At 41.2% G+C, this 72,089-nt stretch overlaps 4 protein-coding genes across 4 annotated transcripts; 1 reads left to right on the forward strand and 3 right to left on the reverse strand.

Annotated features, from left to right (window-relative positions):
- Window positions 1-14,926: 14,926 nt before the first annotated feature.
- Window positions 14,927-22,300, forward strand: LOC104227907 (uncharacterized). Its single transcript, XM_009780282.1, has 4 exons — window positions 14,927-15,155; window positions 21,050-21,393; window positions 21,761-21,931; window positions 21,980-22,300. The coding sequence occupies exons 1-4, from the start codon at window positions 14,927-14,929 to the stop codon at window positions 22,298-22,300; spliced, it is 1,065 nt and encodes a 354-aa protein (XP_009778584.1).
- Window positions 22,301-53,122: 30,822 nt separating this feature from the next.
- Window positions 53,123-53,548, reverse strand: LOC138883043 (uncharacterized). Its single transcript, XM_070163702.1, has 2 exons — window positions 53,441-53,548; window positions 53,123-53,332 (listed from the first exon to the last, which is right to left on the reverse strand). The coding sequence occupies exons 1-2, from the start codon at window positions 53,546-53,548 to the stop codon at window positions 53,123-53,125; spliced, it is 318 nt and encodes a 105-aa protein (XP_070019803.1).
- Window positions 53,549-54,106: 558 nt separating this feature from the next.
- On the reverse strand, window positions 54,107-54,571 carry LOC138883044 (uncharacterized). The gene has a single exon (XM_070163703.1). The coding sequence runs from the start codon at window positions 54,569-54,571 to the stop codon at window positions 54,107-54,109; it is 465 nt and encodes a 154-aa protein (XP_070019804.1).
- Window positions 54,572-57,009: 2,438 nt separating this feature from the next.
- Window positions 57,010-57,576, reverse strand: LOC138883045 (uncharacterized). Its single transcript, XM_070163704.1, has one exon. It carries the CDS (start codon window positions 57,574-57,576, stop codon window positions 57,010-57,012), a length of 567 nt encoding a protein of 188 aa, XP_070019805.1.
- Between the last annotated feature and the right edge of the window lie 14,513 nt (window positions 57,577-72,089).

Below are 72,089 nucleotides of genomic sequence, written 5' to 3' on the forward strand. Positions count from 1 at the left end.
AATCATAATTTTAGCATAACCTAGTTTTACAACTGTAGTTGATAAATTGTAGCTCTTAAACAAAAGAAAACCAAAAATGTTAGAAGATCAATTATGAGCTAAAACACTATCCTAGACCATACAAATACTCGACTCCAATTTGAAGTTCCCTGTGGAAAATCGACCCCGATATCGCTATTGGGTAAAAGTATTAGCGCCCACTCATCCTTAGGTTGAGTCTGCTGCGATCAAGCACCACTCGGGTATGATCACCAATGCACTTTCATAACATAGATATGTGAAAAATCGGAAGGACAGACTCCAATTTCGAGGGCAATTCTAACTCATAAGCTACTCGGCCCACTCTCCGAGTGATCCTATAAGGCCCAATATACCGTGGGCTAAGTTTGCCTTTGTTACCAAACCTCATCACACCCTTCATAGGCGACACTTTTAAGAATACCAGTCATCAACCCCGAACTCTAATTCTCATTGTCGCACGTCAGAATATGACTTCTGACAACTCTGAGCTGTCAATAGTCGATCCCGGATAATCTTTACTTTTTCTAGAGCTTGCTGAACTAGGGCTGGCCCATGTAATTCAGATTCTCCAACATCAAACCACCCTATAGGCGACCTACACTTCCGTCCAAAAAGAGCTTCGTATGGAGCCATCTGAATACTGGAATGATAGCTATTATTATATGCGAACTCAATAAGCGGAAGATGATAATCCCAACTACCGTTGAAGTCTATTACATAAGCTCGTAACATATCCTCTAGTGTTTGAATAGTACGCTCAACATGTCCGCCTATCTGGGGATGAAATGTTGTACTAAGAATTACTTGAGTCCCCAATCCTTTTTGTTAGGACCTCCAGAAGTTAGTTGTAAATTGAGCTCCTCTATCCTAGATAATAGATACAGGGACACCGTGCAGTCGTACTATCTCCTTAATATAAAGCCTTGTATAATCCTCTAAGGAATATGTAGTTCTGACGGGCAGAAAATGGGCTGACTTTGTAAGACTATCAACAATCACCCATATTGAATCGAACTTACACTGGGTACAAGGTAAGCCTACGATGAAGTCCATACTGATTATTTCCCATTTCCAAGTCGGAATCTCCATAGCCTGCAATAATTCACCGGGTTTTTGATGCTCAATCTTAACCTGCTGACAGTTAGGACACTGAGCAACAAATTCTGCTATATCCTTTCTCATTCCGTCCCACCAATACACTTCCCTGATATCATGATACCTCTTTGTTGCTCCTAGACTGATAGAATAACGAGAATAGTGAGTTTCTCCCATAACTGCCGACGCAGCCCTACAACATTAGGCACACATAATCGCCTTTGATATCTGAGGACCCCATCTTCTGTAATTTCAAACGGTGTCTTCTGCTTCTGAAGAGTGGTATCCCTATAATGAACTAGCATAGGATCTACGTACTAGCATTCCTTTACTTCAGTTACTAAAGAGGATGTTGCTGTATCCTGAAGAGTAATTCCAACGTCACCTGAGTCCAGTAACCAAACTCCAACTAGCTAGTTGATGAACCTCATGGGCTATTCCCCTTTTTTCTGGCTGTAAATACGACAGGCTACCCATAGATCAATGGCTGAGGGCGTCGGCTACTACGTTCTCCTTCCCAGGATGGTATAAAATATCAACATCATAGTCTTTAAGTAGCTCCAACCATCTCCTTTGATGAAGATTCAATTCCTTTTGCTTGAAGATGTACTGGAGGCTCCTATGGTCCGTACAGATATCAACATGAATGCCATACAAGTAGTGCCTCCACATCTTTAGTGCATGAATCACCGCAGCTAACTCTAAATCGTGGGTCGGGTAGTTTTTCTCGTGATTTCTTAGTTGTCTAGAAGCATAAGCCATAATGTTACCATGCTGCATCAGCACACAACCCAATCCAATGCCTGAAGCGTCACAATAGATAAATAACCATCGGTCCCTTCTGGGAGCGTTAGAACCGGTGCTGAAGTTAACCTATCATTTAATGCCTGGAAACTCCGTTCACAAGCATCAGTCCATTGAAACCTTTCTCCCTTGTGAGTCAACTTTGTTAAAGGTGCTGAAAGGGAAGAAAATCCTTCCACAAATCTCCTGTATAACCTGCCAAACCAAGAAACCTACAAACCTCTATCGATTTTGTGGGCGTTGGCCAAGTCTTTACAGCCTTAATCTTTTGTGTATCCACCCGGATGCCTTCACACGAAATGATATGCCCAAGGAAAGTTACAGAGTTCAACCAGAATTCATATTTAGAAAATTTTGCATACAACTTCCCTTCTTGTAGAACTCTGAGCACAGTACGTAGATGACCAGCATGCTCATCCTTTGAACTAGGATACACCAATATATCGTCAATAAATACAATTAAGAACAGATCTAAGAAAGGCTTGAACACACGGTTCATCAAATCCATGAATACTGCTGGGACATTGGTCAGACCAAACGACATAACCCAAGCTCAAAGTGCCCATATCTTGTCCTGAATGTTGTCTTTGGAATATCTTCATCCTTAACCCTTACCTGATGGTACCCGGACCTCAAGTCTATCTTTGAAAAACACATGGCACCTTGAAACAAATCAAATAAATCATCAATTCTTAGGAGCGGGTACTCATTCTTGATCGTCACCTTATTCAGTTGCTTATAATCAATACACATTCGTAAGGAACCATCTTTCTTATTAACAGACAAAACAAGTGCTCCCCACGGTGACGTGCTAGGTCTGATAAAGCCTTTTTCAAGTAAGTCCTTTAGTTGTTACTTTAACTCTTTCAACTCTGCGGGGGCCACTCTATAGGGAGGAATATATATTGGGTGAGTATCTGGTAGTAGGTCAATAGAAAACTCAATTTCTCGCTCTGGGGGGAGACCTAGAAGCTCATCAGGGAAAACATAGGGAAACTCATTCACCACAAGGATGGACTGAATGGTTGGTGACTCTACTTCCACATCCTGAACCCGAACTAAGTGATAAATACAGCCCTTTCAGATCATCTTCCTTGCCTTGAGATAGGAAATAAATCTACCTCTCAGCGATGCCGTGTTACCTTTCCACTCCAAAACAGGCTCCCCTGGAAATTGAAATCGGACTATCTTTGATCTACAATCAACATTGGCATGACAAGAATCCAACCAATCCATACCCATTATAATATCAAATTCTACCATATCTAACTCGATTAAGTCTGCTACGGTAGGTCAACCATGAACTACTATTATACAACCCCTATATACTTGCTTAGCTATCACCGAGTCCCCAATAGGTGTATATACCTCAAAAGGTTTAACCAATTCAGGTTTTATTCCAAACTTACCAGCAACTAGCAGAGTAACGTATGATAAGGTGGAACTTGGGTCAATCAGTGCATATACATCATATGAGGAGACTGATAATATAACTGTAACAACATCAGGCGATGACTCCTGGTCCTGTCGTCCTGCCAACGCATAAATGCGGTTCTAAGGGCTGCTCGAGCTAGATGCTCTGCCTCTACCTCTACCACGACTCATTGGAGATTGGGGACCTTGCCCAGGGGGGCGTACTGATGATGACGAACCAGCTACAGATCCCGTTGGCTGAGCTATGCTTGCATTACCTCTCATCAGACAATCCCTCAGAATGTGGACCAGATAACCACAAGTATAACAAACACATAACCCCATTCGGCACTGTCCGGTATGTTGCTTACCACATTGATTACATCGTGGCAAATGTGGCCTTATCTGATTTGACTCACCCCTATACTGAGAACCTGAGGCCCTGAAATTCTAGCTAGACCCTGAATATGTAGAACAATCAAATTTCTTACCGTCAAACTGAGGGGGCACGCTAGCTGAGGGCTGGGATGGATACCTCGAGTACTGCTGCCTCTGACCACCTCAAAACTCACTAGAAGGACCCGAAGACCTCGCTCTCTTATTCTGGGCCCTATCATGCTCACGATCGGCCCTCTGTTTCTATTTATGCTCCTCTACACCCTGAGCATATGCTTGAATATGAGAAATATCCATGTCTAGCTGAAGCGAGACCGACATACAATCGTTAAGCAAGTAAGGCTCTAATCCTATCACGAACCGCTGAACCTGATCCTCCATCTTAGATACAAAGTGCGAGCATACCTACCCAACAAATCAAACTATAGACTGTACTCCCGAACACTCATGTTACACTACCGAAGGGTCAAGAACCTATCAACTCTGGCCCGTCTAAGCTCTGGTGGTAGATAATGACGAAGAAAAGCTTCTACAACTCCTGCCATACTGATGGAGGGGCATCCTCACCTATAGATAATTCCCAAGACTCATACCAATTAACTGCAACATCTCAGAGTATATAGGAAGCTAGCTCAACTGACTGAGTTGCAATGGCCTTCATTACCCGTAACGTCCTCTGCACTATATCAATAAATACCTAAAGGTCCTCATTTGGATCTGCTCCAGTGAATAACGGAGGGTCTAAATTAATAAAGTCACAAACTCTCGCATTCACAGACCTATCTTCATGACCAATACCTACTTCCTAATGCCAAGCCTGTGCGGCTACTAATCAGGTCAATAACTAAATAACATCTCTCATCTTCTGACCCGGTGCATCCGACTGAGGTGCTAAATGTACAAGGGTGGGCGCTGGATCTGTTGCCTCTCGGAGCTCTTTTGGAATGGGCAGGGTATATGAAGTCTGAGATGGAACCTCACCATGAGACTCTCCCCGAGCCCTGGTAACTTGTGGCACTCGACTAGTAGTATCACCGGCCACAGACTTTCCCTTCTGGGAAGCCTTACTCTTTGGAGGCATTACTGAAAATATAGCATATTGTTAGGAACATGAATTCTTGTATCGCACAATCTGAGATAAAAAGAGAGGATAACATCCTATATGTCCTGTAGCCTCATGTCTATAAGTGTGGTGCACGACACACCCATAAATAAGACTCTACTAGACATGGTCTGTAGACAACCCTAGGACAGAACTGCTCTGATACCACTTTTGTCACGACCCAAATTGATGGGCTGCGACGGGTGCCTGAGTCCTGCCTGTCAAACACCCCTAAGCATATGTCTAACATATGAACCGGAATAACATCTGCTGGATTACAAAAATAACATACATGAAAGAAACATGCCATCAATGTATATATACATATACATGCATGATACAGTAGGCGAGCCGACAAGGCTGCTATAGACTACTGTATATCCAAAACTGAAAGCCTACAAGGCCACATACAACCTAACTAGACATACTGTCCACAGACCTCTAACAGAAACATAACTGTACAAAGACGAAATTGAGCCACGTCATACCCATATACATATATATACAAACGTATCATATAAAAATCAAAAGAAACTCCGAATCAAATGGAGCACGCCAACTCTCACTGATCAGGGATCCTAAGAAGGGGGACCGTCAACTTGCCTACCTGCACTTGCAGGCATAAAATGCAGGCCCCGTGAAATAGGGTGTCAGTACAAAAAATGTACTGAGTATGTAAGGCATGAAAATTAGTACATAAAAGACATAGATGAAACATGGAATACATAAACACATATTTAAATCTGAATAACTTTATAAATTCTGAAACCTTTATAATGTCATGCACGTACATATAAATGTCATGCCATGCATAGGTATGGGTGTACATAATATCATCAAGCCACTGAGGGCATCCCATCATATCGTTTCGGCCACTATGGGCAACATCATCAACATATACCAGCTGATTAGGTGGTGGTACGTATATAATGCCGTAACCTTTTCCTATATCCCATATACATATATTTACATATATATGAATATATAACGCCATTTAGTCATGGGTCAATGCACATGTATAGTGAGTGAAATGCATGAAAAATACGTAATAATCTCAATATTTCTTCCAGATAAACTTTTTCAACTGTGTATTATTCTGAGACCTATGAATAGAAGATAATAATAATTTTCCTGGAGAATCAAGAATATAGACTCCCCTACTATTTCTATGAATAGAGTAATTTATGGAAACTGTGTGTTTGCTCATTTCTTCAGTATAATTTGGACCATACCAAAAGAAAGAAGGGAGGGTCTTAACATACATGTTCCTTGAATTATTCGAATTAAATGAAGCTTCTGCTTCTGAATCCTTGAACGAAATTTTACACTTGGATCCTCTGAAATTGAAACGAAATTGGCTTGGACTAAAATTTTGGACGAATTTTTGATTCAGTTCTTACATTCTTGGCTTCAACCCACAAGCAGATTGTTGTTTTAGATCTTTTTTTACAAAGAAGTCATACCAAGCCTTCCTGGATAATGGTTAATATTTACAAGATACAAGTCTTATTAAAACTTTTAGCTTAAGTCATGATTATGCTATATTCATAGGTGGCCATTTGGCAAAAGTGACCAAGAGTAACCTTTTGCTATTGTGGCTTCTTGCCACGTTGGGTGGAGGGGGATGGGTTAATTTATTAATTTTTTATCCACTTATTAGTTAACTAGATAATGTTCTGTTACCGGTAATTAATCAATTACCCGCATAATTTAAAAATTACCACAAATTACTTAAAATTCTATTTATTTTTTAAAATACTTCATATATACTTTATATATTATACTGCCGTGGTCATATGGTACCTTGCATGGTACTAATTTATAATTATTGGGTATTATTTCTCGACTTGTATTTTATTCCAAATTGGCCACTTTTAACAAAACTCGTTTTCTTTAATCCGTGTACCCCTTTATCCTTCGTAACACTTATTTATCGATTGTTATAAATAGTGTAAGTACATTAACGACAAGATGATCTCATCCTTGAGTCTACGTCGGTTAACTGAAAATGAAATTTAACGTACAAAAATTGCGAGATGTAATAAGAAGTGTGAGAGATCCTATCCTTGCCCAAACTTCTTCACTGAGTACTTCAAGGATCAAGGGGTGGAGTCCAAGCATTATGATACACATGTGAAGGCCAAAAATCCTTTCTCTTGGTACCAACTTTAGGGAGATGAGAACCCGAAGTTTAAGGGTAAAGCTACTACCTCCACTGGCTAGTTTGAGGAGCCAGCGGTAGTGGTTACTGATTCAGCTACCGAGCGTTCCACTGCAGCAGGTTCCTTATACAAGGACATCATTTATGCCACCATCATCATCCTCCGGTCCACCAGCTTCTGCTAGATTAGCAGTTTCATTTCCAATGCCAGCTTCATCTACCTATCCTCAGACTACACTACGAGTTTCCCAGACATTGGCGAGTCTCAACAACTGGATGCAGGAAGCTACTACAAAGCTAACTGCTTTTTCTAGTGCTGTTGCAGCACAGTCCTCAGCCCCAGCGGCCCCAGCATAACTACATGTACCTTCGTCAATGGAGGAGGCATTGAAGAAGATTGTGGAAAACCAAAAGAGTATTACAGATACTCTGGAGGCACATGGGAAGATCATTGCAGACTTGACCAAGCAGGTCAGGAAGATGAAGAAGTCTCAAGCATCAAAGAGGTCCGTGGAGAAGTTGACAAAGGAGGTCAAGAAGATTGCATCTGCATGAGACCTTCCATTGGACCTACTCATGGAGTCTACTATTCCAGCAACACAGACAGTACCATAGGCAGCAATGGCCAGTCTGAGGAGCCGGTTGCCACTGCCCACACAGCTGAGGAGATGATCCAGATGCTCAGCAACCTAGTTGACCTTTTAACCTGGTGGTGATGAGATACAGCTTGAGGCTGAGGTTGCTGAGGATCCCATGCAACTGAGACCACATAGAAAATTCTCTTAACTCTCTACCATTTTCCTGTTCTTATTTTTGTTAAGCATTGAGGACAATGCTTATTTTTCATTTGGGGGGTGGTCTATTCTGGTTATTTGACATTTGGGCATTATTTGAAATTTGAGCTGTAATAACTCTGATACAATTTTCTTTTCATCTTTATTTTCATTTGGTATGTATATATTTTCTCCATTTGATGTATATATATATTTTTCCCTTATGTATATATTCATTTGACTTCGGTTTGTATATATTCCCTTATCTCGCTTTCTGTAGTTTATTTCATAGCTTCTTTAGTTGTTTTTCTTTAGTAGTATAACTTCTTATTTACTTTAATAGCTTCTTATTACGTTTTGAGTGAACAATAAACCTTTGGTTTTCTTAATGCCACAGTTCTTTCCAAAGGCGGATTATGTGTGAATCGGGTGGCTCTTCCCAACGATGGATGGCGTGACAACTTTCTTAAAGGATTGAGTCCGTTTTCTTTTATGTTTTGGTATATATTGTAGTAATGAATAAAAGGGGTCTCAAGCATGCTTCATTTGGTACCAACACATTTACCTATGATCGAATGGTTAAAAACAAGTTGTTGACAGAAAATAGCTCTAGTTGTGACTCTTGTGTTGACTTAAGCATTCATCGAGTGGTTCAAATCGAGCCATTTGTGATTCTCAATATTAGATAAGGTTGTTGTGGGCCCTCAATTCTGTTCTCTTTACCAATCCAGAAGCATGAGAGGTGAGATGTTTAGTTGCAAGTCCAAGTATCCGTGCTAATAGTCTAGAACTTGCCTCGAATGTTTGTCTAGGCAAAATTTTATAGTGTAGATTGGCTTGAGAAATGATCATAGGCTTTTCTTGATCCGATTTGAAATTTGAAGTCTTTCATGGCCTACCAATGTGATATCCCTAGTCAACCCCTTTGAGCCAAGCCCTTTTTCTTTCAATAACCACGTTACAAGCCTTTATTCATTTTACAATGACCCTCTCTTGGCACCCATTATTTCCTTAGCTTTCTTGAGAAACAATTGGCAAAAACATAAGTTTGGGGGAGAGAAGAGGAGTTTGAAAGTGATGAAAGGTACAAAGAAGAGAAAGAAATGAAGAAAATGGAAGGCAAATAAAAGAAAGAAAGAACAAAAAGAAAACAAAAATGCCAAAAAGAAAGTGAATTAAGTGAAGAGTTGAAGGGAATCCAAAAAAAAAATAAGGAAGAAAGAATGGAGTAAATAGAATAAGGAGAAAAATAAATATCATGCTCAAGAAAGAGAGACGTTACGTCTCTCTAGTTCCCTCAAGGAAGAAGAAAATGACTCAAAGAGTCGAGAAATTATGAGCCAAAAAGAGAAAATGGAGTGCTTAAGGAAATATGAAACCATTCTATTCAAACAAGTCCTACCTTGATCCAAAAGCCTTCATTACATCCCGCAAAAGCCCTACATGATTTCATTTTAAGTGAGCTTACATTAGTGGTGATTTACATGCGGGCAAGCTTATGGTACTTAAAGCCTCTCTTGAGATGTTCTTTTGAGAGAGATGAACAAACTTTTCACAATCCTTGTTTCGAGTATTGCATTCTTGTTTATCCAAAAATTAGAGTAACAATTAAATTTGTATTGTGGTTACAAATATATGTGATTTAATCCAATACTAACTGATAAACAAGGAATCAAAGGTATAAATTAAAAAGTAGAGCAAGTCAAACCAATGTGCAAACAAGTCTCGATCTCGAGTTAAAGCAGCCTTGAGGTAGATTAGCAAGAGCATTAAAATAATAAAGCAACTCTGATCAGCAGTAAGCAAGAAAGTGAAATATGTATATTCTTTTGTCAATGATTGATGCGTTACAAATGACTGGGCTTCCCTTTATATAATAAGGAGTCCTAAATAAGGTACATTTCCATTTCTAGTAGGGAATCTTATTGGACAGATGTCTAACCGCCTAGTACAAATCTGTTCCAAAATTTACGCTGTGATCTTAGGGCTACTGCGGGAATCTCGGTCTTTCTGTTATAAAACCATAACGGTATTATCTCAAGGTTGGTCATACTTGGCCTCGGTGTTCATCGAGCACTTCGATCTTCGAGTATTGTACTCCGCCATCAGACTCGAGCTTGGTCCATTTTGAGTTTATTCTTGAAGCAGCCCCCCGAGCCTACGAAATCGAGCACACCTGATTTTGACCGTATACAGATATTCCTCACATTTCTTAGAATAAAATTATAAGAAACGACTGGAGCCTCGATTTTTTGAAGTCCTTGATGATAACGTCATCCACGTGAAGTAGGCGCTCGAAGTGACCGAAATGTCATGTCGGTTCGTTTCCCCAAAACATTAAATGCTTCGCAGTGGTGGTCAGCCACTAACGCCGTTGAACTGTCGCCGCTTGCCTATAAATACAAGGCTCTAATTCGAATCAAAAGCTTTACTTCCATTTTCAAACCACCATCAAAATCTCTTTATCTCTCCCCCTCTTCATCTGTCTCTCTCATTACTTGTTACTCCCGCCTTCTTAGTGCCTAAAAATACCAAGCTCCACCTATTTCTACTTCTTTCAACCTTAATTAATTTCGAAAACTTCCAAAACAGTTCCTCAAAAGGAGAAAGCTTCATCCTCTTCTTCCTGGCCGGCCGGTGATAAAGCGCCGACTCTTTACGAGATTATTCCTGGTCCTTGTGTCTTAAAGAAAGATTTAAAAGTCAAAAATCCCCCCTCGATTCCTGCTGATTCGAGCATGTATCGAGGTATATTTGCTCAATAACGGAGAAGTACCTCAAGGCCGTGAAGAAGGATTGGTTAGGGGGACGAGGTCATGGTACAGATCCCTGACCCCGAGAAGAGCATCACTATTCATGTGGAGGGGTTCCTAAGTGTTTACACTTACCCCTTTACGTTGGGTCCCCTTCATCCTATCGTGATCGACTTCTACAAAAGGTATCAGGTCACCCTCGGCCAAATCTACCCTTCTTTCTGGCATATAGTAATCATGCTTCGCTAATTCTCCAACATGGCCGAGGGCTAGAGTTCACCCTCAACCACCTTATCCGGTTGTATCGGCGTGAGCTTTTCTGAGGGTTGATCAAGCTCCAACGCAGATCGACCAAGGTCTTTGTTTACCATGAAAATGGTAATAACAATTAAATTTGTTGATGGGACTCTAAAAATACGTGATCTATGTTTATGCTAGTTATTAAGCAGTTGATGCTAGATATGTGAAGAAAAAAGAGGAAATGTGAGCTAAAATGGAATTATAATCGAATCGGGGGGGGGGGGTTCCTATTAGGGCATCGATCTGACCGATAAGGGGCATCGAGGTTGATGCCTGGGCTCGGGCTCGAGCTATCAGAGATAATCGGGAAGGGGATAACAATTAGGATATGATTAAGGGAGGCTCTTTATTGCCAATGACTAGCGATAAATGAAGAACAAGTGTGAAGGCAATAAGTATGAGCAATAGTGCCGGGAGAATACGTTAGAGAGAAAAGAGAGAGAGAGAGAGAGTTATTATTTATCTTGAGCAGAATAGTTGGAGCAGCAATAGCAGCCTCCTACAAAATGGTAAGGATCCCCTTTATATAGAAGGGGAATCCCAACATAGTACAAAATGCATTAATTGTAAAGGTATGGAGATGGGACGGCTAGACGTGACACCTTGATACAGGTTCTGGGTAGGCCGGCTTTTTCAAACTTAGCCGCGTGCCTTGGGAATTCACCATTTTTACTCTATCCTCGAGCGATATTCCCTTTAGGTCGGGCCTCGACGAGCTTCGAAGGGGGGGGGGGACTCGGTTACAGCTTCGCGTCCTCGAGGCCTCAAGGTGACCTCCCGAAATGCCTTATTAACGAGAAATTGTTTCCCCCGATTTCACCGTATACAGATAGTCTCCGCGTTTCTTAGAGAGAAGCGACAAGAAATGATTTTGACATTCCATTCTTCGGGCTTCCCGTAATGACGTCGTGCTGACGACACAAGCCTCCATGATTACCGAAATGTTTCGTCTTTTTGCTTTTCCCGGACCATTCAACACATTGCGTTTTCTCATTCTTTAGAGCCATAATGTTGCCGTTGATTTAGCTCCTATGGACGCATTGAATGCGCCTGTCGTTACGTTTTTTGAGGGCGATAATAGCACCGTCGGTTACGTTGCCCCTTCTTCTATAAATGGGGGCCTCCTGGGAGCAGTCTTTTATTCAAGTATCTTTCGATACCTATCCTTTCCTCCTTTCTTGTTATCTTTACTCTTTGTTGTTCACCATTTTTGAGGCCCATGGCCTTAAGATTTTATGGCGATATCACGCATGCTACAGCCTACCTCTCGGACCTTCTCTGGTCTAGCGAGATTACGCTGTTTTTATATTGTTGTTGTTTTGTCTTTGTTGGCTCGGGTTGATGAAGCAGAGGGCCAATTTCCTCTGACCCGAGGAAATATTTGGATTACACATTACTGCTCGAGAGGGGGCTCGGATTATACACCGTTGCTCACCCTCCTGCCCCGGCTTGGCGTATTATACCCCTTTGGATTCCTTGGGGTATGGAGGCGCTGTCTACTAACTTTTGCCTCCCATGCCGGGGCAATGTCTCAAGAAATTGATTTACAGTAATAGCCTGGCGAAATCCATACTAGCCAGATTTTTCACCCAGCCACTTCTTCATTCCTTCCTGCCTTTTTCGCGTCACTTTGCTCTTCTCCATCGCTTTCCCCTTCGTCGTCTCTCCTTTAGAAGATGCCATTCTGGGGAATCGAGATCAGACTCCCGAGGGGATTGTGCTTGGAAGATATTGTCTTTGAGGACGCGTGCTTGAGGAGATGATATTGAAATTGTCGTTGTTGAGGATGCACCCTTGACAACAGGCTAGGTTCTTAGGCTTTTATTGTGTGTACACCCTTCTGCTTCTTTTTTCCCGTGTAAGGACCCCTCATGGGCTTTTGTAATCATATGTAAGGATCCCTCGTGGGATTTTGTAATAGAATATTTCATGAATACAAAGATTTTTCCCCGATTTGTCTTCGATGCTTGCTACATTCTTTTATGTTTGTGGAGACTTCGAATGCATGACTCTGTTTGTTGTCGCTAATACCGAAACCAGATGCAAGTATTCCTTCTGGCCTTTGGTTGATAAAAATGGATTCGCGAGGGATCCTTTACGATCCCTTAGATCGAACCTAAATAGGGTCGATAGACTCGGGTCGCCGGGACCTTGACTTCGAGTACAATGAGAATAATGTTTCGGGCCTTGGAATCATGACTTACTAGTTAAGTTCTGCGGTAACCTTTGAAAAGAAAATTGCTCAGGGGCCCGTGGACGGGGGCTGTCTTTGATCTCTTGAGGGCAGTCCTCGAACGGAGATTCGTCAAAATTAAGACCACCTAGAAACGCACTCTGGCTTAGTGTGAATAGTCTTATGGCATTGTAGATAGATTTTGAAAGAGGGTTTGTCCGATCTTGGACGGTACCCAAGGCCAATCCCATATGGGTATCGTTCAAATGCTTATTTCCTTGGAGTCTGATTTCCTTTCGACAAGAAACCCCCGAGGTCGAGTATCACCTAGGGTCTCGTCATGATGCTATTGGCTTCCTGGAGCCTAAACTTCCCTTTGATGGAGATCCTCGAGGTCAGGTACCGCCTCAATGTTGGCGAAGGCGTCATCGGCTTCCTGGAGCCTAGCCCTATTCTGATGGAGGTCCTCGAGGTCAGATACCACCTCGGGACTAGAGAGGGTGTTATCGGCTAGTGTTCATAACAAGCTTTGAGGTAGGCGAATCGTCGCCGTTTTTCCACATATAAATAGGGTCATTTCTGCCTTTTCGGGGATTACCCCATTTTAAGTAATTGTCCTTCTCTTTCTACGCTAGCCTTTCGGCATTCCAACACTAACACATCTGCACATATTCTTGCTTTTTAGTTATATAATTTTGTGACCGCCATGACGGCTATGTTGGAGTCTGTCCGACAGGGAGCGGAGAGCTCTGCCTTCGGTCTTTAGGACCATCGAGGTCTACTAACTTTGCTGTGTCGATCGATTACATCTTTCATTGTTGATGATGGGGAAAATGAAGACAGGGTATGGATGAGTTGCTTCATCCGGGTGCGGACTGCTGACATTATCCCCAAAGAGCTTATGCCATTCACTGGGGAATGGAGCTATGCTCGTAAGTGGTACATTTTGTGCTTTATTAGTTCTATCTATGGTGAAAGATGGTTTCGTAATCGTGCCTTCCTCTCTTCCTCTGCAGCGGTTTCATGGGCGTCGGGCGACATTCTTAATCTGTCGGACTGGGTCCAAGAATTGGCGACCCACTCGACCTGTGAGGAATGCATTTGGCGAGCTTTGTCTCGGGGTAGATAGGAAGCAAAATACGATGGTGAGTGTTGTGCTATTCCTTACTTGCTATCACCTTCCTTTTTCATTGATAGTATTTCGGGAGATACTAGAAACCCGGGGTCGCATACACCGAGTGACCGTGCTTTGACCGGAGTAGTCTCTTTCAAGGCTGAAGGGACTGGATTGGCAGGTGTGCGTTCGACCTTCGAGGAAGCCCAGCAGCTTCACTTTGCGGTGAGTTTCGGCACAAGTTTTTCGAGCTTTGTGCCTTCTTTTCCTTACTGAGTTTTTTTTGCAGGCACCCGACAAGCTCGAGTCTGGGCTGCTTCGCTGTGAAGCCAGGATATGGAAAGCTCTAGATGAGGAGAGATCCCTGAGGCTCCTTTGTGATGATAAAGAGGTCGAGTTGGTGCATTTTGTAGTGTGAGGTGAGCCAGAACTTAAACTATGAAAACCACCTGAAGGAGTAGGTAGTTTTCTATTCTGGATGAGTGTGCATTCCGCCTTCTGGCTCTTGGGGCTGATACTTAGTTTATTTCAGTTGTAGAAAAAAGATGGAGGCCCTGAAATGCCTTCGAGATAAAGTTGGCTGGGCCAGGTATGAGTGTGATGAGTTGAAAGCTCGGGCGGAGGCTCAAGCTTTAGGGGGGAAGGATGCTCTGGCCAAAGTTCTTGATTTTGAAGCTCAACTTCACCTAGCTCGCGACAATGCTTTGGTTTAGACAAAAATGATTGTAGAACTCGAGTCTGGGCTTTCAAAAGTCAGGGCTGAGGTCATTGATGCTTGGATCGAAGCAGCACTGAGCTAGACTAAGGCTGATCAGGGGACGATGATTTATTTGATGGATGCTACCGATGCCCAAGTAGAGTTGAAGAGGGTCCTCGATAGTGAAGAGAGGATCAAAGAATATGCTCTTTGCAGATCCCGAAGAAGGGTTCTCGAGGAGATTGGTGCAAGTGGTTTTGTTCTCCCGGAAGATTTGGCACGAGCGAGGGCGGACGAGCGTGGTGCTCGGTCACTTCTGTCCGACGCCGAGGAGAGTGAAATTGAGGCTAATAGTTTGTAGCCCTTAGGGGAGGGGCGTAGACTTTGCAATTTTGTATGCGATATCTTCAGAGCGTGTTTGTAGATAGAGAGTGCACTTTTTCACGTATGTAAATAAAAGAAAACTTGAGGCTTTATTTCTTCATCGCTTTTGACCAGGTGGACTGGTTTCGGAGTTGGCGAGAATCCTTGGATTCGTGATACGGCTATGGGGCTAATTAGGCAGGCTCGGGGGCTCTTATGCGCTCGATCGGTGCGACCTTTAGTGTAAGCTGGCGTTAGAGCTCTTATGCTTTTGCTCAACTATTTTGGGTTTAGTCTCTGAGTCGGGGTTCGACTCGAGCTCATTTGACCCTCAAGCTTTTGTATTTGCATGGGTAGGCGACAATGACTCTTACGCCTCGGGTCGAAGCGACTTTTTGTATGCACGGACCTGAGACTCATTAAGCTGGTAACAATGGCTCTTACGTTTTGCCCTTAGGCAACCTTTTAGTGTGTGTGGCCCTGAGGCTCGTTAGGTTGGCGACAATGGCTCTTACGCTTTGCCCTTAGGCATATGTAGGCTTTATCTTCCTCTCGTTAAGGACTTTTGAAATTATTTTGCCTGACCCGTCGTCGGTTCAGGAAGAACCTAGATTTCAAGTCGTTTGCGGCGATGTTCGAGCACCTCAAAAGGTTTGGCTCGCAGGCTGAGTATCTCGAAGCCTTGTGATTTGGAGCTGACATGGTCAAAGCTCTTTTGCCTATCGAGATTAGCTTGTTTAATCAGTTCTTTTCGAAGTAGATTCGAAGTAATGGCCTATGATTTTGTAGCGATGGTTGAGCATCCTCGAGTCGTGTTAGTTTGGCTGGTACAGTTGTATGACCGTAGTCATTTGTGCTTGGACAAAGCCATTTTTGGTCCCGATTGTAGTAGTTTAGGCGTCTATATCAAGGGTATGCCCTTTCGGGAGTCTTACAAATGTGATATATAGCCCACACTTCGGGATTGATTTTATGCCTGTAATAAGGTCTTACAAGATTTTCATGCCTTTTGAGGTCTTATAGTTTTGTTGATACAAGGTACAAGTATGATTCATGCCTTGCTTGAGGTCTTAAAACTTTTTCATGTTGTTGAGGTCTTACAGGTTTTTCATGTCATTGAGGTCATACAGTTTTTTCATGCTGTTGAGGTCTTACATGTTTTTCATGCCATTGAAGTCTTACAGATTTTTCATGCCGTCGAGGTCTTATAGGTTTTTCATGCCGTCGAGGTCTTATAGTTTTTGCATGCCGTTGAGGTCTTACACTTTTTTCTTGCCATTGAGGTCTTACAGTTTTTTCATGTTGTCGAGGTGTTACAATTTTTTCATGCCGTCGAGGTCTTACAGTTTTTTCATGCCGTCGAGGTCTTATAGTTTTTTCATGCCGTTGAGGTCTTACAAGACCGAGTCTGCCCGCTCGGAGTGTTATGGCCTCGTGTTTTGATGAGTTAATGGAGGTGGCATTTTGACGGCAGTCCCCGAGTCGTCGAGAGTTTCTTCACTCGGGAGCCATTTTTTGTAAACTTTGCATTGCCTCATTGAGGGCTTACAATTTTGGAAATCCTGACCCTGACGTCGTGTACTTTTCTTTTGAGATTTCAATGCCAGTCCCCGAGTACTCGAGGTACTTTTGGCATTGGAGATGTTTAGCAATTTCCGCGTTGCCTTATCTGAGGGCTTACGATTTTGGAGTCCCGACCACGAGGTCATTTAAGTGTTGAATTGTTGACGCCAGTCCCCGAGTGTTCGGGACGTTTCCGGTGGAGGATCTGTTTTTGCGAAGGTGTTGAGTCTTTTTTGGAGCACGAGATGCCTTAACAAAAGATATTCTTCGATTATTTGATACAAGTGTACATAGATTCGCCGTCGGGGCCCCAGCTATATGGACATGGTTCGTTCGACCGTTTGGCCCAATACATTACTTTCTTATATGGACCCCATTTGGCGTTTCTTGGTTTTTCCGAGTGGGGGGGGGGGACGCCCACATTGTTTGGGGTTGATTGCAAAAAAAGCCTCGAACAATTGTTGAGTTTCCCTTAGGTAGCATGCAGATGTTGCCTCGTTAAAAACCTTACCGGTAAAACTGTTTTTCGGGATAAAAACTTGATCAAAGGAAAAGAGCGCAATGGATGCTTTAAAACCTTAAAGGTCTTCGAGTTGGGTTAGTGTTCAGACTGCTTTGATCGGGCACCTACATAAAGGTTAGTCTGAAATACGAAATGAAAAGGGTGATGGTCATACCTTAATGTGAGACATGCCGACGATGTTTTGAGGATCGATATGTTGCAAACACTCGAGATGAGAATGCAGTATGGTCCTTTAATTCATTTAATCGGGATTGATCGAGGGCGTGGCTCAATTACCTTTTTTCTCTTTTGCGGGCAGAGGTGCGAGCGCTGGTGCCACGTCGTGCACCACAAACATTTCCCTTGCCAGATGCTGTTCACCGTGTTTTAATTCCATCCTTTGTTAGGAATTTCATCATTTGGTGAAGCATGGATGGTACCGCTCTCACGAAGTGTATCCACGACCATCCGAATAAGGCGTTATACCTCATGTCTCCTTCGATGACATGGAATTTGGCGTTTTGGGTCGTGCCGGCCATGGGGACCGGGAGGATGATTTCTCCTTTCGTTGTTTCACTTTCCATGTTGGAGGACTCGAGTGGCAGGCACAATTTGGTCGAGCAGTCTGAGCTGCTCAATTACCCTCGACTTGATAATGTTGGCCAAGCTACCTCGATCTACGAGTACACGTTTTATTTGAAAGGAAATTACAAGGAAAGAGATTACCAGTGCATCATTGTAAGGTTGAGACAAAGTATTGGTGTCCTCTTTACTGAATGTGAGGGCGTCCTCGGGAATATATCCAAGGTTTTGGTTTTCTTTGGTGATGGATATTTTTGTCCTTATCATTACGGGTTCCTGCGGGACATCAACGCCTCCCATGATCATGTGGATGACGTGTTGTAGCTCATTTGCCTCGTTCTTCTTGGTCGCCTCTCTTTCCCAGAACTGATTCTTGGCTCAATCGCTAAGGAATTCTTGGAGATTCCCTTTGTTAAGTAGTCGGGCTACCTTTTCTCGGAGTTGGTGGCAATCCTCAGTCCTGTGGCCGTGCGTGTTGTGAAACTCGCACACTAAGTTGTGATTTCTTTGTGAAAGATCTGATTGTATAGGCTTGAGCCACTTGGCGTCTCTGATTTTACTGATGGCGAACACGATGTCCGATGCATCGACGTTGAAGTTGTATTCCGACAAGTTAGGTACACCCGTTGGCCCTGCGTTCCTATCGAATCTGGCTCTGTTGGTGAGTCCTCAAGGATCCTGTCCTCGATCTATTCTCCGATCGTTGCGAGGTGGGTTGCGCCTCGAGGCGTTCCTCCTATATTCGATGTACGACTGGTATCTTTCTTTATTTGATTTTGGTTCCTTTGTCGGGAGCCTGCTTAGGTATACTGAGCCCGAGGGGGCTCCCATTATCCTCGGACCTGATTTTTGGCTGGTATCGGTTGTGGACATCTGACTCGGTCACAGCTGGATACTCAATCAAATTCTGTTTCAGCTATTTTGAAGCCACTGAGCTTCGTTCATTTAAACCTTGAGTGAAAGCCTGCACTGCCCATCTGTCGGAGACTGGCGGTAGCTCTATCCATTCCATTTGAAAGCGAGACACGAATTCCCGCAGTATCTCGTTCTCCCTTTGCTTAATTTTGAAAACATCGGACTTCCTCATCGCTACTTTTGTGGCACCGACATGTGCCTTTACAAAGGAGTCTGCTAACATGGAGAATGAATCTATGGAGCTTAGAGCCCAAGTTGTGATACCACATCATGGCCCCCTTCGAGAGTGTTTACCCGAACTTTTTCAACAATATGAACTCGATCTCGTCGTTCTTTATATCATTTCCCTTTACCACGCAAGTGTAGGCAGTAACGTGTTCATTGGGGTCTGAGGTCCCGTTGTACTTTGGGAGTTCAGACATTCTGAACTTCTTTGGAATGGGTTTTGGGGCCGCTTCTTCGGGGAACGACCTTTGTATGAACTTCTTCGAATCCACTCCTTTCAGGACTGGGGGTGCGCTCGGGATCTGGTTGACCCTAGAGTTGTAGGTCTTAACCTTCTTATCATTGGCTGCTATCATTTTCTCATCCGATTCGACCCTTTTGGTGAGGTCTTTGAGCATTTTTACGATGGCAAGGTCGGCTATCGATCTGTTATTGCTCAATCTCTCAGGTACCTATTCCGCTGGGGGAGGTGTCCTCGGGGATACAATGCTGGGAGTCTTCGGGTGTCTTTGCAGCTGAGCGATAGCCAACTGTTGTGCCTGCAAAATTTTAAAAATAACATGAAGGCTAACTTCCCGTTCTTCCCGAGTTGAGGTTTTTTGGGCTTCCTGTTGGTCACCATTTGTATGCTCCTTTCGGTGTGTGAGGTTTCGTCACCTGCTATGCGTCTTGCAAACCCGCGTCCGCTGGAATCGGTCTAGGTGCGTTATCAGGGTTCTGTGGTGGTGCGACAATAATTGGAACATCCACACCATTTTCTCCGTGGTTTTCAAGGTTGTCGTTCTCAAATCTGTTCATTGAGCCCGACATTTTGATCTGAAATCGAAGATCTTGGACAAGAAAAAGTGTGAAATATAACTTGCGTTGTGTAACGAAACCAGCAAGAAAATAATCACTATTATTTTTAGCCCCACGGTGGGCACCAAACTGTTTACCGTGAAAATGGTAATAATAATTAAATTTGTTGATGGGACTCAAAAAATACGTGATCTATTTTTATGCTAGTTGTTAAGCAGTTGATGCTAGATATTTAAAGATAAAAGAGGAAATGTGAGCTAAAATGGAATTATAATCAAATCGGGGGGTTTGCTATTCGGGCCTCAGACTGACCGATGAGGGGCCTCGAGGTCGATGCCTGGGCTCGGGCTCGAGCTATCGGGGATAATCGGGAAGGGGATAACAGTTAGGATATGATTAAGGGAGGCTCTTTATGGCCAATAACAAATGATAAATGAAGAACAAGTATGAAGGCAATAAGTATGAGCAAAAGTGCCGGGAGAATACGTTAGAGAGAAAAGAGAGAGAGAGAGAGAAAGAGTTATTATTTATTTTGAGTAGAATAGTTGGAGCAGCAACAATACCCTCCTACAAAATGGTAAGGATCCCCTTTATATAGGAGGGGAATCCCAACATAGTACAAAATGCATTAATTGTAAAGGTATGGAAATGGGACGGCTAGACGTGACACCTTGATACAGGTTTCGGCCAGGTCGGCTTTGTCAAACTTAGCCGAGTGCCTTGGGAATTCCCTATTTTTACTCTAGCCTCAAGCGATATTCCCTTTAGGTCGGTCCTCGACGAGCTTCGGGGGGGGGGACTTGGTCACAGCTTCGCGTCTTCGAGGCCTCGAGGTGACCTCCTGAAATGCCTTATTAACGAGAAATTGGTTCCCCCGATTTCACTGTATATAGCGTTCTTTGCCAACAATGATGTGGATAAGAACTGGGCTGGATGAGCCAGTTCATATGAGTGAGGACCTGTGACGTCAGCCCCGAGGGGAAAATACCATACCCAGAGAAGTGGAACTCTAATCATGAGAGAAGTTTTTCCCTAATAGCTTCTTGTATTTCGTCTTCGCATTGCGTGATGCCTTCACCTTTTTTGCAGCGGTTACTTGGATTCCCATGCGGTTGCCGACCTTGAGGACTGTGTCCGTAAACTAGTTGCAACCTCTTTGTATGACGAACGCCGATAGCGTGAGTTGGCGAGGGGCAGATGGGAATCCAAACACCACGGTAAGTTCCATTTGCAAGTTTTCGATACCTCCCCCTTTATTGGATACGTTACTTTACTCATACCTATTTTTCATTCATGTAGGCATTGCAGATATCTCTGAAATGAGGCCAGCCCCGACAGGGGAGGAGACCGAGTCCCCAATTCTGAAATCGGGGAAAAATAATAAGACGAAAAGAGTTTCGAAGCCCGAAGACCCCCAAGATGGAAAGGGTCCTACCCAAAGGCACAGGAGGAATCTCATCCATGTGGACATTGACTCAGTCCACCAGCTGCATGATGAAGAAGAAGACGAGGGAAAAGAGTCGGCGTTGGTGACCCGAGCCAGAAAACCAACCAATGCTGCCAAGCCCTCTGAACCGGAAACTCTGCCTCGTGGTGAGGAGGCTCTAAAGAAAGACACGGGCAAAGCCTATGAATCACTTGAGGTCGAGATTGTTCCTTGACCATCAACAAAGACACCTAAGGGACAGGTTCCTAAATCCCCAAAGCTGAATAGAGCGCCCCGAGTGATTTGCTCAGGCACATGATAATAGGTCACTCTTCCTACCGGCTTATTGTGAGGAGGCAATAAGGAAAGCCCGAGCTCTGCGAACACCTAACTTAGGCGGAGTCCCCGGTGAAGAAGATCCTTTTAGGATTGCTTTACTGGGTTTGATGATGTCGTCTAACTAAACGACGCATCTACTCTCTTCGAACAGGCTTAATGTTTTTTTTCTCAAGCAAGTATTAATTCCTATTGTTGCAATTTCTTCTTCTCCCCTTACCCTAACTGATATCTCTTTTTCTGCGTAGGTCTTTACTAAGTGTAGGGCCGACCAAAGCCAATGTGAGGCTGAGCTCAAGAAGGCCTCGAATGAAGGGAAGGCCTTGAAGCTACTTTGCAGTCAAAAAGAGGAGGGACTCAAGGACCAACGGGCAGACTTGGCTAAGGCTCGTAAAAATGAGGCCGAGCTAGACAAGCAGGTAACTGCCATTTTGAAAGAGTATGGTCTACTTGACCCAACTATGTAGGCTAACACTTCATTGTCTCAGCTACAACAAAAATTGGAGATGGTTGGGCTACTTCGAGGGGAGGTCAATTATGTCAAGGTCGATTGTAACCGGTGGAAGGAAAATATGGAGCGCCTTGTTGCGGAGAAAGAGGCTATTCTAGCCAAATTGACATCGGCTGAGACCCAGCTCCAGGGTGCTAAAGAGAAAAATTCAGCCCAGGCCAAAAGGATCGACGAGCTCGAGGCCAAACTTGCCGAAGCCGGGGCCGAGGTTGCTGAAGCTAGGGCTGAGGTCGAGAAGACGAAGGCCACAGCTGATAAAATCGTTGCTGTGTACTAAAGGGATGTTGAGGTTGCTCAAATGGAGCTAAGGGAAATCTCCAACCGGGAAAAATGGAGTAATGATTTGGCCAAGTGCCAATCCAGGAGGGAGACCCTCGAAGAAATCCATGCTCGAGGTTTCGACCTCACTGAAGAGATAGCTCAAGCAAAGGCACTCGAAGCTGATGCGAAATTCCTCATCTCCTCTAACGATGCCGATGATGATGAAGGTAGCTAAGGCGGGTCCAACAATGAAGAGGGGCCTGAAGAGGAATCTCCTTTCGAGGGAGAAACCAACCCCGGGCATAGATAGGAATTTTGTTTCTTTTTTGTATTTTTCTTTTTGTAAGTCCTTTTTTCGGTTTCTTGTACATATCCTTTTTCAAGTATATAAAAAAAAACTTCCTTGAATGTCTTCTCAATGTTTCTTGCCTTACAAAATTCTTGCAATAATTTAATTCAAATGTTGTGTGTTCGAGATTCTATCTCGGATATCTTTCTTGAAGTTGTCGTGGTCGAGTTCGAATAAGGTCCGAACTTTTGGGGCATAAACCCTTAAGGGCTTGTGCTGGTTATGGTGAATCCCCGAGCCATAATCAAGTTATTGTTTAATTGGGATCTGGATAATCGAACCCTTGGGTTCGGATCGGGTGAGAACAAGATCTCTAACCCTGAGTGTATTGGCCCTTAGGCTCTTTTAGATCGGGCCGTTATGGCCTCTAAGAGAAGGCTATTATTTTCCCCTTTTCGGCTTAAAAGACTTAGTAAAAATTTCTTTATGCCTTGGCATGCATTTTTTTTATCCATTGGATTTTTCGAGGGTTTAGTGTCGATCAGAACCCTTTTTGTTTTTTGTGCCTTAGCACAAGTTTCTATTTGAATAATTTGATACCTCTTAAGGTGTTACGAGGGCTGATTTTTTTGAAGCCCTTTGATTATTTTGCTGGAGATAGCCTTTATTAACTAGTTTTCAGAGAATTCGAAGGCCTGTTTTTATTGCGGGATTCAAACGTCTCCAAGCTACGTTATTTTGGCCGTAGCCTTTAGTATGGCCATAGCCTTCGGGTATGTCTCTTGGACTTGTTTCACAATAACATTTTGAACTTGTTCGAAATGTTAGTCTCCGAGTATGATAGCCTTGGACTTTACGTCGAGGGGTGCCTCTTTGAGGTCTTATGAATTCGAGTTTAGACAACTCGAATGTGTTGACTATCTATGACAGTCCTCGAGTATTCGAGACGTATTTGCATTTTGGCCCTTGAGCCGTTTCTCAGAGAAAGAATGCTTCTTTGAAAAATCCATACATGCATACATGTTTTGCCATCGGGGCTCGACTATTCTACATGGACACGGTTCATCTAACAGTTTAGCCCATTACAAAGTTTTCCTATCGAGGCCCTCTTTGGCATGGAGTATTTTTCTTGAAAATATAACCTTCGAGGGTGATGCCTCCCCTCAGTATTCGAGGTTGATTGAAAAGAAGCCTTGGATACTATTGAATTCTCCTTAGGTAGCACATAGTTGTTGCCTCGTTAAAAACCTCGCCAGGAAAACCCATTTGTGATAAAACCCGATCAAAGGAAAAAAGAGTGCAACATATGTTTTAAAACCTAAGGTCTTTGCGTAGAAGGGTTCTCTCGACGTACTCGATCGAACACCCGCAATAAGTTAGTATCAAATACAAATGGAAAAAGGGAGAAGGTCATACCTTAGCAATAATATCGTTTGAGTAGCGATACATTCCAATTGTTTGGCAATTGTTCGACTTCCATCGTGCCAAGTTTGTAAGATCCTTTTCCGATGACTCAATATGGTCCTTCCCAATTCGGGCCTAGTTTCCTTTCATTCGGGTCTTGAGTATTGAAGTTCACTTTCCTTAGAACTATGTCCCCAATTCCGAAATGTTGAAGGTTGGTTCTTCTATTATAGTATCTCTCTATTCTTTGCTTCTGTGCAGCCATCGGAACAAGTGCAGCTTCCCGTTCTTCATCTAGTAGCACGAGGCTAGTATTCATAGCCTCGTGATTTGATTCCTCTGATGCATGTCAAAATCTAGCGCTGGGTTTCCTGACCTCGACTGTAATTAAGGCCTTACAGCCATATACTAAAGAGAACGGGGTTGCCCCTGTGCTGGACTTCGATGTCGTTCGATATTCCCAAAGAACCTCGGGTAGAACTTCTCTCCATTTCCCTTTTGTGTCGTTCAACCTTTTCTTTAAGTTTGAATGATAGTCTTGTTTGTCGATTCGGCCTGTCCGTTTCCGCTCAGGTGATACGGCGTTGATAAGATCCTTTTTATTTTGTGTGATCTGAGGAACTCCATTATCTTATTGCCGATGAATTGCTTCCCTTTGTCGCATACTATTTCGGTAGGTATCCCGAATCGACACACGATGTCGTCCTAGATGAAGTCTATAACCTATTTTTCTCTGTCCTTCTCGAAGGCCTGTGCTTCTACCCATTTAGAAAAGTAGTCAATCATAAACAAAATGAATTTAGCTATACCTAGGGTCGTTGGTAGAGGGCCGACGATGTTACATTCCTCATTTCATGAAAGTCCATGGGGACAGGACTGAATGAAGTTACTCTCCGGGCTAATGAATAATAAACCTTTGACATTTATCACATTTTCTAAAAAACTCCTTAGTGTATTTTCCATGCTATCCCAGTAATACCCTTCTCTAATGATTTTGTGAATCAAGGACTCGGCCACGGAGTGGTTTCCACAAGTGCCTTTGTGGATCTATCATAAAACATAATTGGTGTCTCTAGGCCCTAAACATACCACCAATGGTCCATTGAACGTCCTTTTATATAATGTTCCATCTTCATCCAATGTGAACCTAGCAGTCTTGGCTCGTAGAGCCCTTGACTCTTTATTGTCCGATGGGAGCTCTCCATTTTTTAAATATTCGATATACTTATTCCTACAATCCCAAGTCAAACTTGTAGAATTTATCTCGGCATGACCCTCCTCGACCACAGATCTCGATAACTGGACAACAGTTCCCGGGAAAATATCATCTTGTTCGAATGATGACCCCAAGTTTGCAAGTTCATTGGCCTCATTATTTTGTTCTCGAGGTACATGGTCTAGAGTCCACTCCATGAAGCGGTGCAAGGTTACCTGTAGCTTGTCCAAATACCTCTGCATCATATCCTCTCAAACTTCGAAACTTTTGTTTACTTAGTTCACCACCAATAAAGAATCGCACTTGGCTTCAACTACTTATGCCCCCAAGCTTTTAGCTAGCTCGAGACCTACAATCATGGCCTCATACTCGGCCTCATTATTAGTCAACCTAGAGGTTTTGATAGATTGTCTAATAGTGTTACCTGTGGGTGGCTTCAAAATAATGCCAAGCCCCGACCCTTTCATATTCGAGGCACCATCCGTGAAGAGGGTCCATACCCACGATGATGTACCCAATTTTAGTAGAAGTTCTTTCTCCACTTTGGGTACGAGGGTTGGCGTAAAATTGGCCACGAAGTCAACTAAGATTTGAGACTTGATGGCTGTTCGAGGTTGATATTCGATATCATACCCGCCAAGTTCGACAGCCCATTTGGCTAACCGACCCGATAACTCGGGCTTGTGCAAAACATTTCGGAGAGGATAAATGGTTAACACACATATGGGGTGACACTGGAAATATGGCTTTAACTTTCTAGATGCACTTATTAATGCAAGTGACAATATCTCTAAGTGTGTGTACCTAGTTTCAGCATCTCCTAAGGTTCGACTTACATAATAAACAGGGAAAGCATACCTTGATCTTCTCGAACTAGCACACCACTTACCGCTATTTCGGACACTGCCAAGTATAAGTATAGCTTCTCATCTGCTTTCGGAGTGTGGAGCATATGTGGGCTCAATAAGTGCCGCTTCAATTCCTCCAACATTTGTTTACATTCTAGGGTCCATGCAAAATCATTTTTCTTTTTGAATAAGGAAAAGAACCCGTGGCTTCGATCGAACAACCTTGAAATGAATCGGCCCAAGGCAGCTATCCATTCGGTTAGCCTTTGTATAACTTTCACACTGTCTTCGATGGCTTTAATCTTATCGGGGTTGATTTCATTCCCCGATTTGATACCATGAAGCCGAGGAATCTGCCTGAGCCGATCCCGAAGGCATATTTTTTGGGGTTAAGTTTCATGTTGTACTTCCTCAAGATTTCAAATGTTTCCTGCAAATGAGTCAAATGTGCGCAGGGACTTAACCAACATATCGTCAATGTAAACTTCCATTGATTTACCTATTTATTCCTCAAACATTTTGTTAACTAGGCGTTGGTATGTAGCTCCTGCATTTTTTAGCCGAAGGGCATTACATTATAACAATAAGTTCCATACTTAGTGATAAACGAGGTCTTCTCCTGATCTTCTGGGTTCATATGAATTTGATTGTATCCAGAATAGGCGTCGAGAAAAGTAAGGATCTCGTGGCCAACCGTGGCATCGATCATGCAATCGATGTTAGGAAGTGTAAAAGAGTCTTTATGGCATGCCTTGTTCATATCCTTGTAATCTACGCACATTCTAAGTTTTTTCACTTTTTTAGGGACTACAACTACATTGGCAAACCATTCGGGGTATTTTACCTCCTGAATGGACCATATTTTAAGAAGTTTAGTTACCTCATCCTTTATGAACGCATGTTTCACCTTGGACTAGGGCCTTCTCTTTTGCTTCACTGGTTTGAATTGGGGTTGAGGCTCAGTCGGTGTGTTGTTATTTCTGGTGGGATCCCTATCACGTCTAAATGGGACCAAGCAAAGCAACCCATGTTATCGATAAGAAATTGAATGATTTTTTTCCTAAGTTCGGGGGTTAACCCCGTTCCCAGGAATACCTTTCATTCGGGTAGATACTCGATCAGTATCACCTATTCCCGTTCCTCAACCGTTGACTTGATTGCATCTAATTCTTTGGGAACAACGACGGTCCGGGGAGTAAGGAAATTCTCTTCTCCTTCTTTGATTACCTGTTTCTATGATTCGATCGAGGCCAGAGACAGTAATTGCTATTTGGCCACCTGCTTATCTTTGGTGCGCGATTTATTTTGAGGTCGAAGGTGCTGATATCGGTGTCACCTTGTTGACTGCAAACATTTCCTTTGCTGCGTGTTGTTCCCTATAAATTGTTTTCACAGCATCTATTGTCGGGAATTTTATCATTTGATGAAGGGTCGATGGTACTGCCCTCATGTTGTGGATCCATGGCCTTTCAAGCAGTGCATTATATCTCATGTCACCTTCTATGACATGGAATTTTGTATTTTGGATGGTCCCGACCATGTTTATTGGTAGGATTATCTCCCTCTTCGTTATTTCGCTTGCCATGTTGAATCCGTTTAGGACCCGAGATGTAGGCACAATTTGGTCCTGCAGGCCGAGCTGCACTACGACCCTCGATCTGATTATTTTGCTAAGCTACTTGGATCTACTAAAACACGTTTAACTTGAATTTTATTTAACAAACTAGAAATTACCAGGCCGTCATTGTGCGGCTGAGAAATGCCCTCTGCTTCTTCGTCGCCGAATGATAGGATGCCTTCGGGCGCATAACTCCGAGTCCGCTTTTCTCTGGTGATCAATACCTTGGTACGTTTGAATATAGGCCCTTATCGAACATCGACCCCGCCAACAATTATATTAATTACATGTTCCGGTTCTTCCTGCTCATTCTTTCTGTTGGCGTCTCTTTCTCTAAAGTGATTCTTAGCTCGATCACTGAGAAACTCTCAAAGGTGGCCCTCGTTGAACAATCGAGTTGCCTCTTCCCTCAGCTATCTGTAGTCTTCGGTCCTATGGACATGTGTGTCGTGATATTTACCCATCAAGCTTGGGTTTCTCTGAGAAGGATTGGTTTGTATAGGTCTAAGCCACCTGGTGTCTTTGATCCTCCCGATAGCCGATATAATCCCCGATGCATCAACACTAAAATTATACTCCGATAACCGAGGCAATTCTCCGGGATTGGTATGTTTATCAAAACCATTCTTACTCGTAAGTCCCTAAGAATCTTCCCCTCGATCATTTCTTCGATCATTCTGAGGAGGATTGCACCCCGAACCATTATTTCATCGATCTGCGACATATGGCTGATACCATTCTCTGTTCAACCTCGGTTCCCTATCGGTATCCCTTAAGGATTTAACTGCCAATTTGTTTGGATGAACTAAACTAGAGGGGGCTCCCAGCTGGTCGTCCTCGACCATGATCTTTGATTGATAATGATTATGCGCATCTGCCCAAGTTACAGCTGGATACTCAATCAGATTTTGCTTCAATTGTCGTGACATTGTCGAACTCCGCTCGTTCAACTCCTGTGTGAAAGCTTGAACTAGCTAATTATCCGTAACCGGTGGTAACTCCGTTCGCTCCATTTAAAATTGGGACACGAACTCCCTTAGCATTTCGCTATCCCTTTGTCATATCTTGAAAACGTCCGATTTTTTCGTTGCAACTTTTATGGCCGCGGCGTGCAACTTCATAAAGAATCAGCTAACATGGAAATGAATTGATGGAGTTTGGTGGAAAGTTGTGATACCAAATCATTGCTCTCTTTGATAGAGTTTCCCCAATTTTTTTCAACAAAACAGACTCGATTTCATCGTCTTCTATGTCATTTCCCTTTATCCCGCACGTGTATGTAGTGATATGTTTATTAGGATCAATGGTCCCATTGTATTTAGGTATATCTGGCATACAGAACTTCTTTGGAACAGGCTTCGGGGCCTCACTCTGAGGAAAAGGCTTTTGCACGAACTTTTTTGAATCCAAACTCTGTAAGAACGGGGGTGCCTCCGGTATCTGATTAACTCGGGAGTTGTACGTTTCCATCTTTTTGTCATTATATTCGATCTTTTTTTCTCCCAACTCGATTCTTTTAGTGAGCTCCTCGAGCATTTTCATAATTGTAGGATCAGTCCTCGATCCGTTATCGCTCATCCTTTCCAGCACTGGCTCAGTATGGTGAGTGATTTCCGGCTCGACCACACTCGGAGTTCTATGTTGGCTCTGAAGCTGAGCAATAGCGGCCTGTTGTGCCTATAACATCTCGAATATTACTTGGAGACTAACTCCCCCATCTCCTACACCCTATGTTCCTTGGCCACCAGATCGGCCTTCCCTGCATACACTTCCCCCGGGATCTGCGCCTAAGTCCGCGTTCAAAGCAATGTGCGAACTAACATCGACTAGATCGACAACCGGCACTTCCTCAGGGTTAATCAGTGGCACACTAGCTCCTGGAGAAACTACATTATCGTTTTCCCCATGAAATCCAAGACCATCATTGCCATGTACGGGTGCGTTTTGTGAGTTTGACATGTTTTAACCTGAGAACAAAAATTCTTGACAAGAACAAGTGTGAAAATAATGTGTGTTATCAGAATTAGTACTAAAATAATTGTTGATACCCAATTTTTCCCTGTATATTTTATATATGCAAAATACTTTCAAAATATCATATGTATACATATATAGGTATATCCAAACGTTTTAGTAATTTTTCTAATTTTAGAAGATTTTTAAATCGATTTATTACCCTATTTTAGCAATACAAAAACTAATAATTATTCCCAAAATCATCATTTTGGTAAATAACTTATTTTATTCTCACATTTATACTAAAATATAGCTAATGTAACTTTTTGCACATTTTTGTAAATTTATTTAGTATTTTAAAAGTTAAATTGCATTTAATTGCAATTTTAGCCTATTTTAAGATTTAACTGCGCGTATAATTATAAAATTGGTTCTAGTATTTTTAATATAATATCTATATATTATTAATTAATTTAGTACATTTAATTTATTTTCAGAAATCATGTTACTATTTTTATAAAATAAAAAAGGAAAAACTGGCTATTTAAAATACAGCCCCATTTTGTTTCAATTATAGCCCAAATTGATCCCCCAAATAACCCAATTTCAAATCCCAAATTACCCAGCCCAATTTTAATTTAACCTGATCCCTGACCCACTTATCCGATCCACCTGCCCTCTCTTTAATCCAGGCCGTTGATCATTTTGATCAACGGCCACGATCATTCCTTACCTTTATAATCCCCAATGACTACCCTAATCCCCTCATTCTCTTCTATTAGTCGCCTCTAAAATCCCTCTCCTCTCAAACTCTCTCGAACCCTCTCAAAACCCTAGCCTCTCTCATTGTCTTCTACCTCAAGCTCACCGGAATCAATGGCCTCTCAAGCCATGGATGGCCTAAACTCATCTCCCTCTGCTCTCAAACACTTGGTATTCGAAGGTCCTAGGTCTGACCTTGAAGGTGTCCGTCCAGAACTCTACAGATCCAAGGTTCTATGGCCCTTGCCGGTTTTGCTCTGGCGTACAATGATGTTTTGAGCATGGTTCTAACCTCTCCAACTCAGATCGAATATTTTCAAAGCCTTTCTCGTTTTAGGGTTCCTCTGAACCCTAAGCTATTCGAGGTTTTCTCTAATTTATTCTTAGATCTGTTCTATATCTGTGCTTTACTTGACTTTTTAAACGTTTTCCCCAATTTTTTCTTTCAAAAATTACTTCTTTCCGATTTAGGGTTTCTGAAAAAGCTTAAAATGTTTCTCCAACTCTTCTTTTCCTTTATTTGTGTGCATTTGTCACGCATGTGCTTCTACCGCTTTCTTATGTTATACATGTTCTTCTGTGCTTTGTTTTTCTACTGTGTTTTGTACCATGCTCGCAAGTTTATCTTGCTATATTTTCCTATATGATCTTTTGCTATGCTTTTCCGGTATTTTTGTGTTTTTCTACTGTATTTATTTCCTACTGAGTTCTTAAATTTTGTTTGCCTTCTACTGAACTCTGTTTAAGTCCCTTCTAAAAGGTTTTCTTATATACGTTTCTTTTACTGTCGTGACTATTATCTCATTGTGCTCCTACAATCTGTCTGCTTTGAATGTTATTTGTATTTGCTTGTCTTCTCATGAGATTCTGAGAATAAATCTCTGAGCCTGTTGCATCCTCATCTCTATATTTGACTCGAGTCGGAAACCCTAGAATTTGGGGGTTTCCTCCGAGTTTGATCATATGACCAAACTAGGGTTCTGTTCGAGGACCCTTGACTCTTTTAGACTTATTTCTGGGTCTATGAACTACGTGTGAACTTCTTTTGTTTGCACACAATTCTGATTCTCCTACACTGGACTCTTCTATTGAATAGCATGACAAATTTCTTCATGTTTAACGTGTCTGTGTGCTTTTATATATGAGGAATCTTTCTTCAAAATGGTTTTCCAACTTGTGATTGATTTAGAATTCCTTTTAATAAGTTTAATTGATTGGTACTGATTTTCCTTAAGTCGAAATCCTTCCTATCTTTCTGACCTGGTTCATTCATACGTAATCCTCAATTTCTGATTTACTAGCTGTTAACTGATTTCCTTTCCTTATTTTCAAAAACCGTGTACTATAAAGACTTTGTCCTTAAATAAACCTCTATGTATTTACCCCTCTTGTACTGCTCTGGAAAAGTGTTTGATTGACCCTTTTCCTTACTTATTTTGCCCTTTTGAAATCAGAATACCTTAATTAAAGGGAGACCTTGTGTTATTGATTTCCAAACTATTTTCTTACCTATTTCTACTTGCTTTCTGCACTATAAAAGGGCACGACCCTTCTGCGCTTTAGCACACCTTCAATTCAATACTTCTACACATTAGACTTCACAATTCTCTTCTAAACTCATAACATTCTGATTGCTCGTTTTCACTTTGGCTTTACAATACTACTGCTTTCTCTTTGTTTGTTTTCTCTAAAACTGGTATGTCCTAATTTTAGTTTCAGCATCACCCCAATGTGTTTGCTTAAAGTTTTTATATCCATAGCTACCTTACTGCTTATGTAGAGTTCAATATTTAACTTAACATGCCTATGTTCTACTGCCTGTTTCTACTGTGAATCTTTGCTCCCTACCCCATTACCCTTATGTGTTTGTAAGTGGTGACTTAGGGCATGGCAACATGAGTTGTTGCCCATGGCTTGAGTTCTAAACCAGTGAGGTCCTAACCTCTAACAGGCTGGGGGGTGTGCCAGCATATCCCATTGCTGAGTATGCCCATCAGCCTGCTTCTCTTGTGTTCTTGCAAATTCCCTACTCCTCTATACCCCTATATGCACTGATTTTTAAGTTGTTCCCTTTTCCCTCTTTTCCCCTTTCAGAATTTCACTTCTGCACTTGAACTCTCTCCTAGCTTCTAGGTTCTGCCCCCCTCTTGTGAGCCCTACCTTGGGACCTTGAGTTCCCTCTGAACTTGGACACTTGATGGCTGGCCCTTCCACACTGCACTATGTTCTTAATCTGGTAACATTTGGGTGTGAGCACTGCCCAGAGTTCATATGAGGCTCTTACGAAACTCTGACACATCCAAAGATGAGAGAAAGGCTTTGGATTATGATCTTTAGAGTTGGTTCATCTCATACTTCAGACATGGAGTCTGAATTAGGCTCCCCTTGGTTGTACTTTTAAGTTTACTTTTCTTATTTCATTCTGGGCTGTAATAACTTGTAATAACTATTGGGGATGGCAAGTGAAAAGGGAGGGAATCATGCATGCAAAAGGGTAGATATCATGTTCATAGGAAATTATCATATTTCTGTACTTCTGCATTTCATATAGATACTATGTCTATAGGTTTCTACACTTCTCCATTATATAGAGACCATGTCTATAGGTTTCTGCACTTCTGTATTACATAGAGACCATGTCCATAAGTCATTTAAGAAATTCTGCAGATAATATGCCTATAGGACTTCCTGCAATTTGCATGTGCATCTGTCATTAGGCAAACCTATTTATAGGAGTTAAATAACTAACTGCATATAGATGACTTACCCATAGGATTTCTGCATGTCAATAACAATGTTTTTAAAGTCAACAACGCCTAGAAAGCATACCTATAGGAATTAACAACCTAGTACGAAACGTTTTCGTTCACCTATAAGTCTAAACTCAGCAATATCATTGTCTAACATCTGCAGAATCTTTTGTCAAAACTCGTCTTCCCTGAATAACTGACGACCTCTTATAAAATCAGTACACTTCATCTTTTCTGAAACTAGTAGATATCATGCCTATAGGTTTCGTGTAACGCTTAGGCAAGCCTTAGGATAAAAGTTATTACTGCACCAGTTTTTTTTGTTAATTACAACCAGCATGCATGTCTAATTCGGATTTCTTATCTGAAAATATGTGATAAATCAGCCTGCTTTCCCTTTTAAGTTTTAATCAGACCCTAATCAGTACATGCAAGACATGCTAAACTAGATGCTTTTCTTTGATTTGAGGAGGTTTATTTGAGCCATACCTGTTTATGTGTTTTCCCAATACTTGCTATACATGTTTTGGTTGTCGCCTTAGAATTTTGTCCTTTTAAAACTGCAAAACCTCATACCCCTTTCCCCTTTTAGGATTAGTAGTCCCAAGTACCTCCGGGACTGATAAGAATGGGTCGAGCAATAGCATGCAATAAGTAACGAAACCATTCCGCGGTGGGAAAGGGTAGATATGGATATGTTGACCACATGATAACATCTCGTGTAGACCCTCTTTGAGGAGTGATTACCAGATGTTGTGTGGGGTGATCCATATTATTTGTAAACCTAGGACCCCCCCCCTTCCTTCACTTGTTTATTTTCATTACTTTTAGAATTTTTGAACTGTTTTCCTCAAAAATTCAGCTTTTTTTGTTCCTTTAAACTTTAATTTATTTGCAACTATTATGTGAAAAAAAACCCTTTATTTGAGACTTCTACTTGCCTACTTGTATCTTAAAGTCACAATTGTAGCATGGCCGGGAACCATACTAGTGGATCCTGAGGGGTGCCTAACACCTTCCCTTCGGGATAATTTCAAGCCCTTACCCAATCTCTGGTTTTCCTAAATCAAACTCTTCTTAGTGTCCTAATGCACTTTAATCATTAGGTGGCGACTCTTCAATTTAAACCCAATTCCCAAAAGGGAGCGAGTTGTCCTCTCAAGTGTCATAAACCTGATTTTGCGAGAATAAGGGGGCGCGATAGCATGGCGACTCCGTTGGGGATATTTAGGCTTTTACCATTTTAGACTATTATTGTGATTTATGCTTCTTTATGCGCAATTATTTGTTTATTTCTTTTAAGCATTCAATTTTCTTTTCAATTGTGAAACTGACTCGTCTCTTGTTTCTTTCCCTTGTCTCCTTTACTGCTTTCCTCTACTGCACTCCTTTATGACTATTTTAAATTATTGTAATTATTACTTTATGAACATGCAAATATGTGACAACTTGTTTTAATCATTGCATAAACATGTTTTCAACATCATATTCCACTTGTGCCAAACAAATACGATAGCAACGCTTATAATGAGTGGTTGCGCTCTTCCGATATTTTCACCCTTTAAATCCAGCAAAGGCGTATTTGGAGTAAAACCAGTCGATCAACGGTGTAGTCGACGGTTCCGTGCCTTTCCCTCTTGAGTTGTTCGCTCAAGGGTACCAGTCTAAAACCTCCATAGAAACCTTACTCTGTTTAATTGTGCATGCATCATGGTCAAACTTAGCCGAGTCAGTTGTGTTTTCCGCATAATGATTCTTTAAGACAGCCTCGTCCAAAGTCCATTGGATTTTTCAAAAACCCAAACGGACACTACCATGTTATGTGCATTTATTTGGAGAATTAAATGCTTTTATGCTAATTGTTGGTATTAAATAGTCGAGTTTGGTGGGGGTAAGGGCCTAACCTTGTTTGTTTTGCAGAAAATGAGGCACGAGGTCCCCAATTTTGGTATGATTAGCACGCCCCCACGCTTGCTAGACCGGTGGAGGAGTCTTCCATCAAATGACCAAATCAACGGGTGGAAAGAGAGGGCCGCCAAAGCTAGCGAAAAGTTGGATATCTGGAGTACAGTCTGCTGGAATTGGAAGGGAAAGTGAGGAAGAGAGTCACCAACTGCCAGAATGATGAAGGAAACGAAAGAGAACACATGGAAAAGGCATTTCTACTAGTGAACCTACGCGAATTGGAGGATCTGATCAACAAGAGCATTCAACCTGAGGAAGGTCCTTCTGGGACCAAATAGATAGGAATTTACTTTTCGTTTTATGAATGTAATAAGGCCCATGGCCACTAGTGACATTTTATTTCCTATTATTTAGCGTCGTTTTGGGATTCGTCTACTTTTTATCAATAAATTGAGGCATTTAGTTTCTAAGTTCTCCAAATCAATTTGTCGCTAGGCCTACCTCGGGCACAAAGAGGTTCCACAAATTAGGACACGATTTACATTCTTGCACTATGTGTTTAAATATCGCAACATTTTGTTTTCTTATAATCCTCACTGACTTGTTACCTTTTTTTTTGATTATTTATTCCCCTCCTCCAAGGTTAGTTCGTGCACTCTGGCATCGTCATCATATTCCACAAGATCAAAGGGCCCTCCACCCACTCCTCCTCCAAATCCTATCAAAAACAAGAACAAAGAAAAGATGGAGGATCTGAACAACTCAACTGAATGGTAGAAGTCACTCATGGTACTCAGGTCTCCAAAGAAAGTGCGTCCCAACTCGAGCAAAAACTGTTGAAATTTCAGGAGGAACTTGATCAGGTCCAGAACTTGGCAAGCTTATCATTTTCCCTTACCACCCCAGATATCAATTTTCCTAACGCTCAGAACCCCACACCTCCACAAAACATCCCAAAACCACAAAACCATCCTGCTCCTCACGACCACTGCAACACTTGTCATACTTCCAACAATACTCCACTGCTCATCCCAGAACTGGTGAACTCCACAAATGACCATTTCCACACTCATAACACCCCCATCTATGTGGAAACCATGCCGCACTCCACCCAACCCATTTCAAGCACACTCGAGTCTGATGATAAAGACTCACTCATCAGGAGACTGGCTGAAGAGCTTAAGAAGTTGACTAGCCAAATTCAGGGCATCGAAGGAAGCAAAGGAATTGAGGGGATAAACTATGAAGATCTCTGCTTACACCCCGATGTTGAACTGCCCGAGGGGTACAAACCTCCGAAGTTCAAGATGTCCGATGGTACAGGAGATCCGAGATTTCATTTGAGAACATACTGCGACAAGCTGGTCAGAGTAGGAAAGGATGGAAGGATCCGCATGAAACTTTTCATGAGGAGTCTGAAGGGAGATGCTCTGTCTTGGTACATTAGCCAAGATCCGAATAAGTGGTCGAACTGGGTAAGCATGGCATCTGATTTCATGGACAGGTTCAAGTTCAACACAGAAAATGCGCCAGATGTGTTCTACATCCAGAACCTAAAGAAGAAACCCGCGGAGACATTCCGCGAGTATGCTACTCGCTGGAGATCAGAATCTGCTAAGGTCAGACCGGCTTTAAAAGAAGAACAAATGAACAAGTTTTTCGTCCGAGCTCAAGACCCACAGTACTATGAAAAGTTGATGCTGAATGAAAGCCAGAAATTTTCCGACATCATCAAGCTAGGTGAGAGGATCGAGGAAGGCATCAAAAGTGTTATGGTCACAAACTTTGAAGCCTTGTTGGCTACCAACAAGGCTCTGCAGTCTAGTGGAACATCCAAGAAAAGGGAAGTGAGTGCCGTAATGGTTGCACAGAGAACCAAATCCCCTATCAAATACCAAACCTGCCCGATGCCTCCACTCACATATCAACCTATTCCAAATTACCAAGCACCCTCGCCCTCTTACCAAACTCCACCACCTACTTACCAATCACCTCCACCTCCCACATATCAGCCTACTTCACCCAGATATTCCCAACCCACACATGTCTACCAAGCCTATAATGCTCAACCCTTTTACTATCAATCGCCTCACACTCGCCAAAATGTTCCTAGACCCCGATCGAATTTCGATCGCAGACCTCCCAAACAATATACTACCATTGCTGAACCAATCGACCAACTTTATGAAAGGCCCAAAGCCGCTGGTTATGTCATCACTATCCCTGCTATAACTCCTAAAAACCCTTCCCAATAGGTCAATCCAAATAAATCCTGTGCATACCATTCCGGCATGAAAGGGCATACCATTGATGAATGTCGTTCTCTGAAAGCTAAGATCCAGGCACTATTTGATAACAAGATTATTGTGGCAAAGGAGCCTGCTCCAAATGTCTGCCCGACCACGAGGGTGGAGGTGTTAACATGATTGAGATAGAAGATGATTGGGACCCCAAGAAATCGATCGGTTTGATCGTGGAAGGTAACGATCCAAAGAAACCGACAGTCACCCTTAATCTGATTGTAGTCCAGATCCATCCTTCTGGGGACACCGAGGTGAATATGTCCATACCACTTGAGTTTGAGGCACCCTCCCCCACAAAGACGCCAACACCTATTGAGGTCGAGTTCGGGTCTCCAGCAAACCCACCCGCGCCGTTTGAAGTTACGATTTTACCATCCAAAATACATGCTCTGTTTGGGGTAAAGGCGCCCATTCCAGTATCAATATCGGATATAACACCATTCCATACAAAGACCATCCCTTAGGACTACACAGCCGAGGCAAGAAGGAAAGGGAAAGCCATGTTTGGGGAAACTGTTGTCGCACAGGATATGACAAGAACCGGTAGGTTATATACCCCGGAACATTTGACTGAATCAAGAAAGCAGGCCTCTGGACGTCCAACCATCACTAAAACTGGGCCCAATGATCTCTGGAGAAAGATACAAGCCATGGAGTATTCAGTCATTGACCAGCTGAACAAACCACCAGCACAGATTTCTATCCTATCTTTGTTGTAGAATTCCGACGCACACAAGAATGCCTTGTTAAAGGTACTGAGTGAGGCATATGTACCAAGAAACATCACCGGAGGAAAAATGGAAAACATGGTAGGGCAGGTATTGGAAAGTCACAAGATCACTTTTCATGAAGATGAGCTGCCACCAGGAGGGTTGAGTCACAACAAAGCGTTGCACATCACCATGCAATGCGAAGATTATTTTATCACTAGGGTCCTGATTGATGGAGGGTCCAGCCTCAATATTTGTCCGTTAGTAACACTCAGAACATTGGGAAAGGGTCTACATGAGATCAAGGATGGGGCCATCAACGTCAAAGCTTTCGACGGTTCCCAAAGATCCACTATTGGGGAAATTAGCTTGTGTTTGCAGGTGGGGACTACTTGGTTTGATGTTGAATTTCAAGTAACAGGCGTGCTGACATCTTACAACTTGCTTTTGGGACGGCCTAGGATTCATGTCGTTGGGGCTGTAGCATCGACCCTACATCAGGTAGTGAAGTTTGAGTGGAATCACCAAGAGGTGATCATTCACGGCGACGGTAGTAATCCAATATACAGTTGCCAAACCATCCCAGCGATCGGAGGTAGAAGAAATATAGGCGGAAAGACCTATCACCACATCGAGCGAGTCAACGTCGTTGATAAGGACAAATGGTAGGACAACAAAATCGAAAGCATATTGAACTGGAGCAGATATGAACCTGGCAAGGGACTTGGCAAGAACAACCAAGGAATCGCCAAACCTATCAAGCTGAAGAAGCATGGCACCACTTTCAGTCTGGGATACGACTACACTTGGGAAGAGTTCAACAACTGGTAGCCACCATGGCACTGCCCTTACTACCCATTGGAGTAGCCGATACCCCATTTGGAACAGACTTTCTAGCCAACCGATGTTATATATGGGTCGGAATAAGAGGAAGCACTGACAGCAATGAGGAATTTATTCGTCGAAGATGATGACATGGATTGTTGTGTCATTTTCAAGGAGGAGGGGGAGGAAGACCCTTCCATATAGGCTGTAAGCCGAGGAGCATGCCTCAACAATTGGACCATCAGAACCACCAGAGCCCGGAAATCCTCGGGGTAGCAAGGTTGAACAAAGCATCATGCACTATCTTTCATTTTTACTAGTTGATTTTCCTTTCGCATTTTTTAATTTTCTCAATAAGATCTTCAATATTCAAAACAGTTATGGAATTTAGCAAAACATTTTAATTTTCCCTATAAATCTTACCCTTATTATTTTTCTCTCATTACTTTACTCATACAACATTACTATTACTTATCTTGATGAACCAATGACTGTGACATGCAACGAGACAACGCAACAAACGGACATAGATTTAGAGGAAGATGACATACCAGAAGAGATTGTTAAAAAGGTTGAAAATTTTGAGAATAGGCCTAAGTCCAACCTGGATGACACCAAGATTGTTAACCTGGGAGATGCAGAGAGCGTCAAAGAAATGAGAATCAGTGTCCACTTATTGCCATCAGAAAAGAAGGAATACACAGAATTTCTAAGGGAATATGAAGACATATTCGCTTGGTCGTATGATGACATGACTGGCTTGAGTACATCTATTGTGGCTCACAAACTGCCAACCGATCCAACATGTCCACCGGTAAAGCAAAAGCTCAGAAAGTTTAAGCCTGATATGAGTCTGAAAATCAAGGAAGAAGTCACTAAGCAAGTCAAAGCCAAGGTTCTCAAGGTAGTAGAATACCCAACATGGTTAGCCAACATTGTGCTAGTACCAAATAAGGATAGGAAGGTCAGAGTCTGTGTCGACTACCGCGATCTCAACCGGGCCAGTCCGAAAGACGACTTCCCCTTGACAAACATACACATCCTGATCGACAATTGCGCCAAACATGAATTGCAGTCATTCGTGGATTGTTTTGCTGGGTATCATCAGATCTGGATGGATGAAGAAGATGCTAAAAAATGGCTTTCATTACGCCGTGGGGAATGTACTGTTACAAGATGATGTCGTTCAGCCTGAAAAATGCAGGGGCTACCTATATGAGGGCCATGACTACCATTTTCCATGATATGATACATAAGGAGATCGAGGTGTATGTAGATGATGTCATCATCAAAACCAAGAAAGCCACTGATCACATGGAAGATTTGAGGAAGTTCTTCAACTGACTAAGAAGGTACAACCTGAAATTGAATCCCGCAAAATGTGCATTTGGGGTTCTTACCGGAAAACTACTTGGGTTCATTGTAAGTCGTCAAGGAATAGAACTAGATCCATCAAAGATTAAAAACATTCATGAATTGCCACCGCCAAAGAACAAGAAGGACGTGATGAGTTTCTTTGGGAGACTCAACTACATCAGTCGGTTCATAGCTCAATCTACTGTCATTTGTGAGCCAATCTTTAAGATGTTGAAGAAGGACTCCACTACCAGATGGGCTGATGACTGCCAAAGGGCCTTCGATAGAATCAAGGAGTACCTATCAATACCACTAGTTTTGGTCCAACCCGAACCAGGTAGACCCCTATTACTCTACCTTGCAGTGCTAGGTGAAGCGTTCAGTTGTGTTCTTGGGCAACATGATGAAACGGGGAGGAAGGAGCAGGCCATCTACTATCTTAGCAAGAAGTTCACCCCGTACGAGGCCCGACATTCTCTGTTAGAATGCACCTGTTGTGCTCTGACTTGGGTAGCTCAGAAGTTGAGGCACTATTTCTGTGCCTATACCACGTATCTCATATCAAGGATGGATCCGTCGAAGTACATCTTTCAGAAGCCCATGCCCACTAGCAAGCTAGCCAAGTGGAAAATCCTGTTCAGTGAATTCGACATTGTCTACGTAACTTAGAAAGCAATCAAGGGACAGGCTTTGGCAGATTATCTTGCCAAGAATCCCGTGGACGGAGAATATGAACCCTTAAAGATGTATCTTCCTGACGAAGAGGTGTCATTCATAGGAGAAGACATTGCAGAATTCTATGATAGTTGGAGAATGTTTTTCGATGGAGGAACAAATTTCAAAGGAGTTGGCATAGGAGTTGTCCTAGTGTTAGAAACTGGTCAGCATTATCCGGTGTCTGCCAAACTCAGATTCCCTTGCAGCAACAACATGGCTGAGTACGAGGCCTGCATCTTGGGACTCAATATAGCCATTGACATGAACGTCCAAGAGTTGCTAGTGATCGGGGATTCAGACTTGCTTATACATCAGGTCCGAGAAGAATGGGCAACTAAGAACTCCAAGATACTCCCTTATCTGCATCATGTACAAGAGTTGAGAAAGAGGTTCACAAAGACAGAGTTCCAGCATGTCCCTAGGGTCCAGAATGAATTTGCTGATGCATTGGCTACCCTATCATCCATGATACAGCATCCAGATAAGAATTTCATTGACTTTATTCCAGTAAAGATCAACGATCAGCCAACATATTGTGCTCACGTCGAAGAAGAAGCGGATGGAAAACCTTGGTTTCATGATATCAAGGAATACTTGGCGAAAAGAGAACACCCAGAGCTTGCAAACCCTATTCAAAAGCGTACACTTCGAAGATTATCCAACAATTTCTTCCACAACGGAAGAATCCTGTATAGGAGGACTCCGGATCTAGGATTACTAAGGTGTGTCGACGCAAAGGAAACATCTAAATTACTAGAAGAAATCCATGTTGGGACCTACATGCCATATATGAATGGCTTTGTCTTAGCCAAGAAGATACTCTGAGCTGGTTATTTTTGGATGACTATGGAAACGGACTGCATCCAGTATGTCCGGAAGTGCCACCACTGTCAGATACATGCAGATATGATAAAGGTGCCTCCAAACGAGCTTAATGCAACAAGCTCACCATGGTCGTTCACCGTTTGGGGAATGGATGTTATCGGACCAATCGAACCAGCCGCATCAAATGGGCACAGGTTCATCCTAGTGGCAATTGATTATTTCGCCAAATGGGTTGAAGCAACATCGTACAAGGTTGTGACTAAGAAAGTTGTGGCAGACTTTGTCCGTGACCGCATCATTTCTCGATTTGAAATTCCAGAATCAATCATTACTGATAATGGTTCCAATCTCAACAGTGACTTGATGAAAGCCATGTGTGAATCCTTCAGGATCAAACACAAGAATTCTACAGCCTACAGACCTCAGATGAATGGAGCCGTAGAGGCCGCCAATAAGAATATCAAGAAGATACTAAGGAAAATGATAGAGAAGCATAAGCAGTGGCACGAGAAGTTATCATTTGCTTTATTGGGGTATCGCACCATAGTCCGCACATCAACCGGGGCAACTCCCTATATGCTGGTTTATGGTATAGAGGCGGTCATTCCTGCCGAGGTAGAAATTCCTTCCTTGAGGATCATATGGGAAGCAGAACTCAACATTGCAGAATGGGTGAAGAGTCATTATGAGCAGCTAGCTCTTATAGATGGAAAAAGAATGAACGCAGTTTGTCGTGGTCAGCTCTATCAGAACAGAATGTCCAAAGCCTTCTACAAAAAGTCAAGCCGAGACAGTTCACACCGAGACAGCTAGTGTTAAAAAAGATTTTCCCGTATCAGGACGAGGCTAAAGGGAAGTTCTCTCCCAACTGGCAGGGTCCGTACATGGTCCATCGGGTTCTAACAGAAGGAGCCCTCATACTTGCAGAAATGGACGGAGAAGTTTGGCCGAAGCCGGTCAATTCAGAAGCAGTGAAGCAATACTATGTGTAATCTCTATGCTTTCTATTATGATGTAACTTGAACTACACCTGACCTAATTCCCGTTTAAGAGGGGATATGTAGGCAACCCTATGAGTTCGGTCACAATGCAATAAAATTTCCATTTCCCCCACTATTGGAAACTGGGGCAGAATTTTGAGGAGGACCCTCAAAATTCCGAAGCCAAATTCTAGCCATTTATCGTTAACAACCGTCAGGAGTAGCAACCCAGTAAACTGAGGTAGAATTTTGAGGAGGATCCTCAAAATTCTGGAGCAAGAAAATTTGCAATGTCTTGAACCACGTCGCAGTCGTCGTTTCATCTAAAGAAAACTATTCTTAATTATGTACTTACGTTATGCTTTTACTGAATCATGCAATGTTTATTACTAAAACTGCCTTGTTTAGCAACACTACACTAATGATACGTACAGTATCGCCAGATCAAAGCCGAGCAGGTCAAGCAAAGCCAGCAAGGATACAGACTAACTTCCCCCCCCCTTTTTTTACAAACTCACGATTTTTCTTTGGATGTAGACACTTGAGTTGCAAAATCATCGAATATACTATATGCTCACTCACAAAGTTCAGGTGTACAACTCCCACAACCATTGCACTTACTCACAGCTGCTATCCGCATAACAGTGTCCCAGCAGGCACAATATCCCCAGGAATCACGATACCGCAATCCACTATCAGCTAAGAAAACTCTATTGCCATTTGCCATTTTACTTCCTGCATAAGGCTACCATTCTACCTTCCGAGACTAAGCTCTGTCTCTATCTGCATTCTCTGCATTGCATAAGGCTACCATTCTGCCTTCCGAGGTTAAGCTCTACCTCCATATGCATTCTCTACATTGAATAAGGCTTCCATTCTGCCTTCTGAGACTAAGCTCTGTCTCCATCTGCATTCTCTGCATTGCATAAGGCTACCATTCTGCCTTTCGAGGTTAAGCTCTGTCTCCATCTGCATTCTCTGCATTGCATAAGGCTACCATTCGGCCTTCCGATGTTAAGCTCTACCTCCATCTGCATGGCTGAAATATCGCCGCTTTATTTACATCCGCATGGTTGAAATATCGCCACTTCATTTATACCTTGCATCGGCTGAAAGATCGCCGCTTTATTTACATTTGCATGGTTGAAACCTCGCCACTTCATTTATACAAAGCATTGGCTGAAAGATCGCCGCTTTATTTACATCTGCATGGTTGAAATATTGCTGCTTCATTTATACCTTGCATCAGCTGAAAGATCGCCACTTATTGCATTTCATTCGCTGAAAGATCACCGCTTCATTTACACCTTGCATCGACTGAAAGATCGCCACTTCATTTACACCTTGCATCGGCTGAAAGATCGCCACCTATTGCATCTCATGGTCTGAAAGATCGCCAAATTGTCCAAACGCGTCATTGTCCAGAGGCACCATTTTCATAGCCCGAGAATGCTATTTCATGGTCTGAGGACCCCTTTTATCTTTTGCATATCATTATTCAAAGGCATCATGGTTCGGAGGCATCATTCTCATAGCCTGAGAACATCATTTCATGGCCTGCGAATCCTTATAATACACTTCATGGCCCAGGATGTCATGGTTTGAGGACGTCATCCTAACCGTCCGAAGACAACATTCATGATCCGACGGGAAATTGCATCATGTTTAAATTTTCGCACAATATACACTTGTATTTCTTATTTGCAGGTAAATCGGCTAGCAACGGCCGTCTCAGCAGGAGCGATCCCGCTCCAGTTCCCGCAGCTCCGCTAGACTTTAACGATCCATCCCAACCCGAATATCTCATCCGTTCTTGAAAAAATCTCCATCGGTATATTCCGCCGATGGATCTTGAACTACATATAGCCTGATTCCTGTAAGACCAGGGATATGTAAGCAGCTTAGGAACCAAAGCACGGTCAGATTCATCAAACCATTTCGTTCGGTCAAATTGGCCATCATATCTTTACCCGACAACTCTTTCATCCTTCCCGGGTAAAGAGGGGCAGTTGTTGATACCCAAATTTTCATTGTATATTTTATATATGTAAAATACTTTCAAAATATCATATGTATACATATATAGGTATATCCAAACGTTTTAGTATTTTTCCTAATCTTAAAAGATTTTTAAATCGATTTATTGCCCTATTTTAGCAATACAAAAACTAATAATTATTCCCAAAATCATCATTTTGGTGAATAACTTATTTTATTCTCACATTTATACCAAAATATAGCTAATATAATTTTTTGCACATTTTTGTAAATTTATTTAGTATTTTAAAAGTTAAATTGAATTTAATTGCAATTTTAGCCTATTTTAGGATTTAATTGCGCGTATAATTATAAAATTGGTTCCAACAGTTTTAATATAATATCTATACATTATTAATTAATTTAGTACCTTTAATTTATTTTCAGAAATCATGTTACTTATTTTATAAAATAAAAAGGGAAAAATTGGCTATTTAAAATATAGCCCCATTTTGTTTCAATTATAGCCCAAATTGATCCCCCAAATAACCCAATTTCAAATCCCAAATTACCCATCCCAATTTCAATTTAACCCAATCCCTGACCCACTTATCTGATCCGCCCAACCCTCTCTTTAATCCAGGTCGTTGATCATTTTGATCAACTGCCATGATCATTCCTTACCTTTTAAATTCCCCAATGACTTCCCTAATCCCCTCATTCTCTTCTATCAGCCACCTCTGAAATCCCTCTCCTCTCAAACTCTGTCGAAACCCTTGCCTCTCTCACTGTCTTCTACCTCAATCTCACCGGAATCCATGGCCTCTCAGGCCATGGATGGCCTAAACTCATCTCCCTCTGCTCTCAAACACTTGATATTCGAAGGTCCTAGGTCTGACCTCGAAGGTGTCCATCCAGATCTCAACAAATCCAAGGTTCTATGGTCCTTGCCGGTTTTGCTCCGGCGTACAATGATGTTTTGAGCATGATTCTAACCTCTCCAACTCAGATCGAACCTTTTCAAAGCCTTTCTCATTTTAGGGTTCCTCTAAAACCATAAGCTATTCGAGGTTTTCTCTGATTTTTTCTTAGATCTATTCTATATTTGTGTTTTACTTGAGTTTTTAAATATTTTCCCCAATTTTTTCTTTCAAAAACTTACTTGTTTCCGATTAAGGGTTTCTGAAAAAGCTTAAAATGTTTCTCCGACTCTTCTTTTCCTTTCTTTGTGTGCATTTGTCACGCATGTCCTTCTACCGCTTTCTTATGCGATACATGTTCTTCTGTGCTTTGTTTTTCTACTGTGTTTTGTACCATGCTCGCAAGTTTATCTTGCTATATTTTCCTATATGATCTTTTGCTATGCTCTTCCGATATTTTTGTGTTCTTCTACTATATGTATTTCCTACTGAGTTCTTAAGTTTTGTTTGCCTTCTACTGAACTCTGTTTAAGTCCCTTCTAAAAGGTTTTCTTAAACACGTTTCTTTTACTGTCGTGACTATTCTCTCATTATGCTCCTACACTCTGTCTTCTTTGAATGTTATTTGTATTTGTTTGTATTCTCATGAGATTCTGAAAAGAAATCTCTGAGCCTGTTGCCTCCTCATCTCTGTATTTGACTCGAGTCGAAAACCCTAGAATTTGGGGGTTTCCTCCGAGTTTGATCATATGATCAAACTAGGGTTCTGTTCAAGGACCCTTGACTCTTTCAGACTTATTTATGGGTCTATGAACTAAGTGTGAAATTATTTTGTTTGCACACAATTCTGATTCTCCTACACTAGACTCTTCTATTGAATAGCATGACAAATTTCTTCGTGTTTAACGTGTCTGTGTGCTTTTATATATGAGGAATATTTCTTCAAAATGGTTTTCCAACTTGTGATTGATTCAGAATTCCTTTTAATAAGTTTAATTGATTGGTACTGATTTTCCTTAAGTCGAAATCCTTCCTATTTTTTTGACCTGGTTTATTCATACGAAATCCTCAATTTCTTATTTACTAGCTGTTAACTGATCTCCTTTCCTTATTTGCAAAAACTGTGTACTATCAAGACTTTGTCCTTAAATAAACCTCTATGTATTTACCCCTCTTGTACTGCTCTGGAAAAGTGTTTGATTAAGCCCTTTCTTTAATTATTTTGCCCTTTTGAAATCAGAATCCCTTAATTAAAGGGAGACCTTGTGTTATTGATTTCCAAACTATTTTCTTGCCTATTTCTACTTGCTTTTTGCACTATAAAAGGGCACCCCTTCTGCACTTTAGGACACCTTCAATTTAAAACTTCTACACTTCAGACTTCACTTGTGGGATTTAAAACTCCTGGAAACAGCCTCTCTACCTCTCGGGTAGAGGTAAGGTCTGCGTACATATTACCCTCCCCAGACCCCACTTGTGGGATTACACTGGGTTGTTGTTGTTGTACACTTCAGACTTCACAATTCTCTTCTAAACTCATAACATTCTGATTGCTCGTTTGCACTTTGGCTTTACAAGACTACTGCTTTCTCTTTGTTTGTTTTCTCTGAAACTGGTATATCCTAATTTTGATTTCAGCATCACCCCAATGTGTTTACTTAAAGTTTTTATATCTATGGCTACTTTACTGCTTATGTAGAGTTCAATATTTAACTTAACATGCATATGTTCTACTACCTGTTTCTACTCTGAATCTTTGCTCCCTACCTCATTACCCCTATATGTTTGTAAGTGGTGACTTAGGGCATGACAACATGAGTTGTTGCCTATGGCTTGAGTTCTGAACCAGTAAGGTCCTAACATCTAACAGGCTGGGGGTGTGCCAGCATATCCCATTGCTGAGTATGCCCATCATCCTGCTTCTCTTGTGTTCTTGCAAATTCCCTACTCCTCTATACCCCTATATGCACTGATTTCTAAGTTGTTCCCTTTTCCCCCTTTCCCCTTTCAGAATTTCACTTCTGCACTTGCACTCTCTCCTAGATTCTAGGTTTTGCCCCCTCTTGTGAGCCCTGCCTTGGGACCTTGAGTTCCCTCTGAACTTGGACACTTGAGGGCTGGCCCTTCCACACTGCACTATATTCTTAATCTGGTAACATTTGGGTATGAGCACTGCCCAGAGTCCATATGAGGCTCTTATGGAACTCTGACATATCCAAAGATGAGAGAAAGGCTTTGGATTATGATCTTTAGAGTTGGTTCATCTCATATTTCGGACATGGAGTCTGAATTAGGCTCCCCATGGTTGTACTTTTAATTTTGCTTTTCTTATTTTTATTCTGAGCTATAATAACTTGTAATAACTATTGGGTATGGCTAATGAAAAGGGAGGGAATCATGCATGCAAAAGGGTAGATATCATGTTCATACGGAATTATCATATTTCTGTACTTATGCATTTCATATAGATACAATGTCTATAGGTTTATGCACTTCTGCATTATATAGAGACCATGTCTATAGATTTCTGCACTTTTGTATTATATAGAGACCATGTCCATAAGTCATTTATGAAATTCTGCAGATAATATGCCTATAGGACTTCCTGCAATTTGCATGTGCATCTGTCATTAGGCAAACCTATTTATAGGAGTTAAATAAATAACTGCATATAGATCACTTGCCTATAGGATTTCTGCATGTCAAATAACAATGTTTTTAATGTCAACAATGCCTAGAAAACATGCCTATAGGAATTAACAACCTAGTATGAAACGTTTTCGTTCATTTATAAGTCTAAAATCGGCAATATCATTGTCTAACATCTGAAGAATCTTTTGTCAAAACTCGTCTTCCCTGAATAACTGACGACCTCTTCTAAAATCAGTACACTTCATCTTTTGTGAAACCAGTAGATATCATGCCTATAGGTTTCGTCTAACGCTTAGGCAAGCCTTAGGATAAAAGTTATGACTGCACCAGTTTTTTTTGTTAATTACAACCAGTGGGCATGTCTAATTCGAACTTCTTATCTGAAAATATGTGATAAATCAGCCTGCTTTCCCCTTTTATCTTTTAATCATACCCTAATCAGTACATGCAAGACATGTTAAACTAGATGCTTTTCTTTGATTTGAGGAGGTTTATTTGAGCCATACCTATTTATGTGTTTTCCCAATACTTGCTATACATGTTTTGGTTGTCGCCTTAGAATTTTGTCTTTTTAAAATTGCAAAACCTCATACCCCCTTCCCTTTTTAGGATTAGTAGTCCCAAGTACCTCCGGGAGACCGGGACTGATAAGAATGGGGCGGGTAATAGCATGCAATAAGTAACGAAACCATTTCGTGCTTTAATACCTTAACGGTGTGGGAAAGGGTAGATATGGATATGATGACCGTACGATAACATCTCGTGTATCCCCTCTTTGAGGAGTGATTACCGGATGTTGTGTAGGGTGATCCATATTATTTGTAAACCTAAGACCCCCCTCCCTTCACTGTTTTCCTCAAAAATTCAGTTTCTTTTTGTTCCTTTAAACTTTAATCTATTTGCAACTATTATGTGAAAAAAAAACCTTGTAGCATGGCCGGGAACCATACTAGTGGATCCTGAGGGGTGCCTAACACCTTCCCTTTGGGATAATTTCAAGCCCTTACCCAATCTCTGGTTTTCCTAAATCAAACTCTTCTTAGTGTCCTAATGCACTTTAATCATTAGGTGGCGACTCTTCAATTTAAACCCAATTACCAAAAGGGAACGAGTTGTCCTCCCAAGTGTCATAATCCCGATTTCACGAGAAAAATTGGGCGCGATAATAATCACTTTTATCCTTAGCCCCACGGTGGGCGCCAAACTGTTTACCCTAGAATCGAGTAACAATTAAATTTGTATTATGGTTATAAAGATATGTGACTTAATCCAATACTAACTGATAAACAAGGAATCAAAGGTATAAATTAAAAAGTAGAGCAAGTCAAACCAGTGTGAAAACAAGTCTTGACCTCGAGTTATGCCAGCCTTGAGGTGGATTAGCAAGAACAGTAAAATAATAAAGCAATTCTGATCAGCAGTAAGCAAGAAAGTGAAATATGTATATTCTCTTGTCAATAATTGATGTGTTACAAATGATTGGGCTCCCCTTTATATAATAAGGTAGTCCTAAATAAGGTACATTTCCATTTCTAGTAGGGAATCTTACTGGACAGCTGTCTAACCGCTTAGTACAAATCCGTTACGGAATTTATGCCGTGATCTTAGGGCTGCTACGGGAATCTCGGTCTTTCTGTTATAAAATCATAACGGTATTATCTCGAGGTTGGTCATACATGGCCTTGGTGTTCATCGAGCACTTCGATCTCCGTAGAGGCATTTTTATCAGATATTTTTTGATTAGTATAAATACAACTTTTTGTCATTTTTAGGTTAAGTTTAGGTTGCATAGGTGCACCTGAGCGATTTTCTTTACTTCTTTGAGTAAAGTTGTATTATATTGACTTCTTAACATTAGTTTTTCTTTGTTTAATATATGATGATGCATTCTACCTTAATTTCTTCTTGTATGTCTTTATTTTTTATGAGTAGTTAAATCTTTATCTAGGGTTGAGCCACAACCCTAGTGTGGATACTTAATGGATATTTAATTTTAGGGCTTATTTGTGATTGGGTTAGTGATATCTAGCCTTGTTTATGCTTAAATTCTAGAATCAATGGTTGCAAACATGTCACGCCCCAACCTAGAGGCGCGACCGGCACTCAATCGAGTGAACTCAACTGAGCAAGCCTTATCAAACACTTTCTACCCAACTCAATATGATTAGGGGAAACATGCTTTCGTTTATTTAGAAAATAGGAGAGATTGAACATTTAACATTGATAGTTCATTCTATATCACAACCTTAAACCGTAGTTAAGTTTCCAAGATTTCATACATTTACAATTTAGAGAATCAAGAATTTAGGATTACAACATAGTTCATAAACCCGTCCAACACCCGTACATAACCCACACAAACGTCCACGGAGCCTCTAAGGATACAAAAGATAAGTATGACAACACCGGTAACAAGGCCCCAGTTATACCTCAAAAGTGGAAATCTACAACAAAAGGTCTGCAACATAACCCCTTGAAAGAAAAAGGAGATCACCAATACTATGAGAGGAGGATACTCTGCTACGCGTGATCGATATTGTCCGCTATGGAGCCACCTACATTCATTTAAAAATGTAGCGCCCCCGGCAAAAGGGACGTTAGTACCATGGAATAGTACTAGTATGTATAACTAAATACCATTTTATTAAAAAGAACTATCATACAAGAACAAGGAAATCACCAGAGGCAATCAAAGCTTTAACCGAACACCATATTATAAAATAAAGAATCATACAACTTTCACATGATTTCCATAACTTTAGTTTGGGGCATTTCATATGTTCATCATTGTTCACAATACCACCGCTATCTTTAGCGGAGTCCGATCATGACCCGATCGGCTAGGTTGCCTCATTTGAGACATATACCTCAATCACCATCTCATTTTCCTTTTTCGGAATTCAACATCAGCACATTACCACCATGTGTGCGGCATGGTGTCCGATCACGGCCCGATCGATTAGGCCGCCTTACCTAGGCGTTGTTCCTTTCTCATTAATCAACTCATTTGAATCTTTATTTCACATATATCATGTCAATTCATTGGCACTTAGGGCCGTAATTTTCACATCATGTCCACTTTCAATACCAATATTGCAATTTAGGATAACAGACACAAACAAGAGCAATTCAAGTGTAAACATAGATAAGTTTTCACATAGTTGGCATGACAATCTCAGTTTAAATCCTGACATTGAGGTCTAGGCATTCCAACACATGGTTTATATTCTTCACACATCTTTAAATTAGCAAGAATAGTATATTAAACATATTGAAGCACCCCTATCACGTATATACAGTTGCAAAACCAGTTCATGTGAAATAACAATCAATTCATCAATCCAATTTCAATCTTACCACATTTGCATATACACCAACGGAGCTCAATTTCTAATTAGAGGGGATTTTAGTCATACATACCTCAATAGAGCTTCTTTAAATTCTTACAAAATTCCAGGACCCTTAGCAACTTCAACCTATTTTATGAAAATTACAAATTGAACCAAGAATTAGAGACATGATTAAGATTTTAGCTCGTCTTAGGTATACTGTCAAGCACTAAGTGTGCTAATATTTGGACCATTTTGTGAGAGATTTTCATCATCTTATACCCCAATTGCTATCTTTTTAGCTCACAACTTCCCCATACCTTGTTATCTCTTATGCATGCAGCAAAAATCCATTTTTACACCCATAAAACCACAAGCTAATTACTCATTCTAGTGTAAATTTCTAAACTAGAGATTAGGCAAGGTTTGAGAGTTAGTTTCTCCCTCTAGAGCTCCCTTTCTCACTCTAATTGCAGTAAAAATAACATAAAAGAGGTATAATGGGTGTTTTTAATGGGATGGAGTTGGGTTTTAAAAGTTAGAAAATAGAAGCCTCGACACAATCTGCGATCGTATAATGGACATGCGGCCCGCAAAATGGACTGCAAAAATAGTCCCAAAACCTAAACAAATTGCCTGGGTATGCGACAGAAATGCGGTCCGCATTCCTGTTCTACGATCGCATAATGCACCGTAGACCTTTTTCTCACAAAAATTCCAAGGGGATTATGTGATGACTACGTGGCCCGCATATTGATTATGCGATCGCATAATTGGCCACATAGTTGACCTTAAAATTAATCATCAAATTGCCTGACTCTGCGGAGACTATGCGGTTCGCATAGCTATTATGCGACCGCATAATGGACCGCAGAAATGCGCTTTTCTGGAATACATAATTCCTTAACATTTTAATGCACAGATCAATCCGGGGTCTGAACCGCTACTCACAAGCTCACCGTGAAGACTCTCACGAATTTCTATCACATGGTCCTAATTTGGCACTACGAGATTTCGGGTTTTGAGCAGAAATTTTACAGGGTCTTACATCCTCCCCCACTTAAGATTATTCGTCCTCGAATGAGGATCAAAGTTCACTCATTAGAAATCATTATGTAACCTCAGCCTTTCACAACATGAAACATATCAACAGCCACAAATCTAGCTAACTCCCTAAATTTCCAAAAATTTTGCCAGAGTTTCCTTTGTATCTAGGGCTATCCACCTGTCAGAGAGCCCTAGAAACATATCCTAACAGTATATACGCATTCCATAGACATAACATAACTTGTACAACACTATCCATGTCCGCATAGGCAACATATAACCAGGACAAAATAGTTTTACATAGACCAAATCAAAGGATAAGAGTTCATAGGAACTAAATGCATCAAAGCTATTACAGGGCTATACAAACAAATGTATGTACATTTTCCTCATTTTTTCCTCTGCTTCCCAAGTGGCTTCCTCAACCTATTGGTTCTGCCATAACACTTTCACCGAGGCAATTCCTTATTTCTCAATTTTCGGACTTGCCTGTCAAGAATGGCAAATGGAACTTCTTTATACGACAGTTCCTCATTAACCTCAATAGTTTCAACTGGCACAATAGTGGACGGATCTCCCACTACCTTCTTCAGCATAGACACATGGAAGACTGGGTGTACCAATGACATCTCCGGCGGCAGCTCAAGCTTGTATGCCACCTAACCAATCCTCTGAATGATCTTATATGGTCCGACATACCTCGGACTCAATTTTCCTTTCTTTCCGAACCGCATGATACCCTTCATGGTGGAAATCTTCAAAAATACCCAATCATCCTCTTTGAACTCCAAATCTCTACGACGAACATTCGAGTAAGACTTTTGGCGACTTTGAGCAGTTTTCAACCTCTCTTTAATAACCTTGACTTTCTCCATAGCCTGATGAATGAGGTCCGGCCCTATCAATTCAGCTTCTCCAACCTCGAACCACCGAATAGGAGATCTACATCTCCTACCATACAACGCGTCACATGGTGCCATCTGGATACAAGCATGGAAGTTATTGTTATAAGCAAATTCTATGAGCGGCAAATGGTCATCCCAGCTACCCTTGAAATCAAGCATCTAAATAGTCCGCTTTGTTTGCCCGTCGGTCTGAGGGTGAAAAGCTGTGCTAAGATTTACCTGCGTGCCCAAACCTTGCTGAAATTTCTTTCAAAGTTGGTTGTGAACTGAGCCCCTCGATCTGAAATGATTAATATTGGAGTGCCATGCAATCTGACTATTTCTTTGATATACAACTAAGCATTCTATTTTGTTATGTCGGTAGATTTAACTAGCAAGAAGTGCGCTGATTTCTTGAGTCAATCCATGATTACCCAAATTGAGTCAAAATTGCATGGAGTGCGCGGTAACCCTACCAAAAAAATCCAATTTGACCATCTCCCATTTCCACATTGGAATTTCTATGCTTTGGGCCAATCCACCGGGCCTTTAATGTTCGGCCTTCACTTGCTGACAGTTCAAACATTTTGCCATAAAGTCTGCCACATCATTTTTCATGTTGTTCCACCAATAAACATCCTTAAGATCATGATACATTTTCGTAGAACCTGGGTGCACGGAATACCTGGAAGTGTGAGCTTCTACCATGATCATTTCCTGAAGACTGTCAATATCTAGAACACATAAGCGACCTTGGTACCGTAGGGTACCATCATCCATGCAAAGGGAAAGAGTTGTGGTCTTGTGTTTATGAATCCCCTCTTTTAGTTGTGCTAACATTGGATCGTTGAATTGATTCTCCTTCACCTCCGCCACAAGCGATGATTTAGCCTTATTCTGCACAATCACTCCCCCTTCATTAGAGTCCGCAAGGCAAACTCCCAAATTAGCGAACTGGTGAACCTCCATGGCCAATGGTATCTGATATGCCTCCAAATGAGCCAAACTTCCCATAGATTTTCGACTAAGAGCATCCGCTACAACATTAGCCTTTCCCGGATGATAGAGAGTATCAATGTCATAGTCATTGAGTAACTCTAGCCATCTTCTCTGTCTCAGATTCAGCTCCTTCTGCTTGAAAATATATTGAAGGCTCTTGTGGTCCGTAAATACATCCACATGTACCCCATACAAATAATATCGCCAAATATTTAGCACAAACACCACTACCGCAAGCTTTAAGTCATGGGTTGGATAGTTCTTTTCATGGTTATTGAGTTGCCTAGAAGCATAGGCTATAACCTTGCCATGTTGCATTAACACATACCCAAGCCCAATCCTTGAAGCATCACAATACACCACAAATCCCTTTGTACCCTCTGGCAGGGTTAACACCGGTGCTGTAGTCAATCTTGATTTCAGTCCTTGGAAGCTCCTTTCACAAACATCGGACCACTGGAACTTAACTACTTTCTACGACAATTTAGTCAATGGAGAGGCAAGAGTAGAAAATCCCTCCACAAACCTTCTGTAGTACCCGGCCAAACCAAAGAAACTGCAAATCTCTATTGGAGTGGTAGGTCTAGGCCAATTCTTCACTGCTACAATCTTTTAAGGATCAATCATAATTCCTTCCCTGGAGACAACATGACCCAAGAACGCGACAGATTCAAGCCAAAATTCACATTTTGAAAATTTTGCATACAGTTGATGTTGTTGAAGAGTCTGCAGAACTGCCCTAAGATGGTCAGCATGGTCCTCCCGACTTCAGAAACACACAAGAATGTCGTCAATGAACACTATCACAAAGGAGTCTAGAAAAGGCTTGAAGACTCAATTCATAAGATCCATGAAAGTTGCCGGGGCATTTGTTAGCCCAAATGACATCACCAAAAATTCGAAGTGCCCATACCGAGTCCTGAAAGCTATTTTTGGAATATCCTGCTCCCTTATCTTCAATTGATGATACCCAGACCGTCAGTCAATTTTTGAGAAACACGTAGCACCTTGCAATTAATCAAACAAGTCATATATCCTTGGTAGAGGGTATTTATTTTTGATTGTGACTTTGTTGAGTTGCCAGTAGTCAATACACATCCGTAGAGACCCATATTTATTCCTTACAAACAAGACTGGTGTGCCCCACGGTGACACACTCGGCCGGATGAAACCCTTTTGTATCAAATCCTTCAATTGTTCCTTCAGCTCTTTCAATTCTGTCGGTGCCATTCTGTAAGGTGGAATTGATATAGGTTGCGTGCCTTGCATCACATAGATCCCAAAATCAATCTCATTGTCTGGTGGAATCACAGGGAGCTCATCTGGAAAGACATCCGGAAATTCATTCACAACTGGTACAGACTCAAGGCTAGGTGCCTCGGCATCAGTGTCTGTAACACGGACTAAATGATAGATACATCCCTTCTTGATCATCTTCGCGGCCTTAAGGTAAGAAATAAACCAACCTTTTAGGCACTACATTATCTCCCTTCCATTCAGCAACGGGTTCATTAGGAAATTCAAGCCTCATAGTTCTAGTCCGACAATCAAGCTTGGCAAAGCATGAATAAAGCCAATCCATTCCCATTATTACGTCAAAATCATCCATCCCTAATTCAAATAGATCGGCCACGGTATCCCTACCACGCAACATGACAACACAACCTCTATAAACTCAAGTAGCCATAATTGACTCACCAACCGGAGTAGAAACCGAAAATGGCTCATGAAGTTGATCCGGTTCTATCCCAAATTCCATAGCAACAAAAGGGGTAACATAGGACAAGGTGAAACCGGGGTTAATAAGTGCATACACATCATGAGATTGGACAGTCAGAATACTTGTAATAACATCTGGAGAAGCCTCTACGATCTGGTGACCACTCATAGCATAGAACTGACTGGGTCCTCCTGAAATCTGCACACCACCCCTAGCTGCACCATGCCCTACCGGTGCTGGGGTACCTCGAGATGGAGAGGGGGCTGAAGATATAGCAGCTGCTAGGCCGACTGGCTGTGATGTGCCCCTACCCTCTCCCTGGCAAGATACACGATAGTGCCTCTGAATATGACCTCTCATCCCACATCCATAGCATACAGGTAACTCCAAATAGCAAATCCCTGAGTGCATCTTCCTGCACCTGGGGCACGGGGACCTTTGCTGCTACTGGGATCTCTCTCCTGACCTACCCCACTAGTGGGATCCCCTATTGCCCTGACCGGGCCTAAAATGACTCCACTACTGTTGTTGGCTAGGCCCCGTTGGCGGTGCACTGGCTGAAGACTATGCAACAGACTGGGGTGGCCCCGATGATCCTCCCCTAAAAGCTGATCTTCCCCCACCTAGTGACTCTCCTATGTTGCTCGTAGATCGGGCTTTACTATTACTCTCTCTTCATTCTATTCTTCAGTTTACGATTCTCCGTGACCGGAGCAAATGCTACCATCTTCCCTTAATTCATGTCAGAATTCAAGGCAGCTGTAGAAGCCTCATTAATAGTCAAAGGATTAAGACCCTGAATGAACCGACGGACCCTGGCCTCCATTGTGGGCAACATGTGAATGGCATACTTGGACAGGCGAGCAAACTCCATGTGGTACTCCCACACACTTCTGCTACCTTGCCTCAAATTCTCAAACTCTGTTGCACGGGCTGCCCTTGTCTCAGCAGGCAGGAAATGATCTATAAAGGCATCGGCAACCTCACTCCACCTCACCGGAGGGCTCCCTTCCTCACGGGAATCTTCCCACAACTCAAACCACGAATAGGCCACCCCTTTCAGACGGTAGGCAGCCAACTCTACTCCCTTTGTCCTAGTTGCACGCATAACCCTGAGGGTCTTGTGCATCTCATCAATAAAATCCTGAGGGTCTTCTTCTGGATTGGCACCCGTAAACACTGGAGGGTCTAACTGAAGAAATCTGTTCACCCTGGAACTAGTGGAATCCCCTTGCTGGCTAGATGAACTAGGTGCAACATTTGACCTCTGGTTCCGAGAGGCCACTAGCTGGGTCAACATCTGAATAGCTCCTCAAAGATCCCCATCAGAAATATCAGAACCGGAAGCTGGTGCTGGAGGCGGAATATGAGTATCAATGGGAGGGATAGTGGTACCCTCCGCAAGCATAGGAATTGGGGTAGTCTGCTCTGGAATAGAAGAACCAGGCAGGGTGATAGCAGGGCGACTACCCTCACCCGCAGTATCAAATAGTGAATCATCAGCCACTCCTGAGGTGGCATTGGCCTCTTGGCCAATTTTCGCTTTCTTCTTAGGTGCCATTTACTGAAAGATAGAACAATGCACTAGTTAGAGGGGGAATAGTTTCATAACAAGTTTTGCCGCAAGATCTAGAATATCAAAGAAGGGTGTTATTCCAAAATTCCCAAGTAGCGTCCAACTTATAGATGTGGTCGACTACACACCGATAAGAAGGACTCTACTAGACACGGCTCCGAGACATCCTAGGACACTTTGAAACCTTAGGCTCTGATACCAAGTTTGTCGTGCCCCAACCTTGGGAGGCATGACCGGCGCTCAATCGAGTGAACCCAGCTGAGCAAGCTTTATCAAACATTTTCTACCCAACTCAATATGATTAGGGGAAACATGCTTTCGTTTATTTAGAAAATAGGAGAGATTGAACATTTAACATTGATAGTTCATTTTTTATCACAACCTTAAACCGTAGTTAAGCTTCCAAGATTCCATACATTTACAATATAGAGAATCAAGAGTTTAGGATTACAACATAGTTCATAGACCTGTCCAACACCCGTACATAACCCACACAAACGTCTACGGAGCCTCTAAGGATACAAAAGACAAGTATGATAACGCCGCCAACAAGGCCCCGGCTATACCTTAAAAGTGGAAATCTACAATAAAAGATGTGCAACATAACCCCTTGAAGGGAAAAGGGGCTCGCCAAGACTATGAGAGGAGGATACTCCGCTACGCACGATCGGCATTATCCGCTATGGAGCTACTTAAATTCATTTAAAAATGTAGCGCCCCCAGCAAAAGGGAAGTTAGTACCATGGAATAGTACAAGTATGTATAACTAAACATCATTTTATTAAAAAGAACTAACATACAAGAACAAGGAAATCACTAGAGGAAATCAAAGCTTTAACTGAACACCACATCATCAAATAAAGAATCATACAACTTTCACATGATTTCCATAACTTTAGTTTGGGCCATTTCATATGATCATCATTGTTCACAATACCACCGTTTTCTTGAGCGGAGTCGGATCACGACCCGATCGGCTAGGTTGCCTCATTTGAGACATATACCTCAATCACCATCTCATTTTCCTTTTTTGGAATTCAATATCAGCACATTACCACCAAGTGTGCGGTATAGTGTCCGATCACGGCCTGATCGGCTAGGCCGCCTTACCCAGGCATTGTTCCTTTCACATTAGTCATCTAATTTGAATCGTTATTTCACATATATCATGTCAATTCATTGGAACTTAGGGCCGCAATTTTCACATCATGTCCACTTTCAATACCAATAGTGCAATTTAGGATAACAGACACAAACAAGAGCAATTCAAGTGTAAACATAGATAAGTTTTCACATATTTGGCATGACAATCTCAGTTTAAATCCTGACATTGAGGTCTAGGCATTCCAACACATGGTTTATATTCTTCACACATCTTTAAATTAGCAAGAATAGTATATTAAACATATTGAAGCACCCCTATCACGTATATACAGTTGCAAAACCAGTTCATGTGAAATAACAATCAATTCATCAATCCAATTTCAGTCTTACCACATTTGCATATACACCAACAGAGCTCAATTTCTAATAAGAGGGGATTTTAGGCATACATACTTCAATAGAGCTTCTTTAAATTCTTACAAAATTCCAGGACCCTTAGCATCTTCAACCTATTTTATGAAATTACAAATTGAACCAAGAATTAGAGACATGATTAAGATTCTAGCTCGTCTTAGGTATACTGTCAAGCACTAAGTGTGCATTGTAATTTTTTGACCCTTCTGTGAGAGATTTTCATCATCTTATACCCCAATTGCTATCTTTTTAGCTCACAACTTCCCCATACCTTGTTATCTCTTATTCATGCAGCAAAAATCTATTTTTACACCCATGAACCCACAAGCTAATTACTCATTCTAGTGTGAATTTCGAAACCAGAGATTAGGGCTCAAGTTCTTACCTCTTGGGGTGAAAGCCTAGCAAATTTTGCTTGAAAGTCTTCAAAGATTTGGCAAGGTTTAAGAGTTAGCTTCTCCATCTAGAGCTCCCTCTCTCACTCTAATTGCAGTAAAAATAACATAAAAGAGGTCTAATGAGTGTTTTTAATGAGATGGGGTCTGGTTTTAAAAGTTAGAAAATAGAAGCCCCGACACAATCTGCGATCGCATAATGGACATGCGACCCGCAAAATGAACCGCAAAAATGGTCCGAAAACCTGAACAAACTATCTGGGTATGCGACAGAAATGCGGTCCGCATTCCTATTCTGCGATCGCATAATGCACCGCAGAACTGCTTCTCACAAAATTTCCAAGGGGGTTATGTAATGACTATGTATCCCGCATATTGATTATGTGATCGCATAATTGGCCGCATAGTTGACCTTAAAATTAACCATTAAACTGCTTGACTCTGTGGCGACTATGCAGTTCTCATAGCTATTATGTGATCGCATAATGAACCGCAGAAATGTGCTTTTATGGAAAACATAATTCCTTAACTTTTTAATGCACAGAATAATCCGGGGTCCGAATTTATAACACTTGGTCCTAATTTGGCACTACGAGATTTTGGGTTTTGAGCAGAAATTTCACGGGGCCTTACGAAACATTGATCCATTTGACCTAGTCTTTGCTTGAGAAAGAGAGACTAGGTTTAGGAAAACTTGGCTAGCAAGGAATTCGGGTAAATTCAAGAAATTGATTGCCCCAATTAAAGGGTCAAATTTAGAGATAGTAAGACCCGGCTTGAGTACATATCACTTGATTTGTACAAATACCCATTTGAACTTGAGAAAGCCAAATCGAGCAAAATCATTCAAACTATCGAGAGGTATAGAGTGAGAAATTGCATGTGTTTGTTGTGCACAAACCCGATAAATCAAACTTGTCGTATAGTTTACAATCCGTTAGGTAGCCACCTAGGTGAAAGTAACGACCCTAGATTCCTTTATCATTTGAAAAACACTCAAAACCAAAAACACTGTTTTCTAGTTATTATTTGCAATCCTTAGCTAAAAGTAGAAATAGAAAACAACCAATGAATATGTGGAAGTCCAATCTAAGGCACATCATACATTAGCTCTAGTTATATACCTAATCCAAATTCGAACTCCCAGTGGATTCGATCTCGACTCGTGTTGGGTTTATTATTGCTTCAACCACCTCACATCTTATTGTGGTGTGAGTTTTGGAGAGATCAGCTACCCTCCTTGTACACCCGTTACTACTGATATGCTACTCTTAGTAGCTGGAAAGTAGTGAAAGCAACCCCGCTCGTCTCCACAATACCCATGGTGCGGAGTATACAGTGGCACTCCTCTAGAAAACCATGTGCATCCTCTGAAACCAAACCACTAAAAGTAGGAGGGTGATACTTCTTGAACCTCTCAAGTCTAAGTTGCTCCTCCTTAGATGTTACTGCCCTAACCTCGGGTTGTACTGGAATAACAAAATGTACTGGTATAACCTTTAGGACCTGATCGACATGGAATCGCTGCTTTGCGGTATAGGCTGCGGGAGTTTGAGCTCCACCACCAGCCTGATATATGGATGGTGCAAGTGGAATAAACCCTGCCTGAGCTAGAGTATCGAACATGCTCAAGAACTGTGCGAGGGTCTCCTGAAGTGCAGGGGTGGAAACATGCGCATCGGGTGTCTGCCCCCTAATTGGAGCTACTGGTAGCTCCTCTGTAGCAGCTCGGGCAGGTGCTCTAGCTGCACCAGGTGCCCCTCCTCGGCCTTTGTCCCAGACCCGTCCTCTCACGGCTCTAGCAAGGGGTGTGGGTGTCTGATCGTTGGATCCAGCAGTTTGTGTCCTCACCATCTATGAGAGAATAGAAAGTCAAAGATTCCGTTTACGAAGTCAACCAATTCGCACGATAAGGAATCAAAGAAATGATGTTTTCTTAATAGTTTTGTAGCCTATCGAACATAAGTACAGATGTTTCTGTACCAATCCACAAGACTCTACTAAACCTGCTTATGACTGGTAACACCTATGATCCGATGCCAACTTGTCACAACCTCAATTTACCTCCTTATGATATCGTGATAGCACCTAGTCTCTAAGACTAGGTAAGCCTGACATTTTATAATAACTTAACAAGAATAATCAATAGGAATACTAATATAGAACTACAAAACTCATATGGTCTTCCAAAAAATGAATCTCAACAACAACTTTTCAAAACCGATGGAACTGAGTCATAAGCTCCACAGAGTAAACTAAAATGTCTACTACATCACTGTCTAAATGAAAATATAACAGGAGATAAAGATAAAGGAAGCTGACTCCGAGGCCTATGGATGCCGGGCAGGCATACCTTGAAGTCTCCATAAAGCAACTAACAGTTGATTACTAACGCCCGACACATAGAGATGTACCTTGATCTGCACAAAAAGATATGCAGAAGCGTAGTATGAGTACAACACAACGGTACCCAGTAAGTATCAAGCCTAACCTTGGTAGAGTAGTGGTGAGGCCAGGTCAAGACACCTACTAGGAAATAATAAACATAATGAAAATAAAATAACAAGAAGTAATGGACGTAGAGAAATAAGTAATGTGAAACAAGTTAATAACATCGACTAATGGAAGGATTGTAAGCATAAAGATAACAACAAGGAAGCAATTGAAAAGAACCACAATGTTCATGTACAGACTGTTGATACCCAATTTTGCCCTTGTATTTTTTTAAATAGTATATATTCCTTTCAAAATATTATTTTGCATCATTATTTAGTTTACAAAATCTATAAAACATTTTCTATAACTCTTAGAGCTTTAAAATTGATTTTCTTGCATTTAAATTACTTGAATACTTATTAATTACTCCTCCAAATTATTTTGTGATGACTTAATTACCTAAAATTATTATTTTGCATCTATAATACACATTTCAAATATACTTACTTTATTTTATATTATTACATTACTATTTTTAAGCTATTTGATCAATCTTACAATAATAGCCTATATTTTATAATTTTATTGCATTTGTCATTTTACTCAAGGTCAAAATAATATCGTACATTTTTATAATCTTCTACTATTGTTTTAAAGTATTAATTTCCATAAATAGCATTTTTATAATTTATTTAACTATTTTTATTTAATTATTTTCCTCTTAATTTCCTATTTTAAAAAATGTAGCCCAAAATTTGGATTAATAACGGACCAATTAAGGTCCAATTGAACCCCTGACCCAATAACCTCAGTAGCCAAATGACCCTTTAAACCCGGGCACAACCCGTTTATACTGACTCTCCCCAACTTCCTCTTAATCTTGGCCGTTGATCTCAAATGATCAATGGCCCGAATTAAAACCCCCACTTTCCTTATATCCCCTCACTCAAACCCTAATCCCTATTTCCCTTCATCAGTCGCCTCTAAGCACTCCTCCCTCCTTCAGAAAACCTAGCCGCCCTCTCAATCTTCTCTGAATCCTTCTCAATCATGGATTCCTTCTATGATTTTCTTACCTTTTATGTGTTACCTCAGTATTACTTGCAAGACTATGGTGTTACTTAGTACTTGCCTAAACTTGGAAAGTACCATCTCTCATATTCGTGCCCGTTCAACTTCAATCGCTAAGATTTGGACAATATCCCATCCATATACATGGAAGAATAGTTGATTTCTCATACCAGTAGACGGATTTCAAACATTGAACCCTAATAAGGGTTTGATTTTAGATTTTTTTCCTTACTGGTTGCTTTATGATTGCATGTATATTTTTCCTTTCTTTGTTTATGTTTGATTGACTTCTATCCTTATTTACTCATCTAATTTAACTACTATATAAATCCTCCCCATTTCCCTTTGAAACAGAACTTTAATCACTAGATTCACTAAAAAATCGAAGTTATTTGTTCTATGATTCTCTCATTCTCTTGTTCTATACTTTTGTTCTTGGCTGGCTAAAATCCAAGGCTACTGGAATTCGATTTTCAACTTTTCTTGGTGCAAGCACTGCCCGTGGTTCATTTGAAGCCCTTGGGAACTCTGACGCACTAAGATTCTGGGTTCTACTGCTCTTTGTTGATAATTAGAGTATTGTGCAGTTTGTTCTTTCTTGTTGTCTGTTTATTCAACTGATAACTGTTAAGTCTCTAGGCTTTTACAATTTCGTTCATCTGTGTTCATGATTTGCATATTCATACCTCTGAAATTCATGACTTAATATGTTTCTGGGCTATCTCTGTATGCAACCTTATTAGCATTGAACTTGTTTTATGATCTGAACCTCTTTAGCATTTGATTTTACCTAAAATTTCTAGTCCGGAGATATGTCATTTGTACATACCTAACTTGAATAGATTAGACTCTCTTAAGTTCGTTTGGCCTAATGTGTTGGTACCTGAACGTCTACCTTTACTGCTTGGCATGAGTGGTTTTGCTACTTTGTTTTGAATTCTTGTAATGACTAGCTCGTACTTAAAATGTACTCTAATCTATATTGAGACCTTCACTCTAGCTATGACCTGCTCCCATGCTATTTTGTCACTCACTATGCCTTTAATCCGCTTAATCCTGTATCATTAAGTGATTAGTTGGGACCTTTAGAGTAGCTATCTTAATTTGTGTTTCCTTACAATGTTTGATATTGTTTTGGTCTTATTGATAAGTTGGTATGTCTGCTTTCTGGTGTTGTGATGGATATTCAGCATAATTTGGACCATTAAGCTTTAAATCCTTTCAGTTAGTGCTCTACTTTAGACTCGTTTGGTATTATGCATATTCGTATGTTAATCTTGTAATCTCAGAAATCTTGATTCCCCTGTCTCTTACAAAATGTTTTCTGCCTAATATGCTAAGTGTTTGAACTTGTGATATCAACCTATTTTTTGAGTTTTGTTGATTCTCTTTGCTTATATGTTCTTTGTTTAATCACCCTGTTATGTCTGCTTCTAAAATATAAGTGCACCTCTTCAAATTGTATCATTTGATCACTATTCTCTCATCCTCATTTGTTACCTACACTATTCTGAATCTATCCCTCTTGGTCGGTTGAAAACAAGGCCACCAAAAACGCTCTCTATTGACCTCCCTAGTGTGAGCACTACTCGGGGTCCATTTGAGACCCTTGTGAACTCTGACACACAAGGATTTGGGTTTCCTTGGTCACTCTCTTTGTTGCTGAAACTTGAGCTTTTTCTGACATTTAGCTTCTCTTCCTCACATTATTTGTATAATCTGCAAACTGGTTTGTTTAAGTGAATTTTGTATAATTCAATATCTGGGTCATATGGTCAATCTGTGACTGTTTGGTTTGGCTTTAGTTCCTCTATGGTTTTTGGGCTTTGCTGATGAGTATAGTCCCCTGTTGGGATCTGGGTATGGTATTTGTGGAGAAAGAGTTTGTTGAAGGCCTAGGCAATACTGGGTATCTCCTTTTGGGCTTACTATAGGCCCATTATTATTTCTTGTGTAATATTTATATTTACTTTCTTTGGGCCTGTAATAATTTGTAATAACAAACAACTTGGGGTGTTTGTGAAATTGGAGAAGCGGGTATATTCTAATATTTGCTTGAAAGGGTAGAAAAATATGCCTATAGGATTTACATGATTTACTCATTATTTTATCCAACATGTATATATGCTATTCAATCTCCCTGCACACAAGTAGAAATCATATCATTAGGGGAATCACACACTCGCACAACTTGTTCACTATCAAAGCATGAGCTTAAGTACTTTATATGTTCCTCGTATCTACTACTATGTGATAGCATGCCTATAGGATCACTAATGCCCATCTAGAAATTATGCCTATAGGACTTTAATTAGCTAATTTACTATTTCTATTGGTATATACTGCTCGCTTAGAAAACATGCCTATAGGGGCTAAGTATTAGAAATCAGTTTCAATTGTCAATCATTAGAAAACCTGCCTATAGGGTATTATCACTCGCTTAAATTGGTTTATGAGATCAATAATGTTAATGGTGGACTCTCAAAACACTGTTTCATTGCTTAACCATGCCACTATTAGAAATCATGCCTATAGGACAATGTCACCTTCCTAAGATGCATATCTATAAAATCAGCACTAATAGCTAGGCTACAAACAGTTTACTGCCTCCTCGCCTAAGCCACTAAGAGCAATAATATTTTATATATGATATCATAGTCATATAGAAACCATATCTATAGGGTTTAATGAATTCAATTTGCCTCAATTCTGAAACTACTTATTCATAATACTGAATCTGTTTATGTGCATTTATTGTCTAAGTGTGGCGGTTAACTTGAGCCTTTAACTGCCTTTATATGAAGTCCTAATTATTTTGTATGTCGCTTAGTTTTATCATTTTGAGCAGCCTAAATAAAGTCTTGAACCATCCAAATATAGGTCCAATGCCTCCTGGATCATAGGAATGGACGGGTAGTGCACGCATAGGGTACGACTTAGAATTGAATTAGAGCGCATTTAGATAAATAACTTTAACATAGTAATCGAGTAGCAGGAGATGATAGTCTGTGCCCGCTGAATAATATAAGTAACTCCATACCTCAAGGGAGTTGCGAAATATTATTTATGTTACACGGGGTGATCCTTTAGGCTAAAAAACTTCGGACCTCACCCCCTTTTCTTTATACATTTAGTCATCTAATATAGACCGTTATAGTTATATTCTTGTAATCGTTATTTCTCATTATGTTATAATAAAACTCTTTGACCCTTATTCTCTTTGTTTATCTTGCCTAATTATAATCCACATAGTCTTAAGTTCAGCTTGGACCCACAGTTTTGGACCTCGAAGAGTGCCTAACACCTTCTCTTTGAGGTAATTTGAGCCCTTACCCGATCTTTGGTGACGTTGACTAGTCAAACAGAGTTATCCGTAAATAGGTGCCCTAACGCACCTTAAAAATTGTTAGGTGGCAACTCTTCTTCTATTAACACTCTATCTCCCATCTAAAAGAGTTGTCACAATGTCAAAACCCGGATTCGAAAGAAAAAGGGGCGCGATAACATGGCGACTCTGCTGGGGATATACTTAGGCTCTTACCATAATGAACTTGACTTATGTGGATTATTTTCTTTGTTATAACATGCACATCCCTTCCCTTCTCCACCTTTATTTGTTTAAATTTGTTTTAACATGCACATCCCTTTCCCCCTCACCTTTATTTGTTTAAATCTGTCATGACATCCACACCCCTTCCCTATTCACCTCTATTTGCTATGACTGCTCTTTGTTGCTCTTCATTTTGTTTAACACTGCTATATCATGCCTCTCATCCCTACTCCCCTACCTGCTTTATTACATTCTTGCATATATTCCACGAATTAAACTGACTTCTTTCTTTTGTCTTTCTTTTCTATGTTTACCTTACTACTGTACTGCTTCTACATATTTATCATGCAAATACTTGACAACATGTTATCATCTATGCATAAAACAAGCTCCACATCATACTCCACTTGTGTCAGTTATCAACATAGCGATGGTTGATGAGTGTTCGCGCTCTTCTAAACTTACTCTTTTAAATCGAAAAGGTTTATTTGCGGAAAACTAGCCGATCAGCAGTGCAGTCGAAGGTACCATGTCCACTTGAGAGTACCAGTATAGGCTATTTTAGAAACCTTACTCCAATATCAAATGTACATGTATCATGTTACACCTAGTACGGGTGTGAACGCTGTTAACGTAAAAGCCCGTTAAGATAAGTCTTGTCCAAAGTCCGACGGGATTTCCACAATCCTAGTGGATACTATCATGTTGTGTGCATTACTTGGAGAAAATATGTCAATATGTTGATAATTATTGTGTAAGTGATCGAATCTAGAGGGGGAAAGGGCTAACTATATTTGTTTGAAAAAAAATGAAGCATGAAGTCCCCAGGTTTGGCATGGTCCAAAACATCCCACCTCTGCTACTAGATTGGTGGAAAAACCTCGCACCTTGTGACAAGAATCATGTGAGAAGAGTCTTTCCTGACTTGCCATATTTGCTTGACATCCGACCAAATAGCGCATTGATCGAAGCCAGTACCATGTTTTGGGATGAGAAAAGGGTCGTCTTCCACTTTGGTGACATAGAAATGACTCCTCTCCTAGAAGAAATAGGAGGCTTAGCTAAGTTTCCGTGGGATAGCCCAGGGTTATTAGTGCCGGAAAATTGCACCTCTCGTGGTTTTCTGAAAATGCTAGGTTTAAAAAAAATGATGAGCTGCTGTGTTTGAAGAAATCATACATCCCATTTGAATTCCTTTATGAGCGTTATGGGCATAGTAAGTCATATCACCTTCATCATGACGAACTTGCCATTACTTCCTTGGGTTGGACGCACCATCGAGTTTATGTGTTCATTATCTGCTTTTTGGGGTTGTTGATATTTCCAATGAAAGGGGGAAGGATCCATACCCCTCTAGCCATGGTCGCCGGGACTTTAATGGAAGGCATCGAAGGACAAACTTATTCCATCATCCCCATGATCTTAGCTGAAATGTACTGCGCTTTAGATCGGTGCAAGCAAGGATTCAAGCACTTCGAAGGTTGTAATCTGTTACTGCAAGTTTGGTTGTTGGAACACTTTCAGCGAGGGGAATATCATCGAGAGCTTCTGCGACGACCGTTGGATGACTATGTTCGCAATCACAAACAACTATAAATAAAAAAGGATTTTATTGATAAACATTACAGGTTACAACTCTGTTTATCCCTTGATTCTTTCCTCCAATTTTTTATCCATAATTCGAGGGTCATAGTGGCATATTTCTCGAATGTAGGATGATATGCATCTCCTTGATGTATTTGATGATCAAGAATCATGTAGCAGCACTCCATTTGGTTCTTGATTGTTGCTAGAAGTTTGAGCAAGACATATTTGACATGTCTTTGATCTCTTAACGAATATTTCAAGAGTTTTATGGAATTTCGGAGATCGTATATTTGATCTCTTTGTGCATATTCCGGGAGTTTATGGAATTGCTGAGACTGTCTTTGAAGAATATATGTAGCCTTATTTATAGGCATAAATTAGGGTTTGGGTGGAGTAGCCACCAAGTAACCCTAATAGACTCCTAATATTTCAAGACTTATCTTGAATTTAGGATTTTTCTTGATCTATTAAAATTTGAGTGTCTAAAAATGCCCCATACTTCAAGGTTTGTCGAGGTGCAGGCTTGCTGAAACTTGAAGATGAGACTTGAAGTACCCAACCATCACAACAGATAAACTTGAAACTTGAAGTTTTTGATTGGTAGGAGGAAGAGATGAAGGCCAAAATGGTCCCATTGGGCGTGCCAATTTGTTTTCAATGAATTGTGCAGAAAAATAAAACTGCAATCACAAACAACTATAAATAAAAAAGAATTTTATTGATAAACATTGCAGGTTACAACTCTGTTTATCCCTTGATTTTTCCCTCCGATTTATTATCTATAATTCGATGTCCATAGCGGTGTATTTCTTGAACATAGGATAATATGCATCACCTTGATATATTTGATGATCAAGAATCATGTAGCAGCACTCCATTTGGATCTTGAGTGTTGCTAGAAGTTTGAGCAAGACATATTTGACATGTCTTTGATCTCTTAACGAATATTACAAGATTTTTATTGAATTTATGGAATTGTTGAGACTTAAATAACATATGTAGCCTTATTTATAGGCATGAATTAGGGTTTGGGTGAAGTAGCCACCAAGTAACCGTAATAGACTCATAATATTTCAAGAGTTCTCTTGAATTTAGGATTAATCTTGATCTGCTAAAATTTTAGTGTCTACAGACTATATAGCTTATCATCACCCAAAGAAAATGACATTTATCCCAGACAGGTTTGCACAACCTGGAAATGCTATAAGTTGGGTGCATTTCTTCAGCAATCTGATAGACGAGCGGGTACATTGGATGTTTGAATGGTTTCCTAGCAGTGAGTTCATCATCAGGTCAAGAGAGACTACTCATTTGTTATTGATCGGGTTGAGGGGTATCTATCCTTATGTTCCTATAAAGGTAATGAGACAAGCGGGAAGAAAACAGGTTATACCTCGGGTTTCCATCATGGTCTAGTGCAAAGTAGATTTAAAAGGGGACGTCATTCCGTTCAAGTTCGAGGCACAACATATGTGGAACCAGAAGGTCATTGTGGAAAAGGAAACTATTGATCTAGATAGGTACCATACCAGTCATGTGTACTTCTACCCATCATGGCTGGTAGACGACATAGTATGAGATGTCAAGCCGGGAATCAATCTAAAAAGTAGGATCATAGATGATGATGATGCTGAAGCACAGGTCAAGTATAGGAGGTTACGCAAAAGGGTTTTTGAGTCGGAAGCTAGGCATCTGGAACAACACAAAGTGGATATGGAAGCAATCAACGAATGGAGGGAAACTGCCACTAAAGCAACAGAGAGATTGGAATATTTGGAGCAAGGATTGATGGATCTTGATGAGAAGATGAGAAAGAGGCTTTCAGATTGTCAAGACACAGATGGTAGTGAAGGGGGGCATCTAGCAAAGGCATACCTATTGTTGGATATGCGCGACCTGGGAACCTAATTGATGGAGTCAAGAGAGCCAAGCACGGGGAAGGTCCTTCTGGGACCAAGTAGATTAGGAAATGATGTTCTTTACTGTTTTCTAGCTTAGTTATAGATTTTGATTGTAATAAGACCAAGTTCCATTAGTAACTTTATCATTAGTGTCGATTTAGTAAGGATTTGATTCATTTTCGCATTAATGAAATGACACAATTATTGACATCAATTTTCTCCAAGTCTATGAGTTGCTTAGGCCTACCTCGGGCACAACGAGGTCCCCCAAACTAGGACACAAATTATTACATTATTTTGAAAAAACCATATTTAATATTGCAAGCATTCTTTCAATATCCCTTACTGACTTGGTTACCTTTTGTTTTTATTTTCTTTCTTTTAATTATTCCTATTCCCCAAGGTTGGTTCGTGCATACAGGCATCATCCACATATCATACTAGATCGAGAGTCCCTCCACCAAGTGATCCTAAAGGCAGAAGAAAGGGAGAGGAAAAATGGATGATTTGAGTGGTATTAGGAAGGACAACGCTACTATAGCAGAGAATGTCAAAACCTCAGATGGCCGAAGCACTCCGACCGATAATGAACTAGTCTTACGTCTGAAACAGAAGATCTTGGAGTTACAAGGAGAACTCGAGTAGGTCCAAAACTTGGAAAATCTCTCTCTCACCTTAAACGTCCCTAATATTAACCAACAAATCCAAATACCCAGAACCAAACGCCACCACAAAACACACAAAAACAAAACCCACTACCAAATCCTCCTGCACCACACCAGTACCCCATACCTCCTCAAAACCTTAACCCTCCACCAGTACCTACTCCTCAACAACAACACCATTACCAAACTCAATACCCAAAAACTACCACTTATCACACTCTCCAGAATGCACCACAACCTACTCCTGATCCTTGAAACTCAACCAATGACCATCCATATGCCAGATTCCTGGAGTTCACCAAAGCAATCCCATATATGTGGAAACTTTACCCCATGCCCTGCAACAAACCCTATACATACCTGAATCAATTGAGAAAGACATGCTCATTAAGAACATGGCAAACAAACTCAAGAAGCTCACTGGCAGAGTTTAGAGTGTCGAAGGCGGTAAAGGCATTGATGGTTTGAACTATGAATACTTATGCATTCAACTAGATGTGGAACTGCCAGAGGGTTACAAATCTCCCAAGTTCGAAATGTTCGATGGAACTGGAGATCAGAAGGTACATCTAAGGATATATTGTGACAAATTTGTAGGAGTAGGCAAAGATGAACGAATCCGTATGAAGCTTTTCATGAGAACCCTCAAAGGATATTCTTTGTCTTGATACATCAGTCAAAACCCAAAGAAGTGGGTATATTGGGTGAGCATGGTGTCAAATTTCATGGACATATTCAGATTGAATACAGAAAATGCACCAAACATTTTCTACATTCAAAATCTCAAGAAGAAACCAACAGAAACCTTCCGTGAGTATGCTACTCAGTGGAGGTCTAAAGTTGCGAAAGTAAGACCAACGCTTGAAGAAGAACAAATGAACAAGTTCTTCGTCAAATCTCAAGACCCGTAGTTCTACGAAAGGCTGATGGTTATTGAAAACCATAAATTCTCTAACATCATCAAGCTGGGAGAAAGAATAGAAGAAGGGATTAAGAGTGGAATGGTGACGAATTTTGAAGCACTGCAGGCCACCAATAAAGACTTGAAATCGGGAGGTATCTCAAAGAAGAAAGAAGTGGGTGTTGTAATGGTGGCCCAAGGTCCTAAGTCTCC

This window comes from Nicotiana sylvestris, chromosome 12 (assembly GCF_000393655.2).
Source record: "Nicotiana sylvestris chromosome 12, ASM39365v2, whole genome shotgun sequence".
NCBI classification, from domain to species: Eukaryota; Viridiplantae; Streptophyta; class Magnoliopsida; order Solanales; family Solanaceae; genus Nicotiana; species Nicotiana sylvestris.

Bases quoted from the DNA above. Each gene is read 5' to 3' on its own strand.
- LOC138883043 (XM_070163702.1), bottom strand. From the start codon at position 53,548: ATGGAGAAAGTCAAGGTTATTAAAGAGAGGTTGAAAACTGCTCAAAGT. The intron at 53,333-53,440 runs GTATTTTTGAAG...AGGATTGGTTAG, and splicing joins AGTTCAAAGAGGATGATTGG to GTGGCATACAAGCTTGAGCT.
- LOC138883045 (XM_070163704.1), bottom strand. From the start codon at position 57,576: ATGTTGACCCAGCTAGTGGCCTCTCGGAACCAGAGGTCAAATGTTGCA.
- LOC138883044 (XM_070163703.1), bottom strand. From the start codon at position 54,571: ATGGGAAGTTTGGCTCATTTGGAGGCATATCAGATACCATTGGCCATG.
- LOC104227907 (XM_009780282.1), top strand. From the start codon at position 14,927: ATGATTTATTTGATGGATGCTACCGATGCCCAAGTAGAGTTGAAGAGG. The intron at 15,156-21,049 runs GTTTGTAGCCCT...TCATTCATGTAG, and splicing joins GAGTGAAATTGAGGCTAATA to GCATTGCAGATATCTCTGAA. The intron at 21,932-21,979 runs GTAACTGCCATT...CCAACTATGTAG, and splicing joins AGGCCGAGCTAGACAAGCAG to GCTAACACTTCATTGTCTCA.